General features: G+C 39.3%; 3 protein-coding genes across 3 annotated transcripts in view; 2 read left to right on the top strand and 1 right to left on the bottom strand.

Annotated features, from left to right (window-relative positions):
• Positions 1-38,042: 38,042 nt before the first annotated feature.
• LOC140166097 (glutathione S-transferase P 1-like) lies at positions 38,043-65,532 on the top strand. The gene is made up of 8 exons (XM_072189482.1): positions 38,043-38,194; positions 38,365-38,403; positions 59,378-59,487; positions 63,061-63,148; positions 63,350-63,453; positions 64,118-64,177; positions 64,594-64,644; positions 65,228-65,532. Coding segments are annotated over exons 1-8 (642 nt in total). The 5' UTR covers positions 38,043-38,193; the 3' UTR covers positions 65,417-65,532.
• LOC140166095 (uncharacterized) lies at positions 41,541-46,500 on the top strand. The gene is made up of 2 exons (XM_072189480.1): positions 41,541-42,217; positions 45,913-46,500. Exons 1-2 carry the CDS (start codon positions 41,623-41,625, stop codon positions 46,497-46,499), a joined length of 1,182 nt encoding a protein of 393 aa, XP_072045581.1. The 5' UTR covers positions 41,541-41,622; the 3' UTR covers position 46,500.
• Positions 65,533-66,927: 1,395 nt separating the features above from the next.
• Positions 66,928-72,089, bottom strand: part of LOC140166096 (uncharacterized) — an 8,651-nt gene continuing 3,489 nt past the window's right edge. Inside the window, exons 2-5 of the mRNA XM_072189481.1 lie at positions 71,784-71,879; positions 70,479-70,699; positions 68,314-68,486; positions 66,928-67,555 (exon numbers count right to left, since the gene is read on the bottom strand). Coding sequence (XP_072045582.1) covers positions 67,414-67,555; positions 68,314-68,486; positions 70,479-70,699; positions 71,784-71,879 — 632 coding nt within the window. The 3' untranslated portion in view covers positions 66,928-67,413. The remainder of the gene's footprint in view (positions 67,556-68,313; positions 68,487-70,478; positions 70,700-71,783; positions 71,880-72,089) is intronic.

Raw genomic sequence — 72,089 nt, 5'->3', positions numbered from 1 at the left:
AGCTGTATACTTGATGACACCCTAGCAAATTCATACACATACTACGCCTTTTATGACATTTGAACCTACATTAATCAAACAAGGCAAGGAATCCGTTGTTGGGCCCAGATATGCCTGGTCATTGGGTTTGCCACATTGCCCTTTCTCTGCCTCGCCCAGATCCTTTGTTGACAATTTGTCTGGGTCAGTCATACTCTCCAGGTATCTGGACAGATGAGGGTCATAGGTTCAGGTTATAACCTCATCAAAGGGATCTGATGTTGCAGTGTGTCCCACGTGGCATCACACAATATACATACAAATTTGCTTCCAGACCCAGCAAGACACTAATTATACCAAATCTCTTTCTCATCAAACATGCAACCGGTAAACTTAAAAGGAAAAATTTGATGACCAAAAGAAACCTGTAGTTTTATCTTTGATGCTACAATGTCTGATATATCTGCCAAAATGGGTAGAAGGAGGGGCCCTGGAGGATGGAAGCTGCCCTCATCACCTCTGGCAATGAGAAGTGGATGGCAATTTAAGGAGGAACCACTCCCAGCATCTTCCCACATCACAACATCTTTCCCTTCAACCTTTGTAGAGATTGCATAGACATCAAAAGAACAACAAATAACCTTGGGCCTCATTCTGGAAGAGTTGTGCTGATGCAGGTGCAAAAGAAGTTTGGGTTGGTTTGAAGAGGTGGAAGGGTGGATGGATGGAAGATGTGCAATTAGATTCCATCACTGCTCAGGTTCAGCTTGGCGACGTTGCTTTGGAGCTCGGAGCAGTTGGTAGTCCTTCATGGTGTGGTAGCATTCAAAACACTGCTCCAAACAGAGAGATGGTTGATCGGGGCAGCGATATGAGCACATCACTCTCCGTGTTGCCATATCTCGTGTGCAAGCAACGCATATACGCTTTGGCCTTTCTCAATAAAATGTGCACCTTCAAGCCTTCCAAGATCGGGCTAATGAGCCTGGCGCCTTGGTCGCTGACCTGCCTCTGCTCCTATGGACTTCAATATTATTTGCTTGAAGGTATATGGCGCTAGTAACTGATCAATAAATCACTCTCGAAAGCGAAATGCAGCAATCTTAGTTCTAGTATGCTTCTCCACGAGAACCCTGGAATTGAATTGATCGGCGTTATATCCAATATGTAATTGAATACCTTGATATACCACTTGTGCGACATATGCGGGTACACATTGTACAACGTAAGCTGGTCAAGACCATCGACCATTGTTGTACGCACATGTCAATGATGGTATGCCCCTGCGAATCATAATGTCAGCACCAGCCATGTTTCTATTGCGCTTGTTGGCCGATGCACATGTTGTGCGTTCTTGTGTAGCTGTACTGTGCACTGTACTAAGCATGCGCACATCATTGCGATCCTTGAAAGACAACAAGAATTTGATCCGAGAACACAAATTTGGGTGCTTCAGGCATGCCTCTGCGATTCTTTTACTTGGTACCGATAATCCTTATCTTCAACTGCATCAATTTTGTGGCCAAAGTGGGACTAAAAAACTGTCGATAAATAGTCCCCTCTGGCATGCCGTCAACCGCTTTTAGTACGACACTAGATCTCTAATATAGTCGAGAAGCGACCAGTGTATATGTCGTATTTGATGCAGTAACTTGTAGAGGCATTGCAGAGTGCAAACCCTTTCACACCATACCGATGATGCTTAGATTTGATGTACTGCTGAAATTTCACTCTGCCGCAAAAGGGTATCATGCTTTCATTGAGTGAGCAATCCTTGGCCGGTTCGACAGCTGTCTACCAATTTTTTACCACATTATCGATTAGTGGCTGAATCTTGAAGAAGAGTGGGTTGTATGCTGGATCGTCAATGCCCACTATTTACTAAATGAAGACGCATTGTCACCACCTCAAAGCGACATTTCGACATTACGCGCACATAATTTGGAGTGTTGGTAAGCCAAAAAGAGGTTCGTGAAGAGAAATAATCATCGACCTGGTTTCTTGGGGACAGGCCCATTGCAATATGCAATGCAATGAAAGCTCTCATCTCATTGGCATTTGTTGACACCCACATGTTTTATGCTTGCATACGGAGGCAAATTTGGCAAAGCTTGCCACTGCGCTGCATATAGATTGGTCTGTAACAATATCTATCATACGATCAGTGAAAAATTCACTGAAAATATCTAATTCCGTGAGCGCCGCGTATTGCACCGTTGGCCGCAATATTTCGCCTGTAGCGTGCTGTGGTATATCACGCCCACGTCTTATTACATGTCTGCAGCACAATCAAACTAAGGGGTGCTTTCGGCTTCCGCATAATCAACCGAGTCAAATTTCTAAATCTACGTACCTTTGAACATGTGATTAAATAATTCACACTGAAGGTCTTGGAGTGGTTGTTGCCTTTTCCGCCTTTGGTGTTGACAGTCTGTGACCACTTGAGTTGATGAGCTTGTGGTGACATGGATGCGACAAATTTCTAAATCTACGTACCTTTGAAATAATTCACACTGAAGGTCTTGGAGTGGTTGTTACCTTTTCCCACTTATTGGTGTTGACAGTCTGTGACCACTTGAGTTGATGAGCTGCTCGTGGTGACAGGGAGGCAACAAATTTCTAAATCTACATACCTGAACTCGCGCTCAAAAAAATCACACTGAAGGTCTTGGGAGTGGTTGTTGCCTTTTCCCCTTTGGTGTTGACAGTATGTGACCACTCAAGTTGATGAGCTGCTCGTGGTGACACCGCTCCGTTCACCCCCATAAGTAACTCCACTGTCAACCTAGCATAGATAGGGTGACTTATTGGCAAATTTTAACATGTCAAATCGCCAATGTCTTAAGATTCTTTCTCCGTAGTTCTCGCGAACTGCATCATGTCTAATAATGTCACTCAAGCCCTCCCATATCACTGTCTTCTCATATTCCCTAACTCCATCCATAAAACAATCTGCAATCTCTTCGCCCTCCACCGTGTTCTTGCTTGCTGCGGCTGCTGCATCCTCTTTGCAGAACAACACCACTACCAGTCTGTATCCTCAGCTTCTTCTTCAAGGCCAATGCAGGGGGGTTGGAACCAAATACCCCTGGTACATCCTGAATTAGCACGCATTATACTGGTACATGTAGCCCCCTCAGATGCCTTCTTACACAGGCAGTTTTGCTGTGTTCTTCACCAAGATTTGTTTTGAGATCTCTCTTTTTCACAATACTCTCTGCCTGTGATGGCATGTATACTATATCAACTGAAAACAAAATGCACATTTCAAGCATTGTTTGTTAATACCAAAATGTCATTTTATGTCAACTCGGCTGCAACCCAGAGGTTAATGTGTTAAATATATTAGTTGGCCGAAAGCTGGTATGTGGTTTTGTTTTTTCATTTTCGTCATTTTCGAGGTAATTGCCTAGTTTAGCAGAACAACTTACCCTGTTACTTGTGGAGTGAAGCTGCACAAGGAACAGAAAATACAGGAAAGAAAGCAGAATGAAAGAGATATGTTGTAATATTTATTGTGGTTGGTTATCAGTTGCCGCACAAAATGACAAAACAATTTACAACCATTATATAACATGTACCCAGTAATTAAGTGTGTTTTATTAGGAAGTTGAATGCATTATGAGAAGGATGAGTGGAATTTCGTCACAATTCTAGAATATATAGGTCTAGACAATCATCTGCATTAATAGTGGCCATTTTGCTTCCTATGTTATTCAAGTGTCGTAGTACAAAAGTACATTTTGTGAACAGGTATACAATTTTTAATCATAAGTTGGGCATACAGTATATTCCTGTAGTAACTTTAATGCACATGCACACAAATGTATTGTGTTTAAATGCACTATAATTATGAGCTTGATCTGTTAAAAAATAACAAAATTTAAGACGATGAGATCAGATGCTGAAAGATAATCAGGGAGTCTTATAGTGCTTACATTTATATTGTAACCACTTGACCCAACATTGCCCCTATGAACTCCCACCCTCCTGGTTACATAACATTCTTGGATTTGACAATAATTGTTGTTGCTCTAAATTATGAATTCACTTACGATCTGGTCAGTGAGTAAGATGTTGTTGGGTCTGTAAAAGGAAAAGAAAGGGTTTTTTTTGGTGATTTTGTACTCCTTCTACTTGATCGGTTCACACGATGTCGGATATATCAAATATACCTGTAATCGGTATAATCATGTAAGCCTGGACAAATGTGTGACATTGCATGATGTTTGTTTGTGACTTGATGGTGACCCGGTGCCAGTGGCTATGGATTTCTTTTTACCATTGATGATTTCTTTATAGATTTTGTCTGAAGACTTAAATAAAAACTAAAAACAGGACAATAATATTCACCTTTCCTACAAACCTATGTGCATAACAGGCAAATACTCTTTGGAATTAGAAGGAAAGTTGTACCATACTTGATTTTCTGATATATACATCATAAAGACTTTATTTGTTAACTTAATCATATACAATACAATATTATATTTGTCAAAATTAATCAAATACATTACAATAAATGAAATTAAATTAACTTAACAGTAAGTTAAGTCTTGCTTAAAAATCCTGATGTTCTTGAAATTAAACTCATACTCGCCTTCAATTCGGAGAAGATATATTCCCATAATAAGGATCTCTTCTATGGCATGTGGATGTTGGTACACATGTTTGTTGATTTATTTATCATGCCCCAGGTGATCCATACAAATCTCTTGTTTCCCTGGCATATGCCCCGAAAGCCTTGAAACTAATACTTGCATGGTGCCAGAATAATGTTGCTGTCAGGAGCTCTGGGGAGGAAAGCTCCTCCCTGATTTCTTCAACCGCCAAGACAAATTCAATGCTTCCTTGTAGGTTGAGCTGGGGAGCTCATTCAATAGCATTGAACATTCAGCAAAGTCTACATTGAAATAATAAAACCTGGCAAAAAAAATGAACCAAGAGTAGTTATAGAATTTATGTTTATATGATAGAGATATACCAGACAAAGCAGGTCTCAACAGAAATGATCACTTCAAAGCTGTTAAAATGATTGAAGAAAATAATTAAATAAGCAATATATGATAATTTGTTAGTTGATTAATCTGACTGTTGTAAATAAAGATTTGGTGGGTTTGACAAAGGCTGGTATGGTTGTGACATTTATGATTTTACAACTGACTGTGAACCAGTCTTTTGTGTCTGTCCCTAATTAAAATTAAACTCATACTCGCCTTCAATTTGGGGAAGATATATCCCATAATAAGGATCTCTTCTATGGCACGCGGATGTTGGTACACATGTTTATTAATCTCTGGCATCTGTCCCGAGAGCCTTGAAATTAATACTGGCACGGTACCGGAAGAGAGTCGCTGACAGGAGCTCTGGGGAGGCAAGCTTCAATAATTTCATAATAAGTTTCAGTGTCATTTTTAGCTTAGATCTTGCTTTCCCAAGCCTACATCTCTTGCAGTAGGTGGTGATAATCACTCTGGAATAGCCGTCAGGCATGGATGAGTTTTTGGTAGATTGATCTGCCCTTCTTTGTAGGTTTCTCATCTTTTTTTTTTTAATTATTAGAGCAAAGTGAGGAGCACAAGCCTCCTCACGACAATGGCTGATTGATGGGGAACCATTTTTCTGTGCACATATTCCGTTTTACCAGGGAACCTGTAAATGGTGGAGTGATGGAGCCATCTTCGTTGCTAAGCACTACCAGGGAACCTGAAGTCAAGACAAACTCAGAGGCCATAATGATAGACTATGTTTTCGCACTTGATCTGAAATAAAATTGTAAAGAAAATAGGAATTTCAGTGCAACTATAAAAGGGTAAGAATAACAACATAGGCATTTGATAAAAATATTACTTAAACACGTACAAAAAAATTTAAAATAATTTAATAATGAAATGTGAAAGAAATTATAAAGAAAGGTCAGAGAATTTACATTATCAAAATGTTTGATTATTTTTAACAATAGGCCTGAAATTAAGAAAGACAGTTATTTTTAAAGAGCAAATGATTAAAAAATGGTTAAGAATGATGACCCCACAAAAAAGGATTTTGAACAAATGAAAATGCCCCCGCTACCGGGCAAGTGATTTTAAAAAATGGTTAAAAATGTTGACCCTCCCCCCCAAAAAAAACTGAAGTATTTTGAACAAATAAATATAGGTATGTGAAACAAGTGGTTAAAAAATAAAAAATAAAAATTCATAAAATGAATGGTTGAAAATGTTGACCCCCCCCCCAAAAAAAGTATTTTGAATAAATGGGAAAAAACCCAAAGTATTTTGAACAAATTCAAATTTAGGGAAGGGTACATTGTACCAAGTAGAAAGCATAATAAATTACACTTACATTTGCTTTTGCTTCGCCAAAGCCTCCCTATACATCTCATCAGTGTTGGTGAGATTGTATTTTTTTTTTTTAGATGTGTACCAATGTTTGCTAGTGATGTCATCTTGTCACACATGTGGCAAATATCCTGTATTTTTTTTTTTTTTTGTGTGAAAAATGGGTTTAAAGTAAAAAATATATAGATGACAGTGCTAAAATTAGCTGTGTATCTCTCTTAAATTGCATATTTTGAATTAAATGATCGTGAATCACTTTTGCACACATTTTCATACAATCATGGATACTTTTTAATGCTGTTCAATGTGTTCAATGATTTAACAGAGTAAATAAAACAAGCTTCTATCACATAAATGTTACCTCATAAAATTGTAAAGTAAAAATAATGTAGGATTGTTAATAAAATGTAGATGTGGTTTTGGAAAATAGACATGGGTCTATTGTTCCTTAGATACAAATGTGTGGTAATTTGTATCATCATCATCTAGGGCAGGCTGACAATGTTGAGCCAACGTAGAGCCAATGTGTGACCATTTCTGGTTGATTTCATATTACCACCTCATAAGAGTTTCTGTTTGCCATCAGCTAGCCACTAATAGAAGTCCATGTATGAGTCCTTATGGGAACTGTTCCAGCTGACATCACAGGGTTGCATCTTGGGAGTTGCAACCTGTGGAATAACCGGCCATATAGCTATTGTATGTGGTATATACACCAGGCACAAAAAGAAACTCGTCAGTTATATTCATTCTTGCTGTTTAATAACTTGATAATTTTGGATTATTCTGAAATATACATTTTGTTAATTGGACTTTGCTTTCCCATTTGACATCTTGTTCGTGAAAAACGAACAAGAATTGACCAAGATATGCGCCTCCAAAGCCTCAAACCCCAAAATCAAAAGTTGCATTTTCAACGATATTCAATGGGAACGCATCGTTGTATTGCACACAAGCACCACGGGCCAATCAATAAAGCACACAGTGTAACAGGCACAATTGAATCGTTAAAATTGCAACTTTTCATTTTGGGGTTTGAGAGTTTGGAGGCGCATATCTTGGTCAATTCTTGCTCAATGTTCACGAACAGGGTGTCAAATTAGAAAGAAAATTCCAATTAACAAAATGTATATTTCAGAATAATCCAAAATTATCAAGTTATTGAACAGCAAGGATGAATATAACTGACAAGTTTCTTTTTGTGCCTGGTGTACATGTACAGCAGATTTATTAGCCTCATTGGTCAAGTGTCTTGTGAAGGCATCCCAAACAAGACCTTTGCAAGAGTGCTACATGTTCCTCAACCAATGCTTTGTCTCCACCTCATTAGGTTGTGGATTCTTGGACATTGAGGAATATCGTCAGGCTTTAGTTGATGGACTCTGTTGATGTGCAACAAGAAAGAGTTGACATATGTCCAGTTTACCGAGCTGTAGCAATCCAGAGATCAGAATCTGGCAGATCTTGCTAAAATGGCTGATCAAAGTTAAGTATGCCCAATGAGAATGTGATTGCCAACTTTCATTAATATTCCAGTAGTGTCAAGTTGGTAATTATGAGTAAAAGCATTTCAGCCTTGGGTGCTAACCGATTCCATTTTACTTCATTTTATTGGTATGCTGCCGACAGGTATCTTGCTAGCTATCTTCCTCTTCGTTTTTCTGTCTCTTCTTTCTCTTCTCGTGCATGTTCTCTACAGAATCCGCTGGCATATCTATAGAATCCTCTTGTGTATCTGCATAGTATTTGAATATAAACCAGGGATGGTGAACAATGGGATAGGCGAGTGAAATATCGCGATCTTGATGACATAATAATCGCGTTTTGCTGCCGACAGGTATCTTGCTAGTTATCTCCGTCTTCGCTTTTTCTGTCTCTTTTCCTCTTCTTCTCGTGCATGTTCTCTACAGAATCCGCTGGCATATCAATAGAATCCTCTTGTGTATCTGCATAGTATTTGAAAATAAACCAGGGATGGTGAACAAGGGGATAGGCGAAGTGAAATATCGCGATCTTGATGACATAATAATCGAGTTTTGCTGCCGACAGGTATCTTGCTAGTTATCTCCGTCTTCGCTTTTTCTGTCTCTTTTCCTCTTCTTCTCGTTCATGTTCTCTACAGAATCCGCTGGCATATCTATAGAATCCTCTTGTGTATCTGCATAGTATTTGAAAATAAACCAGGGATGGTGAACAATGAGATAGGCGAGTGAAATATCGCGATCATGATGACATAATAATCGAGTTTTGCTGCCGACAGGTATCTTGCTAGTTATCTCTGTCTTCGTTTTTCTGTCTCTTTTTCCTCTTCTTCTCGTGCATGTTCTCTACAGAATCCGCTGGCATATCTATAGAATCCTCTTGTAAGTATCTGCATAGTATTTGAAAATAAACCAGGGATGGTGAACAATGGGATTGGCGAGTGAAATATCGCGATCTTGATGACATAATAATCGAGTTTTGCTGCCGACAGGTATCTTTGCTAGTTATCTCCGTCTTCGCTTTTTCTGTCTCTTTTCCTCTTCTTCTTGTGCATGTTCTCTACAGAATCCGCTGGCATATCTATAGCATCCTCTTGTGTATCTGCATATTATTTGAAAATAAACCAGGGATGGTGAACAATGAGATAGGCGAGTGAAATATTGCGATCTTGATGACATAATAATCGAGGTTTGCTGCCGACAGGTATCTTGCTAGTTATCTCCGTCTTCGTTTTTCTGGCTCTTTTTTCCTCTTCTTCTCGTGCATGTTCTCTACAGAATCCGCTGGCATATCTATAGAATCCTCTTGTGTATCTGCATAGTATTTGAAAATAAACCAGGGATGGTGAACAATGGGATAGGCGAGTGAAATATCGCGATCTTGATGACATAATAATCGAGTTTTGCTGCCGACAGGTATCTTGCTAGTTATCTCCGTCTTCGCTTTTTCTGTCTCTTTTTCCTCTCTTCTTCGTGCATGTTCTCTACAGAATCCGCTGGCATATCTATAGAATCCTCTTGTGTATCTGCATAGTATTTGAAAATAAACCAGGGATGGTGAACAATGGGATAGGTGAGTGAAATATCGCGATCTTGATGACATAATAATCGAGTTTTGCTGCCGACAGGTATCTTGCTAGTTATCTCCGTCTTCGCTTTTTCTGTCTCTTTTCCTCTTCTTCTCGTGCATGTTCTCTACAGAATCCGCTGGCATATCTATAGAATCCTCTTGTGTATCTGCATATTATTTGAAAATAAACCAGGGATGGTGAACAATGAGATAGGCGAGTGAAATATCGCGATCTTGATGACATAATAATCGAGTTTTGCTGCCGACAGGTATCTTGCTAGTTATCTCCGTCTTCGTTTTTCTGGCTCTTTTTTCCTCTTCTTCTCGTGCATGTTCTCTACAGAATCCGCTGGCATATCTATAGAATCCTCTTGTGTATCTGCATAGTATTTGAAAATAAACCAGGGATGGTGAACAATGGGATAGGCGAGTGAAATATCGCGATCTTGATGACATAATAATCGAGTTTTGCTGCCGACAGGTATCTTGCTAGTTATCTCTGTCTTCGTTTTTCTGTCTCTTTTTCCTCTTCTTCTCGTGCATGTTCTCTACAGAATCCGCTGGCATATCTATAGAATCCTCTTGTGTATCTGCATATTATTTGAAAATAAACCAGGGATGGTGAACAATGAGATAGGCGAGTGAAATATCGCTATCTTGATGACATAATAATTGAGTTTTGCTGCCGACAGGTATCTTGCTAGTTATCTCCCTCTTCATTTTTCTGTCTCTTTTTCCTCTTCTTCTTGTGCATGTTCTCTACAGAATCCGCTGGCATATCTATAGAATCCTCTTGTGTATCTGCATAGTATTTGAAAATAAACCAGGGATGGTGAACAATGAGATAGGCGAGTGAAATATCGCGATCTTGATGACATAATAATCGAGTTTTGCTGCCGACAGGTATCTTGCTAGTTATCTCCGTCTTCGCTTTTTCTGTCTCTTTTCCTCTTCTTCTCGTGCATGTTCTCTACAGAATCCGCTGGCATATCTATAGAATCCTCTTGTGTATCTGCATAGTATTTGAAAATAAACCAGGGATGGTGAACAATGAGATAGGCGAGTGAAATATCGCGATCTTGATGACATAATAATCGAGTTTTGCTGCCGACAGGTATCTTGCTAGTTATCTCCCTCTTCGTTTTTCTGTCTCTTCTTCTCGTGCATGTTCTCTACAGAATCCGCTGGCATATCTATAGAATCCTCTTGTGTATCTGCATAGTATTTGAAAATAAACCAGGGATGGTGAACAATGAGATAGGCGAAAGTGAAATATCGCGATCTTGATGACATAATACTCGAGTTTTGCTGCCGACAGGTATCTTGCTAGTTATCTCCGTCTTCGTTTTTCTGTCTCCTTTTCCTCTTCTTCTCGTGCATGTTCTCTACAGAATCCGCTGGCATATCTATAGAATCCTCTTGTGTATCTGCATAGTATTTGAAAATAAAACAGGGATGGTGAACAATGGGATAGGGGAGTGAAATATCGCGATCTTGATGACATAATAATCGAGTTTTGCTGCCGACAGGTATCTTGCTAGTTATCTCCGTCTTCGTTTTTCTGTCTCCTTTTCCTCTTCTTCTCGTGCATGTTCTCTACAGAATCCGCTGGCATATCTATAGAATCCTCTTGTGTATCTGCATAGTATTTGAAAATAAAACAGGGATGGTGAACAATGGGATAGGGAGTGAAATATCGCGATCTTGATGACATAATAATCGAAGTTTTGCTGCCGACAGGTATCTTGCTAGTTATCTCCGTCTTCGCTTTTCTGTCTCCTTTTCCTCTTCTTCTCGTGCATGTTCTCTACAGAATCCGCTGGCATATCTATAGAATCCTCTTGTGTATCTGCATAGTATTTGAAAATAAACCAGGGATGGTGAACAATGGGATAGGGGAATGAAATATCGCGATCTTGATGACATAATAATCGAGTTTTGCTGCCGACAGGTATCTTGCTAGTTATCTCCGTCTTCGTTTTTCTGTCTCTTTTTCCTCTTCTTCTCGTGCATGTTCTCTACAGAATCCGCTGGCATATCTATAGAATCCTCTTGTGTATCTGCATAGTATTTGAAAATAAACCAGGGATGGTGAACAATGAGATAGGCGAGTGAAATATCGCGATCTTGATGACATAATAATCGAGTTTTGCTGCCGACAGGTATCTTGCTAGTTATCTCCCTCTTCGTTCTTCTGTCTCTTTTTCCTCTTCTTCTCGTGCATGTTCTCTACAGAATCCGCTGGCATATCTATAGAATCCTCTTGTGTGTCTGCATAGTATTTGAAAATAAACCAGGGATGGTGAACAATGAGATAGGCGAGTGAAATATCGCGATCTTGACATAATAATCGAGTTTTGCAACCAGGTACTGCTGGAAGGGAAGAAACTAGATCAGTGGTCCCTACTTAATATGAGAAAGCTTAAATGGGTCGTTGTTGCATTTTAACAATCACTCCAAATTATATGTTTGTATCTCTTGGTGGATATGGCTGCCAATATAAAGTTGTTCATGTGAGAAGACTGGTTGAGGAAGGTATGCCAACCATGTCAAATGTTTGGCCTTGTTGATGATCATTGAATACTGATGCCAATCTAATTGGGACTTAATTGAATCTTTTCTAACATGAATGGTAGGTTTGGGTCTGATGGGGCCAGTTTCAGTCTTTGGATGAGAGCATGATGTTCCTTGATTTGTACCAGTTAGGAATTCTGCATCAAGTACAAGATTGTTTAGACATCAGTTTAAGTCTGGTTCCATTACACATACCTTTATTTATGTCAAGATTGCGAAGGAGCTTAGTTATTACTCCAACTTTCAGATTGAGCTTGTGTGGAATCATGCCAGATGGTATAATAATAATGAGAATCTATGTTGCACAAAATTGGACTTCCTTTTGGTCATCACATGTGACTGCATTAGCAGTAGAGTCTGTTGTTGTTATCACTTGGTAGTTTACATTTAATGTGTAAATTGAGTTGAAATTGCACGTGATTGCGTGGGTGATGAGGTCACCTGATACATGAGGGTAGATGGCATTTACAATATCGTCAGTGATACTTGTGGAATGGTGGCAGTGTCTGGATCTGGTAAAGGAAGCTGACAATTCCCCAACTGTAGTAACCATTTACTGAATTCCTATTGATCTGCAGCAGCACAAATGTTTTTGGTTATTAAAGTTGAATGTGTGGAATTCTTTGCAGAAAGGTCACATTTTGATCCAGTTCTCCACAACACCTGTCTTCACCAAGAACAAATATTTGTCCTCAAAAAGTGATATGTCAAAGTTTTGTCAAAGTTCTGTATTGTTGTCATCAACCCTGACCCCTTCCCAGCTTTAAATTATTGAATACTAGCAATGCTAACATCTTACAAGTCTTTGATCAAGACTTTTCCCCGATATTGATCAAAGTGTATCTTACGATAGAAGAGAGAAGACATTTTCTGAAATTTCTCCCCTATTTAATATTCCAATCAAAGTCAGATCACTTCCCAAAATAGGTACTCCACAATTGAAATAACATTTCGTTTAGCAAGGAAATCTCTGGAGGTATCATCAGCTTCTTGAGAACTTACGGTTGAAGTCATTGGGATACATAACCCATTCATCAACAGAAGATGTAGTCCCCTATGTCAGCTTCCTTCATTGCTTTGTCATATATTGCATCTATGCAATAATTTGTTTCTTATCAGAAAGAAATAGTGTCCTACGGACTAGAAGGAGATATGAGACCCCTTTGATGCAAAGAAGTAAGGGTTCTTTTCCAGAATACCACACTCCATCCTCTTCTCCATCAAAAGCTCCATGATTTTCATCCAATCTTCTTTCACAAGGAGTGGAACCCGCCGATTGTGTTTTCCTGGAAGGTGTATAACTTGAAACCTGGAATTAAAGTCTTATAGACAAAGTGGTATCTTTCACTTGAAGTCATTGGTTCGGATATATGAACTAATTTGTCAAAGAAGATGTAGTGCGCTATGTCAGCTCCCTCATTGCTTTGTCAAGCATTGCATGAAGCATTGCACAGTGCATCTATGCAATAATTTGTTTCAGGCCAAATAGTAAGAAATATATAGTGTCCTACAGAGAGTGGAGGCCATGGACAAAATTATATCTTTTGCTGATAAAAACCTGTCTTCAGTCATTATCTGCATGATTCCTCCTCGTCAAAATTCCAATACTTTTGTTCTTTCAACCAATTTCTGTAGTTGGTGTAAAGTCCCACAGTTCCAAAGAAAGTTCTGGAAAACTTCCTCTGAAATGGAATGGATATAGAACACAATATGAATACCACAATTTCATTCATTTAGGCTTGCATTATATACTGCGCCAATAAAATATCCTTACACTTGGAAAAATAATCACAATTCCCAAACTGAACAATATTGGGTTAAATTTGTTTTTTTTAATAGATGCACTAGCTAATCCTGCACATTATGACACCACATTGAATCCAATGCGACTTCAAGAAGCAAAGTTACAAGCATTTGATTAGACGAAGGTCCAGTTTTGAAAGTGACAAACTGGCCTATTCAAAACTTCACAGACAAGACATCTCTTTTGATAGTGGTGAATGGCTAATTTATGCGTTTGGCTTTAATTTAAAACAAAAGGAACAAAAGAAAACTGAAACAAAAGAACTGACAAATAAAATGAAAGTTATGAAAAGTACAGAGAAGTAAAACTGAAATAAAACTGCTTTAAATAACGCTTCATTGAAGAAACTGTGTTGTCTCTTTGTTTCGCTTTGTTGGAATCTTTTTTGCCTTTGTATAGGCCAGTTTGTCACTTTTAAAACTGGACCTTCGTCTATTCAATTGCTTGTAACTTTACTTCTTGAGGTCACATTGGATTCAATGTGGTGTCAGAATTTGCAGGAGTAGATAGTGCATCTATTAAAAAAACAAATGTAACCCAATATTGTCCAGTTTTGAAATTGTGATTATTTTTCCAAGTGTAAGGATACTTTATTGGTGCAGTATATAACAACACTCCCAAATCCCAATAGAAAATATGGAAGTACTAAAAATTTTGTGCTGAGTAGCCCCCCCATGTGGGACATCTTGTCAGCCTTCATTTATTCATCATCTGAGTCTGGCACCATCTGTTGATTAGGCCAAAAAAAATGTTGTGTTGCCCTCACAAGCCAAAAAACGGGAGGGTCGGACGGTTGGGATTTTTTTTTTCCGTCGATTTCTACCGTGTGCCACGGCCCATTTGGCCCGGCCGCTACCCGCACACGTTTCAGTTCAAAATTCGCTAAACCATCTACACTACCTGCTTCCACCCTTTCTCCATATATTTCTTGCAAGGTTTTCGTCAAAGATACAGCTTTGACAAAGCTAAGACTCAGTACACCGGTCGATCTTACCGCTTCCGATGTTGATTAAGATACTTCTTGCATCGATCCCGAGATGCGGAAAAACCAATAGTCATTTTGTCCCACATAAATGAATAAATAACAAAACCCCGATCCCCGGTGGACTCACCCAAAGGTGACGCCACACCATATGATCGCCCTTATCCTCCTTGGTCTCCGACTGACACAGACGTGCCTTATCGATTGTTCATAGCACTGTGTATCAATTTCTCGACCAAAGCGAGATATACGGTTGTAGTTTCACACCTTAGGTAAAACCAAACCGGTATTGTTCGGGCTGAGGATAGTTTTGACGGCATTTTCTGGCGAAAAAGTGACAAAAACGATCCAAAACTTAGCTACATATCGTGCCTCCGCTTGTATACGGGACACACGAGCAATTCAAAATGGCCGCCGTTGACGCCATTCATTTTGTTTCCACGTAAAACAACCATTGCAGCCTGTAAGTTACAATAGATGTTTGTACATACACATTGTATTTCATGTACGGTAGGTTATTGTTGCTATGTTAGGGTGATTACTCTATCGTTATGTCTTCATTACCGCCCAATAAAGACGAAGTTAATCAGATATTCATACGGTGGGGATTGGTAGGGACCCGTCTGACATTTTAGTAATAAAGTTAGCCAGTCCTTACTTTACCACTAACGTTAGCGACCAGCCTCCGTGCTCAGGTTTGCTTACTGGGCTTGAGTCGCGTGTTGGGGGGGTAGTGCCCCCTCCCTTTTCTCTCGCTTCGCCTCGGCCCTGTCGGGCTTGCCCTTCCCTGGTGACGGAGCGGGACCCACACCCGCTCTGTTTCACCCTCAGGGAGTGCTCACGATCTTCTAGATGTCTTTCTTTTGCTTAGGACTCTCCGAGTTCCAGCTTGACGATTTGGATAGGCTCCGTCATCGCCATAAGACGAAGAAGAAATCTACCAAGGGCACTGGTAAGGTCGACACGGTGGATTCTGCTGTGACAGCCCCTATGGGTCATGGCAGGTCTGCTTAAGGGGCTCCGGTCCCCGGACAAGCAGGCGGTTCCTTCGGGACTGCTAAGCGGTCCAAAGGCTCAGCAGCCAGCGTAAAGCACTGACTATACGCCGGAGCAAAGTAGCAGGCAGCAGAGCGGTAACCACCAGCTTAAAACCCCAGCGGGTTTTGCAGCAGGAGGATACCAGTCGACACGGTAGATTCTGCTGTGACAGCCCCTATGGGTCATGGCAGGTCTGCTTAAGGGGCTCCGGTCCCCGGACAAGCAGGCGGTTCTTCGGGACTGCTAAGCGCGTCCAAAGGCTCAGCAGCCAGCGAAAGCACTGACTATACGCCGGAGCAAAGTAGCAGGCAGCAGAGCCGTAACCACCAGCGAAAACCCTAGCGGGTGTTGTAGCAGGCGGATACCAGTCCTCTAGCGAAAATCCTCACGGGTTTTTAGCAGGAGGACACCCGGCTGTGGCAGGCATATGTACAGGCTCAGACAGCCACAGTAGTAGCCAGCGACGGGCAGCATGCAAGGGTACCCGGGCTTGCCTGGGTTGAACCCTAGCATGCATGGGTTCAGCAGAGACGATACGCTGCTAACGCTGTGGGTGTAGTCTTAGCAGAACCAACTGGGGTTGTCACACGGCAGCGTTCCATGGCGGGACCGCCGAGTGATACCCTGGGCCCTAGAATAGCTGCTGGCTGTCCACAGGGACTGGCTGGCGATTATTCAGGGGTTGGGCTCGCAGTCTCTCACGGGACAGCGACCTAAGTGCATTCGGTGGCAGCTACAAAGACGAGCTACGGCTTGACTTCAGGGGTAGCCGCTATGCACCCGCCCATAGCTGCCGTGAGTGGTCCGCCACACACAGCGACCTTGGGCGAAGCTCTAGAGGGTACAGTAAGTAGCTTGAACAGCCTAGCTGATCAACAACCCACTTATGTCCTCGAGAGCCAGCGGAGCGTGGGTGATCCATTACCGTCAATGGGTCAATTACCCTCTCTTGATCGATCACTGTCAAATCAACAGGGCGTAGCTCCATTGATTGACGCTGCCTATTCAGGTGGCGAGGTGATTGATCGGGGGTATACACGCTCAGCTACCCGTGGTACTAGGCAAGCTCCTTCTAGCCAAGGGACAGCCGTATAGCGGGGTAGCCATACACACGGCTTGATCCTTGCGGGGAACGCAGTGAGGCATGGGTACAGTGGTACACAGCCGGAGCCCTCACGGGCACCTACGCTTAGTACCAGCGCGGTACCACGCCAGCACACAGCTTGATCCCCAAAACAGGGAACGCAGTGTGGCGAGGGTACAGCGGTCCACAGTTGGGAACCCTCACGGGTACCCACGCTGATACCGCCCGGTGCCGCAGCACCGCTTTAGTCGCCACAGTCTCTGTGGCAACAAGGGGAGGCGGTGCTGGTACTGCAGTACCATGGGGTTACCCTGGTGGCGGATCCTTTCAGGGTCAGCTGCCGGCGGGGTATGCCCCGTGGTACCCGCCGCAGGGTGTTTCTTCCACGGCCCAGCACCGTGGCAAGTGTCGCCAGCGATGGCCACGCAGTACCAACATCAGCTGTTGACCAGGCCAGCCGGCATGGGGCTAACCCAGATCTTGATCAGGGTAGGCCCCGTGCTGCTAGCGCTAGGACGACGGCTGCGAGAGCAGGCGGACCCAGTGGTGCCATGGCGGATACCTCAGGGTCTTGCGGGAGTACTCCCTCTTCTGCTGGCAGGTAGTCGGCGAGCCACACAGTGGTTATGCCTTCTTACCCGCTTTCAGATGCCCGTCCTCAGTTACCGTCATCATCGGAGCATGATACGGATACTGTGGGCGAGGGAAAGGAGTCGGAAGCTGAGTCCGTAGTGACATCACTACAGTCTCCTTCCCCGCTGCCCCGCGAGGGGAGCAACAGCACTGATCTTCCTCCGGACACCCCCTAAGGGGGAGTCCATGGAGGAGGACCAGGGATCCTTTCAGTAGGATGCTCAGCTGCTGCTTCCTCACAGGGACGCCTACACTCTCATTCCCGGCAAACCTCACGGGTAGATATCGAGGGCTGTCGAGCTCAGTAGAGCTATGACGCCGCGTGCTTGCACGCTTCCTCTGCGTGTAACGCGGGAGGACCACGGGACCTACCTGAGGGGATCCGAGAGGGACCCAGATGTCGTCAAGCGTATCACGCCAGACAACATCTGAGCTCTTCGCGAGGTGAGCCTATTAGCGGTGCTAACAGCTAGCCTCAACGAGAGCTCCATGGGCCTAGCCCATAGGGTGTCCACTCAGCGCCGGGGAGGGGCCTGCCACTCCAATCGCTCAACGCGATGGAAAGGCAGGGTCCTTTTCTCTTTGGATGCTTCTGCGCCACGGTGGAGGACCGTGCAAAGAAGCTACCAACGGGAGCACTCTGAAGAGGTCGGAAACTACCCTTACCATGGGTAGGAGCTCCGACTTCAGCAGGCCGTGCACCACCAACAGTACCCGAGCCCACTACCTCTGCAGCACCCATTTCTGGGAGGCGCAAGGGTAGCACAGGAACAGCTGGCAAGCCCCGAAGAAGAGCAAGCGCTCTTCCAAGGGAAGCTAGGCAGAGCATTCCTGGGGGCTCAGCGGTTTTTCCACAGGGGATCTCCCAGTGGGCGACCGCTTATGGCTTTCACCCAGAGGTGGGAAACCATCTCTTTGAGCGCCTGGGTATGGGCAGTGGTGAGTGGGGGTTACAGACTGGCAACCCAGTCTCCCCACATTCATCTGCACATTTCAGAGGTCCACAGTAGTGCCGCCAGACGGCCCCCAGCGCCGGGCACTACTGACAGGGGATCACACAGCTTCTCACGGCGGGCGATTGTCCCGGTCTACCCCCGTTCTACTGGTGATCTTGGAGCCATTGGCTCCAAGGAAGACCGGCGACGGGAGCCCCATCCGAACCGCAGACTGTTGAACACGTTCTTCAGGCCCAAGAGGTTCAGAATGGGGACTCTCGCCGGTGCTAGCCTGCTCCATCAGGGGCATGGGAACAGCATCGCTAGATCTCTCGGACGCCTATCTGCATATGCCAATCGCCTCTCAAGATCGGAGGCATCTGCGCTTCTAGGTACAGGATCAAAATTACCAGTTTTGATACCGCCATCCGCCTGTCCATCTCTCCCAGGGTGTTTAACACTCTTGGTCAGAGCGGTGGCAGCGCATTCTGAAGCACAGGGGTGTCAACATCAGTTGCTACCTGGACGCTTGGCTCATATATACGGACGCACTCCACTGAAGACTACGGGTCTCATGGGGTTGATAGTCCGTAGGGTGCGGGACCCTGGATTTTTGATCAGCTCAAAAAGTCCAGCGTGGTCCCGACGCAGTCACCACTATTTGTAGGGGCCCAGATCACCCTCACGGAGGGGTTCGCGGTGCTCTCACCCGAGCGGGCGACGAACATGGTGCGGTGTGCCTGACTCTTGGCCGAGTCTCGGGCAAAACCCGCTGTGGCATGGATGAAGGTGGTAGGCCTAATGGCCAGTATGGTAGACCTCGTACTGTACTGCGGTTTCTACGTTAGGCTTACCCAACTACACCTTCTAGCCTGCTTGCAGGCCCAGTCGTCAGCCAATCTCCCTCGCGGTTCCGTTGTCGGAGATCGCGCGAGAGGAACTCTGGTGGTGGACCCATCAGCCCAATTTGACCCAGGGTGTCAGGTTTCCTGCACCCCGGTATGTCACGTAGTGACGACCATAGCGCCAAAACGGGGCTGGGGGTCCACATCCACGGAGACTCCGCCTCGGGCCTATGGGGGCCATAGAGACAGAGTTTCACATCAACCTCCCTCGCCACGAGGAGGTGATCGTGGAATCACATACCGTTGTCCTGACGGATAACACAACCGTGGTAGCCTACCCCAACAGACAAGGGGACTCCGGGCCACCACGATTGAGCCTGCATGCACGACACCTGATAGGGTGGTGCAAGTTCAGGCAGATTACGATGAGAGCGATACACATCGCTGGCGTCACCAGCATCCTCGCGCACAATCTGTCACGAGGAAGGGTGTCGGGACCAGCAGAATGGTCCCTTGCTCAAGAGGTCGCTCAGACGATCTTCAAGGGATGTACCACCCCTCGAAAGATCTGGTCGCATCTCATCGCAATCATCTACTGCCGGTGTACTGCTCAAGGGTCACGGGCCCCCAAGCATTCACCGTGGACGCTCTGTCCATAGACTGGGGAGGATGACAGCTTATGCAGTCCCTCCGATCTCACTACTCATGAGGGTGGTGGCCAAGATCGGGTGGGAAGACTGCATTGTCATTCTGCTAGCGGCAAGGCCGCTGGTACTCCCCGAGGTACCAGATCTACTCCGGATGCCCGGAGCGGAGGTACCCAGTCTATCACTAGAGCACCTGCAGTTAGCTGCATGGCCCTTACCAGGGAACACGCAGCGGAGGGATACTTTTCATCAGAAGCTGTTTTTTTCTCATCGCCGGGGCTAGACGGAAGTCTACCCTCCGTACGTATAGCCAGAGTCTGGCTCCATACTACGCTTGGTGCAATGAGACAAATAGCCCTCCCGCTAGAGCCTCTGTGCTGCTAGTTCCGGAGTTTCTGACAGAAAAGTTCCAAGCAAGACTTCAGCGGGCCACTGGGGCCAGCTATAAGTCAGCTGTCCTCTCCATTCACCGAGGTTTCGAGACGGGTCGACTATCATAGCCGATGGTTACCTTATTAGTCTACGCCGACGGTATGTTCAACAGTGTCTACCAAAAAGGAAAGTGATCCTCCTAAGGGATCCCAACACAGTCTTAGATTACTTTAAGGGTCACCCTTTTGACCTTCCGTCAAAAGCGACGCTTAAATACGTAACTCTCAAGATGGCTTTCCGGTTTGGCGTTGGCTTCGGACGGCGGTGCTGAGTTGCACACGGTCTCGAGGTTAGCTTCCGTGTTCACAAACACTGGAGCGACACTGGTTCGGCGCTCTGTTCTCGTGACTACGAACGGGCGCGGTGCATACCGACATTCGCCCCTCTCCAATCCCCAGGGTTGGGCAAGGTTCGGCTGAAGCCAAAGATAGGCTGGGGTGTCCGATAAGCGCTGCAGCACTATTTCTTCCGAACACAAGCCTTGCGAGGGACTCACGACCGCATTCATCACCCTTACAGAGTTTTCGGTCCAGCCGCTGTCGCAATGGCTGGTCCAGGTGTTGGTGGGGTCCGGGGATCGCGAAGGTTTCAAGGCCCCACGACCCACTTTCGACGAGCTATCTCATCATCTTGGGTATACCGTTCGGTTGTCCCTCGAGGAGATCTAGCAGGCGGTGTCCCGGAAGCCACCTTCGCCCTTCTCTACGATACTTCCGCTTACGTTAGTAATCAGAGACGGGCGGAGGTTTACCGGGACATTGTTCGGCGATCATAATACGGTGGTGTACGGGTACCAGGTTTTCAGACTATACAGAATACTCAGCATGGTAAGAACCAGTGTCGCTATTCTTAACCACCAAACTTATTAAGTAAGGAGGTTTATGTCTGTGATCGCGTGGTCTTTTTGTTTCCCGACCGCTGGGGAAAATATTTTCTGACCTCGCGAAAACCATCGTTACCGCTCCCGATCCCTGATCTGATGCTGACCAATCTTGTACCTCCATCCGCCGGTTACTTGCTAGATCGATCTTTCAGATGTTGATGCAAGAAGTATCTTAATCAACATCGGAACGGTAAGATCGACCGGTGTACTGAGTCTAGTCCCAAACAAAAATGTTTGGTAGACTCATAACCGGTGCGATCTTACCTTTCCGATGTTGATTATCCCGACCCCGCCACCCCCTACAAGTTTGGTCCGAGTAGGGGATCCCAAGCCGGATAAGGGTCGATCATATGGTGTGACGTCACCTTTTGGGTGAGTCCACCGGGGATCGGGGTTTTGTTATTTATTCATTTATGTGGGACAAAATGACTATTGGTTTTTCCGCATCTCGGGATCGATGCAAGAAGTATCTTAATCAACATCGGAAAGGTAAGATCGCACCGGTTATGAGTCTACCAAACATTTTTGTTTGGGACTAATATTGTTTTAGAACCAGCTGTTGCAGTCATACATTCCCGCGAAATCCATGGTAACTGTACATGTACCATAAACAAGGTTACCTGACTTATCTATCCAATCGCGAGGAGGGCAGTATGCATGCCTGTTCGGATGTATCTTGAACTCAACCTTCCTCAACCAATTGTGCATGACAATTGCTGCGTTTAGAAACATTTCGACATTGTCAGGAAACCCAATTATGGGTGACCTGAACAGGCACCATTTATGACACAAAACTATTCTCAATAACGCGCCACGTTCTCTTGATGGCCGGTGGTTGTAGATGCGCTGTTGTTCCGTCAATAGCCTACCCAAGTATAGTCTCATTATGTTTTCCTTTTGTGGAAAAGCTTCATCAGCTGCGAATACAGAGGGATGAGGTACTCCACCCACTTCTAGCAGTTCCGGATTTGGTATTCCTAGACTATTGTCATTTATCTTCCAGGTTACATTTCATATATGTGCCTCCATGCAGTCCTGGATAGCATCAATACAGTGTTAAAATACCGCAAATTTCATTAATTATTATTTAATTATAGACTTGCATTGTAACAAAACTCACAATAGAAAATATGGAAGCACTACAATTGATTTAGTATTTTTTAAATAACAAAACCAATGAAAACAAAGATAAGCATTTCATAATTAGGCTAAATCCATTATGGACCCTAAAATATCGGGGAACACCATGGGAACCATCTAAAAAACTTGATTTTTATATAAAAAATAATAGAAATCTGTAAAATTACAAAAAAATGTTATATGTCCCCCTGCCAGAGTGGCAATTTGAGGTAGGGTGCTGCTTTGCCTCCTCTCGCCACAAGCCATCTTTAAGGTTACCTGACTATCTATCCTATCGCGAGGAGGGCAGTATGCATGCCTGTTCGGATGTATCTTGAACTCAACCTTCCTCAACCAATTGTGCATGACAATTGCTGCTTTCAGAAACATTTCGACATTGTCAGGAAACCCAATTATGGGTGACCTGAACAGGCACCATTTATGACACAAAATGCCAAAAACTATTCTTAATAATGGCATGTTGTTGATTACTTATTTTATTACTATTAAGAATAAAGTGATTGTTAAAGATAAATGATATTAAAAATAATATTTGGATAACATTAATAAAATAGGTAAAAATTAACAGGATTCAATGGCATTAATATGTTTCTTGGCTGCAGCTGCCTCTCAGCCTGAAAAATCAATACAAAAAAATAACATGAGAAATACAAATGGTTTAATTTTATTATTAAAAACATGATAAAAATCTGAAACTCTGAAAATTGGAACAAAATAAATGTATTTCACCTTTTTGATCTTTTTGCATCATCCAGGTAACGTAATCCTTCAATACTCCCTACCCCAGCTTGGAATGGTTAGCCAGTTGTACGAGTTTCGCTGGCAGTGATTTCAATCTTCACGGGAATCAGCGATAGAAACATGTTGTGTGTCAACTTGTCAAGTTTACTTTCTCAAAAGATGGGAAAAAATGTTCGAAGTGACATGTTATTCAGGTGTTTTATCCTCATTCATTACCTGAACATTCGATACAGCCACTTGAATTATTGATACTGGTATGTATTGATCTAGCTCAACTGCCGACACCTTTAAATTTCCATCTTCAATGGTGATTTCAATATTCACAGGAACCAGTAACAGAAACATGTTGTGCGTCAAGTTTACTTTAACTACACCTGGAAAGCTATTGCATTACGATCTACAGGATTTGTAGGTTCTGGCTCCACACGAATCTGTACAGGCCTCTTATAATTTAGCATGTGAGATCTACACAATCTTACTGAATGTTGACAGTCTTGTCTCATATTATATCCTTTCTGGTGAAATTCTTCTTTAAAAAGCTTGGGCTGGACATTAAGATTACATAATTGCCTGACTAGATCATGATGTTGATCAGTGTTCCTGTCAGCACTTCTTTGTGGTGATGGGCGCTTTGGTGATAAACCATCATTACTAGCACTGTCAGCACTTTGTAGTGATGATGGTGGCATTGATGAAGTTGCTGCTGCTGGAATCTTACTAGCACTGTCAGCACTTAGTTGTGATAATTGTGGCATTGATGAAGATGCTGCTGGAATCTATAGAAATATTTGAATGTGTGTATTGTTAGCAGGGACTATCTTTTAAAATGAGGTTGAGTTGCAGAATATTCTTGTTTCCTCATTTAGACAAGTTTTCAGTGTAAGGAGAACAATTCACCAAGAGGAGCTGCAAAATCATTTTCAGGTTGACATTCAATTCAGAATAATTCAATCCTGTTGTCGACCTAAATTTGGGATGTTAGTAGGGTCAGAGATGTTATTGTGTTTACATTAATCACAAAATGAAAGAAGTGGAGTTATTTGGTTGAATATCCAGAGTAAAATGAAATTATGAGCAATGGCATAACTACGATCCATGATTAGTGTGTTTATTGATGAAGTCAAACTTGAAGATTCTTAGCATATTAGATTTCTTTTTCATCATTATGTTGTGGGATGCCACTAAACTTGACAATTCTTATTATGTCTTCATCAACATACATGGTTAGGTTTCAATCAAATGTTAAAATATAACATTTACCATCATGTTCACTTTGGCTACCATTCAAGATTTCATAATGTCTGCAAAATGTGAACAGTTACTTTGATTTAAGGACCTTTTTCTTCATGGTTATTTTAAAAAAACATGGGATAATGGCATAATGCAACCCAACCCTTATTCCGGTGATTTATCCTCATTCATTGCCTGAACATTCGATACAGCCACTTGAATTGTTGGTACTGGTATGTCTTCTAGCTCCACTGCCGACATCTTTCCATCTTGAATACTGATTTCAATCTTCACAGGAATCAGCGACAGAAACATGTCGTGTGTCAAGTTAACTTTCTCCAAAGTGTTGATGGGAATTGTAAAGGTGTTATCAACATAATTTGTCATACATTCCACTGTATCCCTGATATAAAGTAGAAGGAAATGATGTTGGAAGTGTCATGTTATTTAGGTGTTTTAGCCTCATTCATTGCCTGAACATTCGATACAGCCACTTGAATTGTTGGTACTGTTATGTCTTGATCTAGCTCAACTGCCGACCCCTTTAAATGTTCATCTTCAATGGTGATTTCAATATTCACAGGAATCAGTAATAGAAACATGTTGTGCATCAAGTTTACTTTAACTGCACACTATTGCAGTACGATCTACAGGATTTGTAGGTTCTGGCTCCACACAAATCTGTACATGCCTCTTATTTAGCATGTGAGATCTACACAATCTTACTGAATGTTGACAGTCTTGTCTTATATTGCATTCTGTCAGGCGAAATTCTTCTTTAAAAAGCTTTGGCTGTACATTAAGGTTACATAATTGCCTGACTAGATCATGATGTTGATCAGTGTTCCTGTCAGCACTTGTTTGTGGTGATAGGCGCTGTGGTGATAAACCATCATTACTAGCACTGTCAGCACTTTGTGGTGATGATGGCGGCATTGATGAAGTTGTGTTCTATGTTGATTCTCTCACTAACATGATCTTTAATACCTTCTTTAATATCTTCATAATCTGCTAGGCTTTCCGTTGAGGTTTTTACCAAACCACTCTGCTGGTTTATATTCTTCACTGAGTTGGATGGAGGTTTCAAGATTAGGTTTTATAAAAGCCGCATTTGTTGCAATGTTTACTGGGGTTGTACCGCTTTCCCTTACTCTTGTGGCCTTTCCAACCCTTTGCACATTGTCTGCAAACATGTCTTTACCAGTTTCAAAACAAGTAAGAGGTGTCTGTAGTGACAACAGACCCTGATGCTGTGGTTGCACCATCAATAGCATGTGCTGTTTTCGATCCTTGCATGGATCATTTGAGCACACCCTGGCCAAAAGAGCTGTTGTTTGCTACATCTGTATAGTATGTTGGAAAGCTAAGCATGTGTTCCATTTCTTGACAAGTTTTCACTAATTAGCCACACCTTTCTCATTTAATTTTTGCATAGTAATCAGTATCACAAACTTTTTTCATTTGTCTCTGTAGGCTTGATGACCAAGGTATAGATTGTTCATACAAGAGCCTTTGTGCACCAAATGCACCAATACTGCATGGTGTTGTAAAGTCCAAGGATCTTGACGTCTTCAAGCCGAACTTGATATTCTTCATCATGTCTTTGGATTTCTTGTAAAGCACATATAGTGGGTTTTCAATCTAAATATAAACAGAATATGAGTAAATAAAGTAAATAAAGTAAAGGTTTATTAGGTGTTATCAACATAATTTGTCATACATTCCACTGTATGCTGTATCCCTGATATAAAGTGGAAGGAAAAAATGTTATTCAGGTGTTTTATCCTCATTCATTGCCTGAACATTCAATACAGCCACTTGTTGGTAGTGGTATGTATTGATCTAGCTCATCTGCCGACACCTTTCCGTCTTGAATGGCAATTTTAATCTTAACAGGAATCAGCAACAGAAATATGTCAGGCGTCAAGTTTACTTTCTCCAAAGTCATGATAGGAATCGTAAGAGATTTATCTAGGTATGTGACAAAAAATTAAAGTCCATGGATTTAAGGGAAACTTACACTGCTGGAAAGCTCTTGAAAACACCTTTACAATGGCACCAAGATCACCTTTCTATGACCACCAATTAGGATATAGTAATTTTTGTGCCGTCCAATGGGCCTAATTTATGGCAACTGGACTTCCATTTAAATCACCCTCACCACCAAGATCCCTCCTAAGAAATCGTTTGTGTATTCCAGAATTGTCAAAGGATTGATAGCTGCCTGCTTCAGAACACCTATGACATCCCCAACTTTGTTAATGGCATCAATGTGACTATGTGAGTGACTCCATTCTCTGTTGCCGTATAAAAAATATGCATCCATGGCCCTGTCAAAAATTTACAAATCGGGCCTAAGACATGCATTTCGACAACTGCAGTATCTTTTCTAATAGCTGACACAAGGCCACCACATGTGACAGTGCCTGTGAAGAAGTCCCAAGAGCAGGGCATAGTACTGAAAAATAGTTCCAAAAATGTGAAATAGGATGTATAAACTGTTCCCTCTATATCGAGGAATCAAACTGTTTGGAAGTTTATTATCTGCCAGCCAGGTTTTAAGTCCCTTTGGATCTCCTTTGCCATCAATTTGTTTACTTGTAGGACTATGTTTCCAATTACACAATCTCTGCCAAAAATGTCACCTTTTGAAAGCTCTACGGATTTCAGTGATGATTTACAAGTAGTAGCGATACTATAGAGAAGATGTAGGTTGCAATTAAGTTGGTTGAGACTTTTGTTCTATGTTTCATCTACTTTCCTTATAGGTTCTTATCCTTATGATTTCCTTATGGTTCACAGTTGAACAATCACTCATTGTATTACATTTTGTTTGCTTCTATCCAGTGCTTTTACAGCTTTTGATAGAAGCTTCAAAAACATTTCATAAAATGAGGCATACCTCAACAAGCTTGTGATCGCAGGTGAGAATGCTACCCGCTGTAATAGTTCATCATTGATATCTTGATGGAGAGATCTTCAAAGTCACTTGTGAGTTATCCTGACAGATCTTCATGCTAACCTCCATCAAGCCGATAGCTCTCGCAGCGTTCAGTAAAGGGGAAAAAATGTTTTTTGAGTTTCTGGTAGATGAGATAGATCTTCAATTAGTGTGATTTATCCTGACAGATCTTCATGCTAGCCAGCTGTTAACTCACAGCTGAAAGAATGTACAAACAAGACGTACTCCGAATAGCGATATGCATACAGTTTATACGTATGTTACTGTTTCAATGATACAAAAACATGGATGTGTTTATTCAGTACTCGATCAGTGAGCTCAGAATAAAACCGGGTATACACGGTTTTACTATAAATGTTAAATTTTACTGTAATTAAAGCACTTCTGGCTTAGTCTTTCATAGGGCATTCATGTACACCAATGGTTTGTGATATATTAATATCTGGACAGATAGATCTTCTTAATCATCTCCACCATCCGTATCATTTCGGTGGAAACATACTTGAGCATTTTCAAGATGACATGTATTGCAAGCCATAAAGGCCATAACGTATTGCGCAAACAAGGTTTGTGACATATTAATATCTGGACAGATAGATCTTCTTAATCATCTCCACCATCCGTATCATTTCGGTGGAAACATACTTGAGCATTTTCAAGATGACATGTATTGCAAGCCATAAAGGCCATAAAGTATTGCGCAAACAAGATTTGTGATATATTAATATCTGGACAGATAGATCTTCTTAATCATCTCCACCATCCGTATCATTTCGTGGAAACATACTTGAGCATTTTCAAGATGACATGTATTGCAAGCCATAAAGGCCATAAAGTATTGCGCAAACAAGATTTGTGATATATTAATATCTGGACAGATAGATCTTCTTAATCATCTCCACCATCCGTATCATTTCGGTGGAAACATACTTGATAAGTATTTTCAATAAGGAGCAGTTATCTGTGTTGGGCTTGTGATAGATTGATATAGTTATCCGGACAGATTGTTAAACATAATAACTGAGGGGGGCAGGCATCGTTCATGCTGTTTGGCTTTGTAAGCATGTCAACACCCTCGTCGCACTGGGCGACACTGGGGTGGGGGTGTCTGCAGAGTCTTGGGATCTGCATCTGCTTGGAATGTGTACAAGTACATTTTGGTTAACTTCAAAGTTGAGAAACTACGTTCACATGCTGCAGTGGCAGCAATTTTGCAGAGAAGAAATAGTGCACTGAATACTTTTTGGTATGGATCTAAAAAGGAATTAAACTGCAAGGGTTTTTGGTGATTCTTCTCTGGAGTTCATGAATTTGCGCTCTATGAGACGTTTTGCCTGAGGAACCTTGTGACTCAAATCCTTTATGTTTGCTTCAAATATCTTTCAAAAGTTCTCCATGGATGCTAAGTCAAGAAATGTATCACTTTCCGGACACAGTGACTGGATTCCTGACATAGCAGAGCAGGGGGCAAGGGTTCAAATCGAAACTCTCATAGCGTTCATTTCCCATTAGAAAGAAAAATATTTATTTGTGTTGAGTTTGTGGTAGATTGTTATCTGATCTTCAAATCACATGTGACTTATTTTGACGAATCTCCCGAATAATCCCCATCATAACGGTAGCTCTCGTAGCGTTTATTTTACAAAAGAGGAAATTAAATTCTTTGCTGGAACTTGTATTTTCTTCATGGAAAAATAGTCTATATTGTTTGAAATAGATCCTCAAAGTCATCTGCAATTTATCCTGACAGGATCATCTTCATGCTAATCCCCATCAAACCGATAACTCTCATAGCGTTCATTTTCAATTAAAAGGAAAAATATTCATTTGTGTTGATGAGTTTGTGGTAGATTGCTATCTGATCTTATAGATCACTTGTGATTTATGATTTATTCTGACAAATCTTCTGAATAATCCCCGTCGTAACGGTAGCTCTCGTAGCGTTTATTTTACAAAAGAGGAAAATAAATTCTTTGCTGGGACTTGTATTTTCTTCAGGGTAAAATAGTGTATGCTGAGTTTGAGATAGATCCTCTAAATCATGTGCAATTTATCCTGACAGATCTTCATGCTAATCCCCATCAAACCGATAACACTCATATCTAATCTTATAAATCACTTGTGATTTATTCTGACAAATCTTCTGAATAATTCCCGTCGTAACGGTAGCTCTCGTAGCGTTTTTCCAAAAGAGGAAAATAAATTCTTTGCTGGAACTTGTATTTTCTTCAGGGTAAAATAGTGTATGCTGAGTTTGAGATAGATCCTCAAAATCACCTACAATTTATCCTGACAGATCTAGACATATTTTCCAAAAAGGTTTTACTTGTCTTGATAGATCTTCTGAAATCATTTCCATCATATCGATAGCTTTCATATTGTTGAAAGGTAAAGATACATATGTCGTGTATAATGAAGGAGAAAAAAATGACTGGAGAAAAGAAGCTGTTAATAAACAGATGTTTACTGTGGCATCTTTGCGATGTCTCATTTCTCACAATCTGCATGTTACTCTCCTACCTGATGCTGTACTCTGTAGATGTCCAATGGTCTAATATGGCATGTAAGGATACAAGCCTTAATATTCTGAAGCTCAGAACAGTTTGGAATATCATATTGTCTTGACTCTTGTTGGCTACTTTTGGAATTTGCCTTCCAAGGCAGTTGCAGTAGACAGAGATTGGCTTTTTAGCATTCATAATGCTTTTGACCTGTTAGCTTATCAACTCCAATGTTGGGTTTGTTAAAAGTTAAAAGTTGTTCTATGGACACAGTACTTATAATTATGATGATGATAGTCACTAGTGACAGTGTATCATGATGATGGTAGAAATATGATGATTATTTTAGTACACTTTTACAAATACTAAAAAAGTTGCAAAGGTACAGTTGTAAATTGTATACAGAGTCAAATTGCAAGTCTTGATGGCCTGTAATATGAATATCTAGTGGTGCATTCACTGTTCATTTTATAACATGATGCAATACAATTAACATGCATTTACAAGATACTAAATTAGGTGCAATATTTCTTTAATGAGGTTCTGCTCAGCAATGTTTATTGGAAGGCTCATTAGGAAAAGTGCAAGCTGCTTTTATGAATAAGCTGCTCATCTGCCGTGATGCTGTGCTATGTTGTTGGTCACGTGGTCTAACCATAGCCTGTAATTGCAGTAATTATACATTATAAGTAAGATGAGTATTAGCTTTATTGTAAAATCAATTTTCAGCTGTGACCTAATGTACAAATGTAGAGTGTTTGAAATTGTTTTATATTCTATCGTTTTTACCATTGTACATTTTAGGTGGATTTTCAGCATTGCCTGTAATTAATTATGAATAAGGTTATGAAAAACTGAAAATGGATTTTTTTTTTTAGACAATGATTTGTTTGTCTTGTGTTGGGACTTTTCAGCATATTATTACCTGTAATGAGCAAGGATGTTTAAAATGAAAAACTGAAAATTGGTTTTGCAAATTTGCATGACATATATGATTATAGTTTTGCTTGACTTTATCACATAAAATTCAAGTCTAGATGCATTCCTTTTCTTATTTCATAATTTTATTTTTTATGAATTGCAAACAAAATTGAATTGCATATTATGGAATGATTAAACTTTTGATCTCAATACAAAAATATTTACCCCAAAATGTAAATTTCTATTTCATTCATTTAATTTATTATTTGGATGGATTGGAAACTGACCAATTCTTCTTCTCATGTGTGTCCAGCATAGCATAGCAATGCTCAGAACAGAGACTTCCATCCCCTTTGCCATGCAATGCATGGCAGTTGATGATGTACAGTTCAGCTTCAAAAGAGTCTGTTGAATCTCCCCCTCTGTCTTCTTCCCATGCCTATAATGTATAACAAATAAATGACAGTACAATTAAGTCACACACAAACAAAATCTTGTTTAGTCTGTTCATTTAAAAGGCGCTTGTTCTAACTTTTTAAAACATATTCTTATTCAATGTTGCAGGAGTTTAATTTCTTCTTTGAGATGAGACACTCATTTTCATTCTCGAATTTACTGTATTTTGCATTCAGGTTTCATACATGTACTTTTTTTTTGTGGTGTTACCAGCATCAACTTGTGTCCTTTTTTTCTTCTAACACTTTCTAGAATTTCTGACACTACTTTCTTTCATGTTTTGTGAAACACTTACAAAAACTGCTACATCCCCCGGGTGCTACATGTGGTAAACTTGTATTGCCAGTGACTGCTCCTTCAAATGCTGCTGAATCATGATAGTCTACACTGTCCAACTATGTTGGGAGATGGTGATTCTTCCACTTATGTTGTGTGCTGTACACCGTATTTAGCATCGGAGCGCTCCCATATGAGTTTTGCACCTTCAGGCTCCATTTTTCTGGAGCTGCCCTGGTGATTGATATCACATTTGTGCGAGTCCTTCTTGCTTGGTACTCAGGAATTCTTCTTGCCCTCCCACCTGATGGGGTAAATGACATCCTGGAAAAGTCATGATCAGCATCTTCCTCGGGAAACTGATGCCATCGGAAAGTCAGGGTCCCCGATAGGGACCTTAGCCTTATCATCCATATTCAAAAAGACACAGTGTTCTCTATATTAATATAGGACAGCAAATTCCTTCTGATATTTGTACAAACAAGCCACATAGTGTGCATTTGGATATGATTTTCACAATTGCCGCTGCTGCACCATGGCCGTGAGTAAGCATGGATGACTTTTGATTGCCTTAATTTACAAACTATTTACAAATTTATACTCATATGACTTTACAACTTCCTCTTAGCCTCACTGTGCCACACTGTTGTGGCCTTTTGGAAGTCAAAATCTCCCACAGGTATTTTGGAAGTGGATATCAACATCAGGGACTGCAAGTTCTCCTGTGTAAGTCTGCTTCTGAACTTGGACTTGATACGATTCTGGCAAGAGAACACCCTCTCACATGATGCGCTTGTGCATCCTGGAAGAGGTGATTTGTCAAGTTCTTTTTTAAAATAGCTCTTGGCAAATCTTACTGATGGTGGGACGGTATCCCATACTTTGCAGCAGGGACATTGCAGGATCTGCAGCCTCACTGGTTTTTAGCAACTCTTTCCTGCAGAAAACCCTCTGATGTAGACCGAAGATTCCTACTAGCAGGCCTACATGTCTACAAATTCAGAGAGATAAAATGGAGCACAATTGTTGATAGGTAAATAAACAAATTTATATTTTTAAAAGTCAAATCAGAATCTGTTTCATGGCATTATAGTCTATGTATGTGTCCAGTTCTTCACAGCGATATGTGACCCCTCAGCACAACTGAGCCCGGAAGTCGCCAATCATCATTTTTGAGATATATATCATGTCTATAGTACTTGACATTTAAGTAGTGAAAAATCAATAAAACAGTTAATAAATCCTTTGTTTCCTATTGTTTATTGTTAAGTTCAATGGAGCATATCTCAATAGTGGCACTGGCGACATCCGGGCTCAGTTGTGCTGAGGGGTCACATATGTTGCTCCAGTCGCATCCTTTCAGCTCACTGTCGGTGATTCTGCACTGTAAATTGAAGAAAAATAAAATAAAATAAATAAATTTGTCTTGTTACACAATGAAGTTAACAATAGTATTGTTTACTGGTTTTATTGTCTGTTGTGGATGATCTTCTCATAATTTGAATTTCTGTGCCAGAATATCAGATTTCCAGATTTGAAAATTGATGCAAGGCATACAGAATATGAATAATTTTAATCTTTGCTTGTATGTAGCCACTGTCAATGTTCAATTTTAGTGACTTGTGACTGTGAATTCTTGTGACTGCAACTGTGGACATGTTGTCCCATCCTTTTCCTGATGTGTTTAATTTATCTACCTTATAAATTCACTCCCGCAGATACTTGATTTTGTTCTTCAAGGAATTAGCTGTGCTATGGTGGCTTCTGACTGAAGAAAACACTGCCAAGATGGCCTCTGTCAGTTCCTGGTATGCCACCGCGTTGCATTTTATTTTGCCTTAGAAATATATCTTCCCATGTCTCTGCTTCGGGTTTAGGACAATAGCCCTGTCCAAGCGCCTTGCAAGGATTATACAGAATAACCTATTGACGGAGCCGGTTGTCAGCGGTCTCTAGTTGCCAATCTTGCTTTAGATCTCCCTTCTTTGGTATGAGAGTCGTGCGGACATGGTTAAATTCTGCAGGAGCCTCTGCAATCCTCAGCCAACAATTGAATAGTACCGACCGTACAGAGAGTGATATAGGGTCTTTCTTGAGCGCTTCCAGTGATATCCCATCTGGCCCGGGAGCTTTGCCTTTGCCGGCGTGAACCATAGCCTCCTTAATTTCCTCAGTGGAGATTAGCACCGGCATGCCAGAGTTTTCTGCCACTGTCATTAGGGGTGGCGGAAGTCCCGGGTCGTTCCTGGAATTCTACTTCAACTTCATCAGGTGGGATTATCACTATTGGTCACTCTGGTCAGTGAGGATCTTCTTAGCAAATTTAGACCTGACTCCTGGCTTCTTACTTTTCCAGTGCTTAGAGGCATGGAATTTCCCTGCACGTCGTTGCTGTGCCAGCCGGTCCCCCGATTTTTCTTTGTTTTGTATCCTGCCCGTCGTCATGTTTTAGAGTCGATGGTCTTAATCTTAATTTGTAGATTTCAAATGGGGTTACCTCACCCCTAACAAAAGAACTTTATCCAACCTTTGGTTTGTTCCCTCAGAAAGAATTGTTTTTCTGTTTTGTAAAATATTCATGTGAATATTGCTTCAGCAGTTGTCACACTATTCTTCCCACGTTGGGTTTTCAGGGACTGTGTTTTGAAATTTGCAGAAGAGCAATAAATAGCTCTTCTGGAGCCTTCAAGGAGAGCAATTTAGAGCATTTACTATAGAACATAAGGAGAGAATGGTCAACTAAGGAGAGCTAAACATCACTCTCCTATATCAGATTTAAGGAGAGCAGTAGAGGACAATTGCTCTCACTCTCCTCAAAAGGCAGTCCCTGGGTTTTATTGAATGGTATGTAATATTCAGAGGATGCTACTTGGCAAGACTCAAAATACATGTGGGCTAAGGACAATTATTGCCCCCTAATTCAACAAAATAGCCCTGGTAAAAATATTTGGCAAGGGCAAAAAGTACACACAGGGGCTATTTTTCATAAAATCTACTCATAATAGCCCGTCTAATTTTGTCAAATGAGATGCGATCAAGCAAAATCAGTCAGAAGTCGGATATATTAATTTTCAGATAACCGAACATAGACAATAATTTCTTTTGTTGCATTTTGTTCATGTCTTTGGAACTAAATGTTCAATTTGGAGTTTCTGCAAAATATAGCTTTGAAAATACTTTATACAATCATGTAAAAAAACTGAATTGAATATGCCCAACTTCAGACTGCTTTTGCTTGATCACACCACAAATCTGTTCATTATACAGGGTGTCCTGATAAAAGTAGGCTTCACTACATGAGTTGTTGATTTCTTAAGAACCACTTTACCTTGTGCGGTGTATCTTATAGCCATGTGCATGCCGCATTTTGACTACTGATTCTGAAAACTGCAACTTAATTGGTCTGACACTTAAGATACATGCTCTAATTTAAAGGCCTCCTTTGTATATGCCGCTTCTTGATTTGTTGGGCCCCCTGTTTTTGAGACACCCTATAGATTTTGTAATAAAAAACAGTATTTTTAGCTCTGTTACTTGGTATGTAAAATATTAAGAAATAAGAATATGTGACACAATTTGGTCCATGGGGACCAAAGGCGGCATATTTGAAATAGAGATAAAGGCAAATATATGGAGGTAAAAAGCAATAAAATACATTTAGAACCAAGTACTAGACCTTTGGTGTTTACAATGTATGATAGCCTAATGATTTAATATATATATAGTAACTAAATTGTCAAAATGCCTCCTTTGGCCCCAATGGACCAGATTGTGTCAACTTATGATCTAAAAATGTTCTGAAAAATCTTAATGACATGTGTCAATTTTTGTACAATGTATTTTGTAACTGGTACATGTAGATCCTATTGAATCTGTAATTAGAGTGCAATCTCCTACAATATATGAGCATGGTGCATTACATTATATGATTTTTAAGATGTTTGTCAAGCTTTGTGAATATCTAGTATGACCAATCATAAATGTATATGTAATGGTTATTGAAATGTGAAAGTATAATAAAAGCTTTTATGAAGACAAATGAACATAAGAAAATAAACATCAGTATTTGTGTTCTATTTTTGTGTGAAGACATTTGAACATCAATCATTATCACTGAGACCAATAAAATCATTATACTGAAGGGATTGGAACCTCTGCTATGCGTACGGTAAGTGTTCTGTCTGTTTAGGCAATCATATAATTATGTTATCCAAATTGCACTAGAAATATCAAATGACATCTCTACTTATAAATTTACATTTTGTCAGTTGTTATCATTTGCCAATCATTTAGTCTACTTCATAGCCCCCTTTTTGAAATTCATACTTCAATATCAACTCATCTCACAATGATTACAAGTTCAGAATGAGAACCGCTCTCATCCGAAAACTGTGATACCTGCCTCTTTCTCTGGACAGAGTGGTCACTTGGAAGGTAGGGTCAGGGTTTTATGGAAGGGCATAACTTACTCAATTAAGATTCTTGATGGGTGATACCAGCTAACAAAATGAATTAGTGCCAACATTAAATGAGGGATGGCAAATTTCCAACAAGGTGTTTTGATATTCAAATAACATTAATTAAAAAACTATGTTACTTCAATTGGGTAGGAGTAGTATGGAGCATTTCCCCAGTTTCTCGCTGTAAATTTCCCCATCCAACCTGTGTCCCAAAAAGGGAGGATGTACTGTAAAATTGTAGTCTAGACACTTCAGTGGTTTAAAACACAGTGGTTTAAAACAAAACAAAAAAGGTTCAGGTCATCACATCATATGTTGAAATGTTGGTCATTTGGGTCCGTATGCACAAAAGGGATAGACCTGGTCTAAAGTTAGACCAGGTCTAATTAGTTGAATTTAGTTTCACCAAGAAATATAGATTCCTGTGTTCCAAGATGAATTATTTTGTTTTTTTGTTGAACTTTACACTTGAATCTTTCAAATTTGCTTGTCATTTTATGAAGAAAATGTGATTAAATACCCATTTCTGACAGAAGTAAATTCCACTTAGACCAGGTCTAACTTTAGCCTCAGTCTAACTCTGTTGTGCATACAAACCTTGGGGATTCAACAATAAAACGTCTTTTCCCTGTGAGAGTTCTATGAGAAAATCGTGTTTGAAATTACCCATTTTCCCACTAAAAATGCGAATTAAGTGGCATTGACCCCAAAACTTAAGTGCAAAATCTAATGACATAGCTTTTTTCATATCTCTGAATTATCAATTTCAGTCAGCAATGCGTTATAATAATAAAGATAAGATACAGTGGAACTGATTTGGTGCTCAATTTACTCATTTCAGTTTGATTTTAATCTTATAATAAATATGCTAACTTATCAAGGTCGATCTTGTAAATTAAGTAACATTATTGCTACATCATTTATTTTGAGATTCTATTTACTATGGTGAAACAGCATATCGCCAGCCTGCTAGGCTATTTGCCTAAGCCATTTTTTGGTAAATTTGAGAACAAATGTGGTTCAAGCATGCATCAGTTACGTAATCACCCTAATTATTTCGGATTATTCCCTTTCATTTGTATCATTATCATTTGTTCTTGTACAAAGGTGAATAAATATGTTTAAATGCATGCTTGAACCATATTTTGTACTTTGTTCTCAAAATTACAAAAACTGACTTAGGCAATTAACGTAGCAAGCTGACAATATACCGTAAGAAAATAAAGGTACACTTTTTAAGATGTAACAAAATAAAGTAAATATTTAAGAAATTTAAGCCCGTCGAAATTGATGAAGGTCCATAGATTTTCACACCTAAGGGTTCGAATGGCCTTTCATGTCCGGTAAGCTAGGGTACGTAACGGTCATATTTCTAGTGCTCACATACAACATCTCATGCTATGAATGCACCACAGATATAGTGCTATCTACTGAAGATAGCAACATTACAGAAATTAGTTGGGTGCAGACAGGGCCGTGCTAGACCATTTTGTCGGGGGGGTCGAGAAATAAGTATATGCCCCTCCCTAATTTCCCCCCTAAAAATCTTAATAGAAGAAAAAATAAAGCAAGTGTCCCGTGCATCTTCTTTTTAGCACGTCGAAAAGATCCGTGTTCAGGGCCCAAATAGGGCAAATTTGCAAAATTTTGTGCTTCGCGCGAACTGGCTCATCAAATAGCAAAACATTTCATTTGGGACTAAAATAGTCTAAAATTGAAGTCCCAGTAAAACCAGAACAAATTGTACTCGTCCCGACCCCCATAAAATTCTGTCCTTTGATGAGAATGGTACGGGAGGGGTCAAAAATAGTTTTGTACCTAATATGGGGGGGTCAAAAATGGTTTTGGGTCATTAAGGGGGAGTCAAAAAGTTTTGGGTTCACGAAGAGGGGGAGGGGGTAACGATTTTACACGCAAATTTTTTTCCAGCCCCCCCCCACCAAAGTATTTCTGAACACTCCCTTACCAGCTATTTTGTTGTGTGCAGTGCAGAGCATTTTGCAAGTCACGATGACTAATGTACTAGTATACTACAAACATGACAAAATTTGAATGTATAGCCTACATTGTAGGTATATATAAACCACTAGCAGGCTTTAATATCATGATTGTTATCAAGTTGCTGAATAAATGGTGCAAAGGTTATTTTTCTAGCTCAAACTGCTGATATTACAATATAATAATTTCTTTATCTCGTTGGATGTCGGATACGACACATGAAACGTTAACGTAGGGAAATTGGATATTGTCTCGCAATAATTTTGGAGATTTCAATATAAAGAGTAAGTATTATATGCTCGTATAACAAATTCTAGACAGATGGTTAAGGAATCGGATATTAATGTAGCCTATATAGTTAAGAGGAAAAGACAAACAAAACACCAACTATCATGACCTTCACGCTTATGTTTATAACTTATAGATTGACTATTTCTGTATTTTATTTATGCAGTGGCAGAGACGTACAAATTCATTTACTTCGATTTAAGAGGTATGTAATTTCACGGTTTGCTTTGATCAGAAATGGCGCAAATAATATGCTTTAAAAACAAGGGATCATTCATATAACCTGCTCTGTCCCAGCAAACGCCACGTGTTTTTGAAAACATTCGCAAAAGGTTAGAAACGGTAAATGACGAGTTATATAAACATGATAAAGGGTTGAATGGTTTTAATAACGTTCAAAAGCATGCTGCAAAATATTAGAGGCCTAGTTAAATAGCGCAACATTTTGACAACAGTTTTAAAAGATTAATGTTGCTTCGATCTTTATAATAACCCGACATTCGACTAAAACTAATAAAACGATTTATTTTGTAAATAGCTAGAATGTTCACATGCGGTTTTTGAAGTTCGCTAAAAAAGGTTTTTAAAAATGGTCAGTTATCTGGTCACACTCGTCGAGTGATTTGACCCTTATTTCTTTTGCATTTGCTTCCGGAATGTTTCGGTAGTTTAAACGACCACTACATTAAGGGCTCTGATAGCGACGTTTTCACATGTTTTTTTGTGGGATCTGAGAGCACGTCAGACACACCAAATAATGTCCTTCTGATATCAAATAATTTATTTAAATTCGCGATATAATAAAAATTTTATGGCAAATTATGGGTCATTATCTTTGGAAGCAGTGATGTCTGTTTATTGCAAGTAATTCAGGAAAAAAATTCATTTGAAACCATTTTTAGCCAACTTTAAACCCGGCTGATTGCATGCCAAAACAAAGATATCGGAGTCAAATCGCGGGGGTTGTGTGAGGGTGCCTATCTACATAGCAAAACCAACCAAATACCGTCTTTTTAATAGTTGTGACTGCAACTCTGGCGGAAATTCGTTGCCACACCAGCACGTTCTGGTGTTAAAAGCACGCAATCGAAGCTAAATATGTGATAGTTCCGTATTATTTTTTGTATAATAGTTGCAAATGCACATTCAGATTACACTTGCCCTTCCCCACCCCCATTTTCCAATGTTGGGAGAATGTAGAAATGATGACGATTTTGTCCAAATCAACATTGCAATAGGGGAGCGGGGAAGGATGTTGGTCAATTAACGCTCAGGTGTGGCAACCTTTTTCGCCAAGGTTGTGGCAATTTCATTACAATCCATTACACTGAAAGGATAACACGGGTAGCAATATTTTGTTGACAGGCAATTTTATTTTCCAATGATGCAGATAACGCGTTAAATTAAGCTGTTGCTCTAGATCTGAATTAGATTCGAAGAAAGATTACTATGTCAATCGTCATGAACCCTTTCCACCCGCCGCAAGCAAGCGCTGAGAGGTGAGCGCTATAATATATTGCGTATTTTCATTAATAAATCTTGGTCATGTCGGTTGATAACATCCTTCTTCATATTTCCATTCACCTGTCATTGTCCTGTTTTTGAACAGAAATAGTACTGATACTTCCTGATCATAATATTCGAATCTAGAACATCCTCGATTTCCGCTACACGTTTGGTTTAAAAAAATGGGGGTGTATAGTTTATGTAACCAACTATTAAAGGTCAGTATACTAGCCTCTTTTTTACACGCTAAACTACGAGACACACAAAACCCCGAGAACTGTTAAACCTCAGTCAGAGGATGATTTAAGCACTTCCCAGCAAGTCTTGCGGTTAGCACAGCTGTGTGAGTGAACATGACACCACTGCCCGCCCACTGCATACACACGTGCATGGTTTAATTTGAATTTGGACAGATATATTTACAATAAAAACACCTTCAAAAAGTTGGTCGATTTCACATTTTATGTTATCTACAGAAGGTGTGAATTATCCTTCATGCATACATCACTTTAGATCTGAAATCGACCAAGTAATAATGACACACGGGCAATTCTAAAACAACATCTTTTGCACAGAGCTCAATGGGATTTGAAAAGTAAAGTGGCAGTTGAAACTCTAGTGATAACACTTTTACAGTGCATGATGGGGCTTCCTTAAATCATCCTCTGAACCTCAGTGACCCCGATCACTCCGAGAAAAGAACTTTTTTCTCGAGGTGAGCGATCACTGGGACTGCGTTACCGAGCGGTAAATTAACAATATTTCAAATCTCATGTTCACAACGATTGATTTTTGTCTTTTGAAGAATAAGCTCGAACCGTCTTGGAAAGGAACTATACTGACGACTGATTTGTTTTCGTATTCTAAGAATATATGACACTTCAGAAATTGCCATTGTGTGTAGGGGTGGGTGTGTTGGGGTGGGTGTGTAGGGGTTTGTGGGGTAAGCGTGTGGGTGTGTCAGGGAAGGATCTCAGGAGACAAGAAAGAACACTTTCAATTAAATTTCAATTAAAGCCACACATTGAAAGATGTTTGGTGCATGTTCGATTTGCCATAAAGAGTACATTTTTGTAAGGATTTCCGGACAAAGGAAAGAGCACTTTGCTATCAAATTTGCTTTAAGCTTGTATACACACGTCAATTAATGCAGCACCGCTTAAGATGTTTGGTGCAGGGGTGAGTGTGTGGGGTGGGTGGGGTGTAGGGGATATGGAGTGTGGGGATGGTGGATCTGTCTGTGACACGTGTGTGTGTAAGTTAAACTGTACCACGGAGCCAGTATTGTATACGTGTCTCTCTTGTGGGAATCAAACCAATTCCGTTTTTAAAAGTGCAAATCTTTTAAAAACTAGATTGTCTTAGCATCAGGGGATCTTAGGCAGTCATGTGCATCTGAGTGCAAAGGCTTGATTATCCTCTCAATTTCCACTTGAGTCCACTCAAGCCCACTTCAGAGTTTCTGGCCTACCTTCAGGTTTTCATGCTAATTATTAATTCAGGTCATAGTTTATAGGGTTGTTATTGTTGTCTAGCAACAAGCTCAATTTCTTGGCCACTCACCAGTCACTTTAGTGGTGGACAGCCAATCAGGTCTTCCGTTCTTTTTTCCATTCCTTTGTTGTGGCCATAGTTTTCTTGTGATGCACTTGCATTTCCTCTTTCGATCAGACAGGACCAAAAAATTGCTGTCTGCTGATAGTGATCTAATGATCAGATTTGGATACATGAATTGCTTATGTGATAGTACTGTGATATTATGATACATCTAGTCGATTACTCATCAGTTTTTTGATACATTGATTGTTACTGTATTATTACTGTGTTACTGTGATACGGTGAGTCGACTGTGATACTGAAGTTAATTACTTAACAAAATTGTGATACATACATCAGTTACTGTGTTATTACTGTGATAATGAGGGGGAAAAAAGCCACTAATCGGAATGCTGGTAATACAGCTAGCGCTTCCTCATTAAGACAAACAAGAGGAACTTCAGCTCCGAGACAGACGAGATCACAGGCAAATGCAATAAATCGTCTTTTGGCCTCTACTTCAAATCCGCCATCGTCTCAACCTTCGGGTAGCAATGATAATCAGCTGCTGCCGCAACAACAACTACACGACAGTGTGAACAGTTTTGCTAGGGTTAGCCAAGTTGTTAATCAGCCTACTCAACAACAACAACAACAGACTGGTAATAGCTTCCAAACTGCAATGCAACAACAGCAATGGCCGCAGCAACAAGGTGGTGGTAACAATTCTGTTAGTTCTGAGTTTGGAGAATGTAGCTTGGCAGTTAACCAAATGAGTAACCAGGCATCATCGCAACAACACCAACCACTACAGCAACTATTACAGCCACCACAACAGCAACTGCTACAGCAACCACAACAGCAACCACAACAGCAACCACAACAGCAACCACAACAGCAAGCACAACAGCAACCACAGCAGCAAGCACAACAGCAGCAACATTTGGATGCTTTTCAGCTTTTGCAAGATCAAGCCGGTGAGCAAAGTTCTAATATTTGTATCAGTACAAACAGTTTTGATTCTGAAACTTCAGGTACCCAAGTTAGAATTCAAAATGTATTGACATCTAATGTCCCTGTTGCATTGAATTCAATTTGTAGCCCCTTGGGTGAGCACCTGCCAAAAAACGTAAGAGAAAAAATCGTAAAGAGTGAATTTGTGGATTTTGGGGTTTTGTTAGAAAACGAGAATGTGCAAAACCAGTCACAAAAGATGGCCTTGACCATTGATTCTACAGGTCAAGTAGTTATTAAGGAGTCTAAACCCCCCCGCAAAATTACATCCATTAATGCGTGGACTAGTGCGTTTTTTATGTTCTCTGCAGTATATTTGAGAGTCCACCCACATCGCACTCAAGAATTATTGAAATATGGGCACACAGTACGTACAGCCGCATTCAGATTTGGGGGCTGGGGGTGGCGTGAATATGATGTACAGTTCAGAATGAGACAACAGGCACATCCTGAAAAATCTTGGGCCACAATTGATGGAGAATTATGGGCACTGTTTGTGACTATGCCGACACCATATTTCACTCCTGCCCGATTCAATTCATATGAGGGACCCTTTCAGAGAGATCAAGCAAAAGGGTTTAACCCTTATTATCGCCAGGGTAGATTTCAGTCATCAGCATCAAGCGCCCAGGGTGGGGTTCAGGGATTTCAGAAATCCAATTTTCGACCCTTTCGTTCCTTTCAACCATCGTTGCCCTTCGGTTACAACAGAGAAGGGGGCACAGGGGGACAAGGATTTCAGAAGTCTAACTTCAGACCCTTTCACCCATCAGTGTGCTTCGACTTCAACAGAGAGGGATGTTCTAGATCCAATTGTCGATACAAACACATGTGTGCAAAGTGTAGAGACCCCTCCCATGGCGCCAAGTCTTGCAAAAAAGGGGGTAGCAATTGAACCAGAAACTCATAATGCCTTGGATCAATCAATACAATTATCATGTCAGAATGGTCAATGTGTATGTTGCAAGTATGTGTCACCGGTGAACATAACCGCAATCCAGCCCTGGTTGGAAAAGTACCCAGATAAATTATCAGCATCAATTTTGAGAGATGGCTTTTCTCAAGGCTTTAAACTTGGTTATAAAGGGAATCGCTGCGCTAGAGATTCAAAAATCTAAAATCCACAGATGAAAATCAAGAAGTAGTGATGTCCAAATTGAATAAGGAGATTAAATTGGGTAGGATTGTGGGGCCTTTTCAGGCTAAGCCGATACACAACTTGATTGTGTCTCCAGTGGGTGTGGTGCCAAAAAGTGAACCAGGTAAATTTCGCCTTATTCAGCATTTATCCTACCCAGAGGGTTCATCTATTAATGATGGTATAGATAGGGATTATTGCGAAGTTCACTATACTAGTTTTGATGTAGCTGTAAACTTGGTAATGAGAATGGGGAAGGGCGCCCTCATGGCGAAAGCTGATATCGAATCAGCCTTTAGGCTACTTCCAATACATCCTGAGGATTTTTGCCTTCTTGGAATTAAGTTTAACAACAAATACTATGTAGACAAAGCTTTACCGATGGGAGCATCATGCTCACCTGCCCTATTCGAAAAGTTTTCCACTTTTCTCGAATGGGTTGTTAAACAGGAGGCAAATACAGATAGACTATGCCATTATGCTGATGATTTCTTTTTTACAGGCTCAGCAGATGAGTCAAGTAGTCTCTCTTGTAAGAGTTTAGTAGATTGCTTTGAAAAGGTGTGCAAAAGGTTAGGAGTCCCACTGGCAGTAGAAAAATCAGTGGGCCCCTCCTCCAAGTTGGTGTATTTAGGCCTAGAAATTGATTCAGAGCGTCAAGTTATTTCAGTACCACATGACAAACTAGAAAAATTCAGAAAAACATCAAAGCAGCGCTAGATAAATCCAAGCTTACATTAAAAGCCATGCAATCCCTTGTAGGTTTACTTACTTTTGTGTGTAAGGCTGTAGGCCCAGGTAGACCATTTTTGCGCCGCCTTATTGACTTAACATGTGGTGTCAAGCAGTCATGGCACAAAATTAGGTTATCTGCAGGCGCAAAAAGTGACTTGAACATATGGTTACTTTTCTTGCAACAGTTCAATGGGTCTACAATAATTCCTGAGCAATTTTGGCTTAATGACTCAGATATGCAATTATACACAGACGCGAGTAAAGGAATTGGGTTTGGCGGGTTCTTTAAAGGTAGTTGGTTCCAGTCCAAATGGCCTATTGATTTTCATGTCCAAGAACGTAGCATTGCTTGGTTAGAATTCTTCCCTATTGTGGTAGCAGTTGTTCTGTGGGGTCAGAATTTAAAGGGCAAGCGTATCATCATTAGGTCAGACAATGAGTCGGTAGTTGCAATCTTAAACAAGCAAACATCAAAATGCCCAAAAATCATGTCTTTGGTGCGCTTTTTTGTACTGCAATGTCTCAAATTTAACCTAGCATTTTGCGCTCGCCATATACCAGGTAAAGATAACAACTTAGCAGATGCTTTGTCACGTTTTCAGATGGGCCGATTCTGGAAAGAAGCTCCGAATGCAGCGAAAGCAGGAACCCCAATTCCGCAATTTCTCTGGAATCTTTAGAAGCAGAGGCGCAAATGTTACTAAAAGCATCACTGGCTGCAAGCTCAAAAATGTCATATATTCGAGCAATAGAACAGTTTAGCAGTTTCAGGGCAAAATACGAATTTGGGCATGTGTGGCCTGCTTCAGTTTGTCAGATTGCTGCATATATTGCCCATATGTCTTCTGAGGGGAAATCGCCTTCAACAATTAATTTATATGTCTCAGCACTCTCTTATGTACATAAAATTAATATGTGGCTGGATCCAACTGACAATTTTATTGTACACAAGTTAAAATTAGGAACAAAGAGGATTAGTGAGAAAGTAGATAGCAGATGCCCTATAACTATCCCAATTTTGACCCGTTTACTTCAATATATAGATGGGTGTTGTAGTTCAGGTTATGAAGTTTCCCTGTTTAAAGCAGTCTTCTTATCAGCGTTTTTTGGCTTTTTGAGAGCAGGTGAATATACGGCAAAGTCAAAATTAGGGGAATGCTCTCATATTTTGGCATTAGGGGATGTAAAATTTGATAAAAATCAGTCTTTTATGGTTCTTCAAATTAGATTTTCTAAAACTGACCAAATTGGGTCAATATCCAACATTCAAATTCATAGAGGGTCTAAACCATCGCTATGTCCAGTCGTGGCTATGAAAGAATATCTATCAAAGAGACCTTTAGGGGATGGCCCTTTGTTTATTCATTTTGCAGGGGATCCTTTAACTTATTTCCAAGTTTCATCAATGCTAAAGAAGGGAATCAGAGCATTGGGCTTGTCAGAAGCAAGTTTTAGCCCACATAGCTTCCGCATTGGCGCTGCAACATGTGCAGCAATGCACGGTGTACCAATAGAGTCAATCATGTGTATGGGTCGTTGGCAATCATCAGCAGTAAATTCATATATTAGACCCGAACGTGTGGTACATCCTGAAATGTTAGATATTTAAAACATTAAGTATTATTGCATCACAAATTGTGTGTCAATTAAGGTTAAATAAAATATCGTATGTGGTTTGCAGATATTTATTCATAGAATATGCACTTTATGTATCATGTATTTTGTAGATGTAGAATATTTTGTTTTGGCCGTATACTGTTTTCTTTCTTTGTGTTTATATTGTAGATAACAGAAGAGTATTAATTATGGGGGACAGCATTATATATTGGGCGGGCTATGACAAGATACAGTTACCAGGGGCAGGCTATGTTGATTGGAAAGGAGTAAGAGGTTCACGAATGGCAGGTGTGGCGGATCGATTAAGACGCTATTTGAAGTTTAATCCAGCTCCGGCTATCATCATCGTTCACCTCGGCACAAATGATCTACTCCTTAGTAGTTGTAAAGAACTTCGGCAAAGAATTACAGAAAATCTTACAGGAATTAGAGAAATTCTACCGGAAGCCACTCTTATATATTCGGATATTTTATCCAGACTATTCTATTATGGACAAAAGAAGTCGGGTGCCGGTAGAAAATGCCGCAGAAATGCAAACCAACACGCGCACAAAATCTGTAAAAGCTTGTCCAATGCCAAAGTCATTGTCCACGGGAATTACTGGTTAACATCAAGAGATGATGGAGTGGCACCATTTAGATTTGATGGCCTTCATTTGTCAGAGCAGGGATTGGATTGGTTCAGGGCACATTTGCAGCATGCCTTGCAGTTTTTTAGGGAGCATCCTGAGGCTTTTCGGTTTCCACCTTTGTAAAGTGCTTTTTGGGGGGGAGGGGGGGGGGGGGGTGGTTATGCAAGTTTCTCCATTGAGAAACTTGTATGGCATTAATTCTTCTTTTGGAGATGCCTTATTATTTAATTAATTAAATTTATTGCATTTAAAATGTGGTTTTCCAATCCAATCCTCTTGGGTTTATCCAAATATCTGTATTTGGCTTAACATAAATTATTTTGGTTAAATGTGATACAGAAGTCAACTTTTGTGTGTCCAGCCTATATGGTTGGTTGACTTGTACACATTTTTCCAATAATTCTTGTATTTCAATAATTTTGTTGAAAGATAAATAATTTGGAAATTGCTTGCTGTCATTAAATATCTCAATATATGTTGATGTCTTAATTTATATGAAATTGTATCATTATTTATCTTAATCATATTTATGTCTATAAAAATGTTGAATGGATAATAAGCTATTATTAAATGGTCCTCATGATCGTGGGGGTAATGCTGTGTCTAAATCATTGTTTTGTGTGTTTTCCTGATGTCTCGAGACAATTCCGTTTTTAAAAGTGCAAATCTTTTAAAAACTAGATTGTCGTAGCATCAGGGGATCTTAGGCAGTCATGTGCATCTGAGTGCAAAGGCTTGATTATCCTCTCAATTTCCACTTGAGTCCACTCAAGCCCACTTCAGAGTTTCTGGCCTACCTTCAGGTTTTCATGCTAATTATTAATTCAGGTCATAGTTTATAGGGTTGTTATTGTTGTCTAGCAACAAGCTCAATTTCTTGGCCACTCACCAGTCACTTTAGTGGTGGACAGCCAATCAGGTCTTCCGTTCTTTTTTCCATTCCTTTGTTGTGGCCATAGTTTTCTTGTGATGCACTTGCATTTCCTCTTTCGATCAGACAGGACCAAAAAATCCCACCCTCCCTCCCATTATTGGGAAGGGTATTTCAGTTAAGTTAAAAATGTCACAGATACTTCAATAAAATTGTGTCAAATTACTCCTGCTCTAAGCTTTAGGTATGTTAGATAAATGTGTTGCATAGTTTCTCTGTATGAGGGTTAATGATGAATATGTACGATATGTTGGAGATTCTTCAAATCCTGAAGAATCTCGTCTGTAGATTGTCTCCACTTTCTACTACGCTTTGTATGGAGTCTCGTCAATACCTGATGAAACTTGTCGGTAGATTGTCTCCACTTTCTACTACGCTTTGTATGGAGTCTCGTCAATACCTGATGAAACTTGTCTGTAGATTGTCTCCACTTTCTACTACGCTTTGTATGGAGTCTCGTCAATACCTGATGAAACTTGTCTGTAGATTGTCTCCACTTTCTACTACGCTTTTAAAGGGAAATGTATGCTTTTTATGGATTTTCTTCAAATCCTGAAGAATTTTGTCGGTAGATTGTCTCCACTTTCTACTACGCTTTGTATGGAGTCTCGTCAATACCTGATGAAACTTGTCTGTAGATTGTCTCCACTTTCTACTACGCTTTGTATGGAGTCTCGTCAATACCTGATGAAACTTGTCTGTAGATTGTCTCCACTTTCTACTACGCTTTTAAAAGGAAATGTATGCTTTTTATGGATTTTCTTCAAATCCTGAAGAATCTCGTCGGTAGATTGTCTCCACTTTCTACTACGCTTTGTATGGAGTCTCGTCAATACCTGATGAAACTTGTCTGTAGATTGTCTCCACTTTCTACTACGCTTTGTATGGAGTCTCGTCAATACCTGATGAAACTTGTCTGTAGATTGTCTCCACTTTCTACTACGCTTTGTATGGAGTGTATGGAGTCTCGTCAATACCTGATGAAACTTGTCTGTAGATTGTCTCCACTTTCTACTACGCTTTTAAAGGAAATGTATGCTTTTTATGGATTTTCTTCAAATCCTGAAGAATTTCGTCGGTAGATTGTCTCCACTTTCTACTACGCTTTGTATGGAGTCTCGTCAATACCTGATGAAACTTGTCGGTAGATTGTCTCCACTTTCTACTACGCTTTTTAAGGGAAATGAATGCTTTGTATGGAGTTTCTTCAAATCCTGAAGAACCTCGTCAGTAGATTGTCTCCACTTTCTACTACGCTTTAAATGGGGTAATTAATGTTTCAGAGTTTGGAGTATCTAGCGTGATTTGATGTATTTGACAACAGATTATTTTGCCTTGTTGATAACTTAATTACTAAATGTTCATTAAATGAGCTGGCATTAATTCTTCTTTTGGAGATGCCTTATTATTTAATTAATTAAATTTATTGCATTTAAAATGTGGTTTTCCAATCCAATCCTCTCGGGTTGATCCAAATATCTGTATTTGGCTTAACATAAATTATTTTGGTTAAATGTGATACAGAAGTCAACTTTTATGTGTCCAGCCTATATGGTTGGTTGACTTGTACACATTTTTCCAATAATTCTTGTATTTCAATAATTTTGTTGAAAGATAAATAATTTGGAAATTGCTTGCTGTCATTAAATATCTCAATATATGTTGATGTCTTAATTTATATGAAATTGTATCATTATTTATCTTAATCATATTTATGTCTATAAAAATGTTGAATGGATAATAAGCTATTATTAAATGGTCCTCATGATCGTGGGGGTAATGCTGTGTCTAAATCATTGTTTTGTGTGTTTTCCTGATGTCTCGAGACAATCGATTATACGCACTGTGTAACCGAATAAGATCAGACGTTATTTAACAATGACGCTTCAAATCTTCATCAGAATTGGTTTTTGCCTATTTCTTTTGATGAATAAGCTGGAACTACTAATGACTGTGATTTGTTTTCGTTTTAATCCGTCAATTCAGAGTTTTAAAGGTAGTTTCTTCACAAAAAGAAGAGTAAGGTATGGATGGATTGGTTTTTGAATGTTTACGTGTTTATTTATCAAATGTATATTTTTGTAAGGATAACCGGAGACAGGAAAGAGCACTTTGTTATCAAATTTGTTTTATACACACGTCAATTAAAGGAGTACCTTAACATATGTTTGGTGTATTGGGGGTGTGGGGGTGTGAGGGTATGGAGTGTGGGGATAGGGTGGATTGGTTTTTGAATGTTTACGTGTTTATTTATCAAATGTGTATTTGTAAGGATAACCGGAGACAGGAAAGAGCACTTTGCTATCAAATTTGTTTTATACACACGTCAATTAAAGGAGTACCTTAACATATGTTTGGTGCATTGGGGGTTGGCGTGTGTGTGGGTATGGAGTGTGGGGATAGGGTGGATTGGTTTTTGAATGTTTACGTGTTTATTTATCAAATGTATATTTTTGTAAGGATAACTGGAGACAGGAAAAAGCACTTTGCTATCAAATTTGCTTTATACACACGTCAATTAAAATAGTACCTGAAAAGATGTTTGGTGCATTGGGGGGTAAAGGTGGGGTATGGGAGTAATGGGGTTTTTGTGGTGGCGCTTCGGAAAGTATATTTTTTCTTTTGATAACATGATCAGTCAAAACAATAATCTACGGTTGAGTAAACAATATTTTGTGATATCTTAAATTTAAATTTTAAATTTATTAAAACATCAGAAAGAGTCAAAAGACAAATTCACACATAATATTTTGATAAAGACGTATTTTATTTCACACATTTTAAGTTACAAACATCACTGTCATTGGCCCTACAATATGCCTACAGCTCATGATATAATAGGTTTCACAGTTGATGCGATATCATTGATGAAAAACAACATATTACTTCCTTTCATTATTAATCATGTTGGATGTTGGAAATAAAATAATACAATGAACTCCGCCTTATACATGCTGTATCAAAATGATTGGTACCCATGTAAGGCTATAGTTGTTGAGAATGTATTCAAACGAGTTATTGCAATATTTCTCAAATAAATAGATCCTGTATTGGTCTTAACATCAACATGCTAAAATGACGCAGCGCTATTTGAAGTTTGTATTCAGTAACAAAAGTTCATATTGTCCTGGCAGGATTATACAACACTAGTGGAAAATTTGAGCATCGAAATCTTGTTGTTCAGACCCCAATGTAACATGTTAAATTCTGGGCAATGAAAAAGTAGACCATCTGTCACGAACTTCCACAGCTTTGAACGAATTCTCAACTATTCTCAACTCAACAAATGCGGTGGTATAGATCTGGATCTTTTCACACCGTGTACATGTTCATGCAGGTAATCGGCATTAAATATTGCATGCAAGGATCAATATTAAATTATTTATATCGTAAATGAAGAAAGCAAAACAAAAAAATACATATTTTTATGGAAATCACAACCATTTTAACGTTTCATGCGTGACATAAAACCATGTTACCACGCACTCATGATTGATTAACACTGACAAAATATGGGACAAGATATCGTGCCATCTTCATGATTACTATAATGGATTAAACACTACACCCAAAGGACATTAAGGGCCTGTTTCTTGAAGCATGGCTAGTGGTCAGGTTTCCTAAGCCATCAGGCTTAAGCCCAATTAGTCCTATATGTCAGTGCTTACAATTTCACATTATACATCACCTAGAAAGATAAATCAATAAAATGGATCCACAGTGGTAGGGCTAGCCTGCTTGGTTAGGAAGCCTGACCATTAGCCTAGCTTCGAGAAATCGGACCTTAGTATGTCAATTAGTGAGTAACAAAATTATTATGTTTCACTGTTAGTGATTAGCTTTTGAAATTGCTTTGATTGTAATCGGCATAATTCACTACGGTATTTATTTACATCAAAAGCAGCCCAATAACAATGAATAACCTGGTAATATCATCACATGACATACTGGCTATTCCGTCCTCTGGAGTATTGCATTAACAATGTTGCCTAATCCATGCAGAAAATGAAGGTATATTCATATATGCTGAACACGGATATACTCCCATATTCATTTATGTTTTGGTGAAATACAGTTGTTAAAGAAACTCTGAAACTGGATATTAAATTTAAAATATGATATTAAAGTCAACGTTGGTGAGTTTTCAATTTTGCGATCCATCATCCGTATACCGTTGCAGTCGTTCCTTAGTGTCTTATAGTGCTTATAGAATTGTATTACATGACAAACCAATCATGCTTGAAAAATTAAACCAAATCTCCATGTTGGTAAGAGATTATCACTGAAATTATTGATATTGAAAACCTGATACTTTTGCATTTGATGTTTGTTAGCTGAATGTATGTATTTTTATAGAAAAGTTGTATAAATCAGCAAGGACACGCCAATAATTTAGATACGCATGACGTCGGATCAGAATGTTTAAATAAAAATTCCTTCTAAAAGGGAAGGCCAGCCTCAATGCAGAAGAGGTCTTGTAAATAGTTTGGGTCACCGTGAAAGGCATTTTTAGGATCACGCTTACATCCATGTTACATGACAGTTCACCAAACCATCAATGGTGAGAACATGCACACTGAAACAGCAAAACCATTAACTCCTATAACTCCTGTCAACTCTTTAATTCATTACTCCAAATTGTTCTGTATTTTTATCTTTACTGCTTTTTACCCATGCTTATTATTAAAATCAAAAATTCACTGCAGTTGTTAGTTAATTCGCTATGTAAACTCAACTTACATGCACATTTTATTTTAAAATGATTTTATATTATTTCGCAATGTATAGTTTACTATAAAGTAGATAGTGGCAAGCACATGATAAAGGACTGATCATTCACTACAATCTTCACTTTTAAACTGTATTTTTTGAATGTGTTGAAACTCCTGCAAAGCTATGGACATGGCATCTTACCTATACTGCGCCAAGAAAGTATCCTTACACTTGGAAAAATAATCACAATTTCAAAACTGAACCATATTGGAATAAATTTGTTTTTTTATTAGATGCGCTGTCTAATCCGGCACATTATGACACCCCATTGAATCTAATGTTACTTCAAGAAGCAAAGTTACAAGCATTTGATTAGACGAAAGTCCAGTTTTAAAAGTGACAAACAGGCCTATTCAAAACTCCACGGACAAGGCATCTGGTTTGAGAGTGGTGAATGGCTAATTTATGCGTGCCTTTAATTTAAAACAAAAGGAACAAATGAAAACTGAAACAAAAGAACTGACAAATAAAATGAAAGTTATGAAAAGTACAGAGAAGTAAAAACTGAAGAAAAAAATGCTTTAAATAAAGCTTCATTGAAGAAACTGTGTTGTCTCTTTGTTGTGCTTGTTGGAAACTTTTTGCGCCTTGTATAGGCCAGTTTGTCACTTTTAAAACTGGACATTCGTCTATTCAATTGCTTGTAACTTTGCTTCTTGAGGTCACATTGGATTCAATGTGGTGTCATAATGTGCAAGATTAGGTCGTGCATCTATTACAAAAACAAATTTATTCCAATATGGTTCAGTTTTGAAATTGTGATTATTTTTCCAAGTGTAAGGATATTTTCTTGGCGCAGTATATATTCTGTAATAGTCTGCACTATGTGTTTTCTCAGTCTTCAATCATTTTGTTGAATGTAATTTTATGAATCAAATAAAAAAAAGATAGAAAGTGGCCTCACTTTAGTTATGTGACAATTTACAGTATTTATAATTTATAAAGTAAGACATGTCAAAATATGGGATATATTGTTCAATATTATAGCTAGCCCCTAAAAACTTTATTTTCCATCGGATTTTTCCCGTTGAAAAGACAAAACTGATGTTAAAGATAGCAATAATATCATCAATAACATTTTGAGTCAATTTTATCCATAAAACGATACAGGATAGGATAGATAATTACTTTGACTTCAATGTGGTCCATATAATGAAGATTTTGATTCTACAACATTATTAGATCTGTTATCAACATATCAATTATGCACTCACAGGCAACCAAACATTATGCTATGCTCAGTAGTCCACTGATATGACCTTGTTCCAGTGATCATTCCCCACTAATTACTAATTGTTGACCATGTCATTTTTTTGATATGCTGATTGCTGAACAAGTTTATGTTTATATGTGTAGGCCTAACCTATGATAACTTTTTAAGTCATAATTAATTCAAACATAACTTTGGCATTACTCAATCGTTTTCTTTCGTTGAAACGGCAAAACATACTTTCTTTTCCTTGCAAATCGAATTAGCAGACATCAAAAACATTTCCACCACAAGAAGTAAAAAAATAATTCATACCAATAGAAGAAGGCTATAATCTTAGCTAATCTTTAGTGTACACAAATCCCATCTCAGAATTAGATACCAGCCCTATGGGCTGGCGAAAAAGACTACACATTCAAATCACATTTGAAGAAATTTAATATACAGACAGCATCCATCCGAACTCAGAGGGTATTTCTTTACTAATCACATTTATAATGTTGTTGTAACCGCAGTTTGAAGTTCATGCAAACCATTACGAGATGCGTCTCGTTTTGACGATAACTGGTCACTTACGATGCTTATAGGAACAGGCGAACCAGTGCCAAATTTAAAAGCTGCATGAAAGGCCGCCCTGTATCGAGGATTTGTTGCGTTGTAAATAAGTGGGTTTACAGCGGAATTTATGAGACTAAATACAACGGCAATTGGTTTAAGTAAGTTAAAAGTAACGGCCGATACCGGCAATGTAGCAAATGTATCAAAAAGGAAAAATATATCATGTATTTGCATTGGCAACATGCAGACAAAAAACACACATGCGTTGATAATTAACATTTTTGCAACGCGGCTTCTTTTTTCCTCATTTTTCTTAAAAATTCCTTTTCTGCCACTTAACTTGCGCATAATTGCAATGTACATCACACAATTTCCACAAAAGGCAAAGCAAAACTGCAAAAATCCAACTGTAAGAACAATAGCCGTTGTTTTTGCTTTCCAAGAACATTTCCAAAATTTCATTTGGGACGATGAGATAATATTCGAGGTGAAACATTGTACATGAAATGAGCCGATGAAAGATAGAACAAATACCAAAGGGACAATCCATGCCAGTGCTGTAAGAATTGCAGTTCCTTTTCTACCTTTCCTACGTCTATGTTTTAATGGTCGGCAAATAGAAAAGTGTCTTTCAAAAGCAACTAACAGAATAAAATCCACAGTGACAAGCTGTAAACAGTTGAGGAGTAAATACGGTATTCCACACACGAAACGGTTAGCAAATGATGTTACGGCGTAATCTAGCTTTACATACGGTGAATGTATGTACATTCCTGGATAACGAATAATTCGTATGAGTAGTAATAGTCCATCTGCAACTGCGAGGTTTCCAAGATAGAAATTTGTCGTTGTCCTCATATCTGGTATGCGGAATAAGACGAACAAGAAGACAGAGTTTATAAGCATCCCAAGGATTGATGTTACAGGGACGAAACCAAGGATGAAAATTTGTTCAGTAGCGGTATAGCCTTCCTGTTCGACATCAGACATACTTAGGTTAACACAGACTAGTGTATTTTCTGAACTCGATGCCATTTGATAACCGAAAGAAAGTGATCCGACGCGTGGATTCCACACTTCAAAATACGGTTTATGATAATTTATTTCGCTCCTATAATAGCGATTTATGTTCCTTAAAACCCAAGCAGCAGGAGGGCATCGTTGAATTGTCAAGTAAAGTAATGTAATGTTACCAAAAACGTTGAAAATCGAGTTAGTTTTATGGAGTGAATCCTGTCTTCGTACATAGCCAAATCAACGTCTTGGATGTGGCGGCACTTTCATTACATTACACTGAAAGGTTCATCAACTTAACACGGGTAGCGATATTTTGTTGACAGGTAATTAGAGTTTCCAATGATACAAAAAAACGGGTTAAATAATTAAGCTGTTGCTCACGATCTGAATTAGATTCGAAGAAAGATTACTACGTCAATCGTCATCAACCATTCAGTTCCACCCAACAATGTGAGCGCTATTATTTTATATAGCGTTTTTTCATTCAGTAAATTGGTCATGTCGGTTGATAACATCATTCATCATGTTTCCATTCATCTCTGTTGGTCCTGTTTGAACAGAAATATTAGTACTATACTGCTGTCCGGATCTAAAACATCTTCGATTTCTGTGACACAGGTTTGGTTAAGTCAAACTAAACCACGGAGCTAGTATTGTTTACGTGTCTCTTGTGGGAATCAAACCAATCAATTATACGCACTATAGCACGGTGTAACCGAATAAGATCAGACGTTAACACTTCAAATCTTCACCAGAATTGGTTTTTTGCCTATTTCTTTTGAAGAATAAGCTCAACCCGTCTTGCAAGGAACTGTGACTGATTTGTTTTCGTTTTAATATGTCAATTCAGAGTTTTAAAGGCAGTTTCTTTACAAAAAAAGAGCAAGACAATTCTGAAATTGCAAGTCGGGATGGTGAAGTGGGGGGAGGGGGAGCTCGCAAGTGTGGGGTCTTTTTTCGTGTTTATTTTTTTATAAAAAGTACATTTTGTACATAGGGTGGATTGGTTTTTGAATGTTTACGTGTTTATTTATCACAAAAAGTATATTTTTGTAAGGATAACCGGAGACAGGAAAGAGCACTTTGCTATCAAATTTGCTTTCGTCAATTAAAAGAGCACCGTAAAAGATGTTTGGTGCATTTGTGTGGGGTGCATTTATGTGTGGTGGTGGGGTGGGGGTGTGTGGGGAGGTATGGAACGTGGGGATAGGGTGGATTGGTTTTTGAATGTTTACGTGTTTATTTGTCACAAAAAAGTATATTTTTGTAAGGATAACCGGAGACAGGAAAGAGCACTTTGCTATCAAATTTGCTTTCGTCGATTAAAAGAGCACCGTAAAAGATGTTTGGTGCATTTGTGTGGGGTGCATTTATGTGTGGCGGTGGGGTGTGTGTGTGGGGGGGGTATGGAACGTGGGGATAGGGTGGATTGGTTTTTGAATGTTAACGTGTTTATTTATCACAAAAACTATATTTTTGTAAGGATAACCGGAGACAGGAAAGAGCACTTTGCTATCAAATTTGCTTTCGTCAATTTCAGGAGCACCGTAAAAGATGTTTGGTGCATTTGTTTGGGGTGCATTTATGTGTGTGTGTATGGGGGGGGGGTGGGTGGGGGGGGTATGGAATGTAGGGATAGGGTATAGATTAATTTTTGAATGTTTACGTGTTTATTTGTCACAAAAGGGATATTTTTGAAAGGATATCCGGAGACAGGAAAGAGCACTTTGCTATCAAATTTGCTTTATACACACGTCAATTAAAGGAGTACCTTAACATTATGTTTGGGGCATTGGGATGGGTGGAGGTGGGTATGGAGTGTGGGGATAGGTTGGAATGGTTTTTGAATGTTTAAGTGTTTATTTGTCACAAAAAGTATATTTTTGTAAGGATATCCGGAGATAAGACAGGAAAGAGCACTTTGCTATCAAATTTGTTTCATAAACACGTCAATTAAAGGAGTACCGTAAAAGATGTTTGGTGCATTGGGGTGTGTAAGGGTGTGTATCTGTATGTGTGGGATGCATATATGCTAATAACTGATTGCATAGATATATTGTATGTATGTAATTTAATTTGGGTATGTTTGTATGTGCATCACCAGATCACAAGTGTACATACTTCTCTCTTGTAATAAAATAATTGAATATTGATACTTCAGAAAGTGGTAAACTACAATAATATATGATTTTTTGTGAATCAAATTTCAAAATAGAAAGGAAAGAAAGAATGAACAAAGTATAAAATAAATAAGAAATTCCGTTAATGAATATTAAATGTGACTAATAAATATTTAATGTTGCTTTCACTTCGAAAGACTGTTACATGTCAATTATATATGAGAATCTTATATATAGGTCAAGAATGAAGACATATGACACTGAAATAACGACCACCTGGTAGTGCCATTAGCGTGATTCTAAGGTTTCTTAATTAATTTCTTGTTTCTGAAGATACCGCGTTTGTATAATGTTGTATTCAACTTCATTAAGAGTTTCAAGGTCATTAATTTGTCAATTCAGATTAATGCGATGAACAAAATACATTAATGGAAAACAATCCATTACTTCCTTTAGGCCTAATTATCAATCATTATGTTGAATACTGATGTTTAATAGGAAATGAAATGGATAATGACTTATACAGTCTGTATCAAAATGATTGATACTCATCCACTTCTAGTAATTTTTGATCAGCCTGCTTATTAAATTATGACATAAGATCATAACAGTCATCAAACACTAAAATTCTACACTTTGTTGCATTTGGAAGAAGCATGCTTAAAGAGGAAGCCCCACCAGAGCAGTGCTTCTGGGGTGAATCAAACCTGCCTGGTTATCAAATTAATCAGTGAAAAGTTATCTCTGAATTTTACAGGTGCTAATTGATGCAATAACATTCACATCAATTAGCACCTGTCAAATTCAGACTCAGACTAACCTTGTCACTGATTAATTTGTAAGCCTAAAAAATTGTTTGACTGACGTATCCCGAACGACCCCAAAAGCAGGCCTAACCGTAGACATTTGTTTTGGAAAACAAAACAAAGAACAAAATAGGCCTATATTGAAAAAAGGTACTGTCACCAATTTTGTACTATACGTTGTAATACCTGTTGGGTAAAACGTTTTACCCAACATTTGGTAAATTTTGCCCAACATTTGGGTTATTTTCAGTAAACTTTACCCAATGAAAATAACCAAATGTTGGGTAAAATCCGGGGGTACAATTTACAAAATATTGAGTTAAATGTTTTACCCAACGGGTGTTTTACCCAGTGTTCTAACAGTGTACCTTTGCATGCTTAAAGGCAGCAAAATGTGGTATCGAACTGTAGCTTGTACTGCAAATTCATACCTATTAAAATCTGTTTTAGTGTTTTCCCACCCTGTATAAGGTAATCGGCCTTAATTGCATTCAAGCATCTATCTTAATATTGCAAATGAGGAAAACAAAATTCAAGTCACGACTCATCAAAAAAAAAAAAAAAAAAAAGTGATATTTTTCTGGAAATCACAACCATTTTTATGTTTCATGCGTGACATAACCATGTACCACGCACTCATGATTGATTAACACTGACAAAATATGGGACATGATATCGTGCCATCTTCATGATTATTATAATGGATTAAACACTACACCCAAAGGACATTTAGTGTGTCAATTATGGAGTAACAAAGTTATTATGTTTCACTCTACTTATGCTCTAAGTGATTAGCTTTTGAAATTGCTTTGATCAAATTACCTATATGGCCTATAATGACATTCTTCGAAGGCAAAATATATTTTATAAGCTTTGATGGTTCAATTACCGAAGACGATAAGAGCTTAATTTCCCGGGTTTAATTTTTATGTTTTTAGTCGTTATTCAGGTAATAATTGCCCACATTTAATTTTCAACGAACCGTAAGGCGAGGTTTTCATGGCAAGACATCATTTAGATGTGGCTACTCTTAAAAAGAGATTTTTGTCAGGGAGAGGCTGGGCAAGCCCATTTCGATTGATGCCAAAATTAGTCCTCAACACAGATCAGCGAAAAAAACAAACAACAACAAACAAACAAAAACAAAACAAAAAAACAACAACACATTTTATAATAGGCCTACAGAAGTTAAAAAGAAATAGCTTTACAATTGGATGAAGCTATAATTTTCGCCAGGGCTACACCACTGGAGAAAGGCGAATTCAAAAATGAGCAATTCTGAAAATATTTAAAAAAAGTCTCTTTTGGGAAAAAATGTATATCTTCAATACAAAAGGTCAACATTTATTTTCAAATGATGGACGGCTTTTCCTCCCAGCTGCATACACGTGAAGTATACATATCATTAGATTTTACTTCGAGGAAATATCAAAAATATCAAAAATATCAACTTTGAATAATTTGCTATCAAATTTGTATAATTTATATAGTTTATATGATGAATTTAAAAAAAAATCACAAATAATTTGATCCCAGAAGAACATTCCTCGTATTCAGAAAGTAAATGCCTATACCTTTACCTTTAGGTCGTGGTCAAGCCATCAGATTATTGTTTGAAGATCAAGGGCTTTCTTACCAGGAAGAATCTGTACCAGTAGGCGCTCCAAGATGGACAGATGAACTAAAGCCAACTTTGGTAAGTTCTATATATATACAGTATATGTAACATGATGTAACATAACGCAGTATTAAAATATGCACTTTCAAGATCATTTTCAAGGTTATTAGTCAACTGTTGATGCAATACTTTTCCAGAATTATCTTGATGTACATGTATAGTTGTTGTTGTGAGTTTAGTATTCCACCAGAACATTATATATTGTCGGTTCCACCAATTCAGTTTCTTAGAAAATTGAATAGGCTTATATAAAAGGGCATTTCGTGATCCACAGCATCATCATCATCATCATCAGTCGGCTGCGGATCCAACTAATGCGATCTTGGGCAAGCGAAACAATTTTGTTTGGCTGCAGCATCCCTTCAGTATCTCCCAGGAGGTGCTGGACATACTGTAAGTACAGTGTGCGCGGTCGTCCCGGTTTCCTCTTCCCATGTGGTGGAATATAAAGCGCATATTCTTTCACAGGCTCGCCATCTTCAAGACGCAGTATATGGCCGAGAAATTTGAGTTGATGAATCTTGACTCTGGCAACCAGTGGAGTGGTGTTGGTCAGGTTGTAGATGGTTTCGTTTGGAATCCGATCCACACGCTTGATGTTTAACATGACTCTGTAGCAAGATGTTGCAAATGCATTGATCTTGTTTTCCATGTCCTTGGTAATTACCCATGACTCGCACCCGTACAGAAAGACAGTAACACACGTTGTCTGAAACAGCTTGATTTTTGTTTCGATTGGCAGGGATGGGCTTCTCCAAAGGCGTTCCAGTTTCCAGAAAGCTGCCCAGGCTAGTGCTTTTCTTCTTTTTAGGTCTCCAACACTAGAGCCCATCTTGGAACCCAAATACCTGAAGTCTGTGACATGGTTGATGGTACTACCATAGACTTCAAGTGCTGGTTGGGCGTTACAGTTTGCAGTCATATATTCTGTCTTAGGTGCGCTGATTACAAGGCCTAGATCTGCTTCTGCAGTTGCAGTCCTAGTAAGCTGTGACTGGGCCCGGTCTATGGAAGATTCCAGCAGGGCAATATCATCAGCAAAATCCAGGTCATTCAGCATCTTGGCAGGATACCTGCTTGACCGACGTGGGTAGGTAACAATACGATAATAACAATGCTCACAATACGATGATCGGAGTCCACTTCTACTGAGTTGTATGCTCGACAGTTGCGGAGAGAATTTACCCACTTGCTGTTTATTAGTATGTGATCTAGCTGTGCATGGGTTGATCCAGCTGGATGGGTCCAAGTCCAGAGACGGTTCCTGGGTTGCGGGAATCTCATCTGGGCCGGTCTGAGATTGTACTCCTGGCAGGTGTTGACCAGACGCTCACCATTGTCATTTGTTGAATCATGGTAGCAATGTGGACCAATGACCCAAGGATGGGAAAGATGACTGTCTGTTCCTATTCTGGCATTAAAATCGCCGAGGATGAGATGGATGTTGTGTCTTTTCATACCATCCAGGTGGTCAGATAGAGATGAATAGAATTCCTCCTTGTCAGAAGATGTTGCGCACTCAGTGGGTGCATATACAACAGTGATGCTGAGCTGAGGGTTGCCATGGAATGTTACAAATAGTATCCTCTCGGAAACAGCTTCAACACTCTTAAGACATCTGTGAATGTGCTTGGACATGACCAGACCAACTCCTCCGTGCCTTTGCTTGGTAGCAGAACTGAATGATAAAACCCAGTTCCTATCATCTGATCAAAGTTCATCGGTTGGGCTTGGTGTAATGAGACGATGTTCTTGAATTCCGGCAATGTCAATACCTGCATCAGCACAGCCCATGAATAGCTGATGCATTTTCCCTTGTTGATTTACAGTACGGACATTATAAGTAGATATTACAAGAGGTTTGAAGGTAGACAGGCGACAATAATCAGGGCCAACAGTTCGTGATGGTGTGCCGAGTTCCTGCTGGTCCGTCATGAAGTCAACAGTAGACTGCCGCTCATCTACCCTCGGTATTTTCGAAGATTTGCTTGTAGTTTTCGTAATCATGAATTTTGCTGGGAATTATTTTGGTCCAGTCCCAGCAGCTTTACGGGTGATCAGCCCTGTTTCAGCTTATTTCTGGACACACAGCAGCCGAGATCTACCAATATGTAGTAGTTCGCCCTGATCTGAAACATGTTGGCCAGTGTTGGAAGGTTGACCAATGATGACATGTTCAACACCAGCATAATGACCGTTGAGAAGTAAATCTTCCTCTTCCGCTCTTTGGCCCATGATGAAGATTTAGAGCCATTGGGATAGGCTACTCCGATATGGGCAAATTTTATTTTTTTGGAGACTCTGAGCTGCCCAGTAATCAGAGTCCCCCTCTTGGCCTCGTTGATGTAGTCCAAAGGAGAGCGAAGCAATACGTTTGGCATCAACTTGGATGCAGGAGCTGCCGGAAGGTGTTGAAGTTCATTCACCAGACCGCCTTAGGGGCTCCACTCCGGATTTGTGTAAGGTTTACTCCCTAGCCTTTGCCTCTCCCGAGGCGCTCACAAGGCAGTGAGGTTCATCCACATTTCTACACAAAACTCTATGATTGGGACAGGAAGAAAGAAAAGATGAAGAGGAAGAGGTAAGAATAGACACAACACAAGCTGGCACCCACACTAGCTTTTACCCGACAAAAGGAAATGGACGATGATGTCCGTCTGTGGACAACCTTTTAGTCCACAGTCCGGATTTAATTGACGGCATCGCCCATTTCCTGATGCCCGTGTGGGGTTACGCTGTCACCTTCACACTGGGGATCTGTGTCATGTACCGCCAGTGTGAAATGATTTATGTACCCATCAGTACTGGAATTCAGCGCCTTTACCCTAGTATGTGGAATAAGAACTCCCATCCTCTACAAAACTTAGGACGGAAGCTCCAATCCAAAAACAACACCAGACAATAAAACAAGCTACCAAGCCAACTAATTTGGCTCACCTTTCCTAACCAGCTGTGTTGCGAAAGGAAGTTTCAAGGTAGAGAAGGTAGACAGATAGAAGGATGAAAAGTAGAAAAGGATGAAATATATGTAGTGTAGGTAGGAGCATCCAAAAGGGACAAAATATAGTACCCATTTGGAGAAAAACCAGCATAGATGGAAAGAATTGGCAAAAAGTGCCAAAATGCTGGTAAAAGGTAATTTTCAGCTCCTCGACACTGGGATAAGGTGTCTTCCACAGCATCATCCCCCACTTTTCAAAAGTTGAGATTTTTATACCACTGGAAAACCTCTGGCTACATAATGTTTATGTACAAAATATCTCTAGCAGATTGATTCGTTTAGCAAAGATATCGTGAAATTTGAATTTCGTTCTGGTATACAACACATTGTCTATGGAGCAGTGGAATACACGTTATCATGCATAACTCGCAAACGCAAAATCGGAATCAACTGACATTTTGGGAATAAGCTTTTTCGTGTATATCTATACTGAAAAATGTTATAAAAAGAGGATCACGAAATACTCCTTTAAGTTTTTTTTTTCATTTAACCTCAACCTCTGTATAATGTGACATGAAATAGTCGATAAAACTCGTCATCCCAGACAGATTCGGCTCATTTAGTAACACAGCAACAATTTGTTATATCAGCCTTTTCATCAGATGCCGGTGTTTTACGACGGAGACTTCATGCTAGTGCAGTCCAATACAATCCTGAGATACCTTGGACGGAAACACGGTAATATTCATCATTATTTCATATTCGAACAAAACTTTGTTGACACAGATACATATTTACATACACATCTATTAAGATACGCACACACCCATTACACTTATTTCAAAATGCAAAGTGGACAGTAAAGTAGTCTTTCCATTCTTCGGAATACCCATGATAACACATATATTATTATGCATTACTTATAATATTGCCATGCAGGTTTATACGGTAGCACCCCACAGGAAGCTGGCTATATTGATATGGTTAATGATGGAGTTGAAGATTTATATGTAGCGGTGTGTAACCTTGTCTACAACAAATGGGTAAGTACACCCCTATTCACACATTGCGTTCACTTCATTTCAAACTTAGACATGCAGTAGGCCTAGGCCTATAGGTAGGCCTAGTCTTACCATTCTTTGGAATACCAATGCACGAGAACCCATTGCTTATTACGTACACAGAATGGCCTCTACAGCTACGTTAACTATATTATAACACATGGGATCGTATTATGTTCATTAATATAACACAATCACTTCTCACGGCCAATCATATTCACACACTCTTTTTCACCCAACCCACCCACATCACACCCCACCCCAACCCACTGAAATGATTGACGGACAGATAGACGGACCACTTTCTGCGACATTCACCATTATGTGATATTCATCTCTTTAGTACAACATGATCCCCGGGGCAGAATAACACAAATCTCCCCCCGCTTACACACACACACACCCGCCATCCTCCTCTCACACACCCCTACACAAAATGCACACGTGGCTGTTTGTGGTGTTTGTGTGGCAACAACAAAAGGCCATTGGTAGCGCACTTTCATTTATTTGCCCAGAGAAGATGATCTTTGCTGCTTGGATGATGTCACGAGAGGTTAGCCTTTATTCCGTATTGAAAAGCGTGTAAAGACGGATATGCAGTTTACCGTTCTGTAAAAGAAACCTTTATTTTTATTTGACACAATAGGAAAATGGCAAAGAAGATTACTGCAATAAGACAATCCCATTGTGGATGGGATTTTATGAGGTAAGTACCATTGTTTATAGTCATTGTTATCATTGGGTTATAGTTCAATATCAAAAGATTTAAGTTGAATGTCGACACATTTTCGGGAATAGGCTGAAATTGACGCATCAAGTTTGCCAATGAATTGGTTTTGTTTTGTTGCCATGTGAAATATGTGCGAAAGCCAAAATCAGCCTTCATCTATGCTTTCATTTATTTATGATGTATATCCTCAATTTACAATTTAAAACATTATGCACATTATATTCAGATTATTTCGCAATTACCCGACCGACCCCTTTTTTAAACCTTGAATAGGCAAACAAACATAGACCTAATGCATTTTTTAATGATCAATCACACGAATTGAAAAGAAAACCCTTACAAAAATCAAATGTATATTAATGGTTTTGTTCAACTCTTTAATCACATCCTAGAATTGTTTGAAGAAAGTGAACGATGGAAAGTCTTTTATCGCGTCGGAAGCGGTAAGTTAAGAATATATACTTGTATCTATAAAACATTGAATTTGAATCTCGGTATGGGGTTGTCTTTAACCCTATGAGAACTATCTGTCGATTGGCCAAAATGATTATTGTGTCCAATTTTGAGCCAATCAAAGAGGGTATTAATAAGATCATCTGCAAATGCAAGTTTGACCATAAATAGTTTAAAGACTGTCATAATTGATATTGGCAATTAAATTAGCATTTCAAGTTATCGACCAATCAGAAATGCTGTTAGATGACAGTAGTGTCCAGGGGGTTAAGACATTTTATTCTGGCGCAAAACACTTTTCTTCTGATGCCACCGGACTTCATCAGGCATCTGGAGGAGTCCATGCATCTGATTGATGATGACGTGACGACATACGGCGGAGAAAGTGAGGGAGGAGTTCATGCTGGAGGGGGAGAGAGCCGTTGGCAGGGTGGACTTCGCTTTCGCTTCCCTTAGAGGGGATCTATGGACATGATGGACAATCAAACATTTTTTTCTTGAGGTCCAATGCAAGAATTCGCCCACTATACTCAATTATTGACATAATTTAAAGGCATTTACCCTTACTTTCAGATTTCTTTTGCGGACTACAACATGTTTCAAGTCGTCGATGCTCATTTGAAGCTGCTACCGACTGCCCTCGACAACTTCAAGGTATTGAGGGCGTGGTATGACAGGATTGCCAACCGTCCAGGGGTAGCGGAATTCATAAAGAGTGCAGAGAATCAACGCCGCATGGTAACAGGAACGCCACACCTTTAGATGCTTTGACAATCTTCCACAAAATTAATCAGAAAGCCGTCTATAATAAACATTACTCCAAATGGTAAATGTGCTATTCCAGAAAATAAGTGCACACCCCTAGAGGTTGTTTTTTTTTCAATAAAAGAAATGTCTGGATTACCAAGTTTGCTTTCTGAAAATTCCAGTTGCCAATGGTACTTTAAAACGCTTATAAATGCAATTAAATGAATGAAAAATCACGGAAATGTCCAAAATGAGCTCTCAAATTGAGGATTTTTGATTTTGAACTATTTTCTGCTGGATTTATTCGCCTTTCGGGACACTGTAAACAGTGTAATCGTAACTGGACACAAAGGAAATCGGAACTCCTCTATAGGGGTGTGTATTTTCTGGAATAGCCCAATGGTTTCACCATGTATTTGTGCATTGAAATGTGCATTGATAGGATAATGGGGTTGATTCCAGAAAACAGAAATAAGAAAATTCCAGAATAAATTTTCAGTTTCTTTCCACAAAATACCTCCTGATATAGGCTACACTAAAAAAAACCCTGTTTTTAGTAATTGAACACAATCATGCTATAAACTTTGTAAACAGTACATCTAGAAGCTATAGGTGTCACAATTCTAAACACTAATGTTCAATAGCTAACTCCATCAATACTCTAAACGTGTTCAATATTATTTTGATTTTCAACGTTTTTACAGGTAAAAGTGACCTTATTCGGATTTACAGGGGGTGTCATACTCGCTCCCCTGGTTAAGGCTTTGGTCATTGCAATTTTTAGAAATTTTCCGTAGAAGTGATGATGTAACAGGACTAACTACCATAGCAATAGGTTAAAACAATTTTTCAATATATCACACTGCACTAGTAGTATGTTTACGCGGTACCTCTACATTGATGTCTTGCTGATCACTCGCACCTGTAAGATTAGTATCTTTGAAAAGAGCGGTATCGTATTCAATCTATGATTGCAGACATAAACAGGTAATGAGTGCAACCTGCTTGTAGTGCAGGGCGATATATTCAAAAACTTGTAACCTATTGCTATGGTAGTTAATTATGTTACACCATCACTTCTTAAGTGTTTTTTTCAACTATAGGGTAGACAGTACATCGGGATAAAATAAACAGACAATTATTGATTAAATAGTATCCTTTTCTTAAATACTATATTGCGCTTTGGTAAGTCATGGTATTTTACAGTCTTTGCAACACGTAAATCAAACAACGCAGCTTGTGCAAACAATTTTGTTTAAATTTTGTTTAAATTGCTTTCCAAGATTTTGTTTCAAATATTGTACAAATGTCGGAGAGTAAATTGATGCTATTTTACGTTGACTATAAATGCAAATTAAAGACAAGAAAATGGATCAATTTTGTTATTTTATGTATTTATTTTATACAATTATTCTTTCAGTGCTATGATCAGTTTACAACAAATACAGCACTGGATTATTGAGTAGGTTTTATGGCAAAGTAATCTACTATTTCAGATGTTTTGTCTCACTAAGTCTCACTATATCGTTCGTTCGTTTGTTCACTTCAACCGGAGAAACAGCTTAATAATTATGTAGAATTCTTTTAGAGCAATGTCCCTGTACATTGGCTGTCCTATAATAGCGTAGTACCATCAAGAGAAACCATCAAGATGTTTGAAAATTGAAATAACTCCAAAATGGTCCTTTCCGGCATAGAGATAACGACTAATCAAGCTAATTCTTCGCAGACATGGTGTAAACTTTTTCTTCATAGCTCTGATTTTGTCAAAATCAAATGGCGAACATTTTCACGGATGTTTGTACATGTGTAAAGTCATGGAAAAATAATCCGCATCCGATCTACGGTCCGGACGTCGCATATTCTTACCATACGGTTTTTGATGAGCGCAGTACAATTATTAACCCATCAAAAGCAGCACGGTGTACTTTATGGCACTTGTTGGTATCCTAGACCATTTCGACAGCACGATAATTTCGCTGATTTAAATTTCCCGCCATTTTTGAATGGTATCATCCGAGCAGTGCTGCTTGACTCACAGCACAATTACATGATGTATTTACGGCTATATAATCCCAGATATATCTCTGTTCCGCCTCTGACCATATTTGAGCGAGGGTCCAAGTGTACCGCTCACGGCATTCAGAAGTATATCTGAAAAAAGAGACAGATTCAAAATTATGCTTAAATAATCTAACATAACGTAACATAACGAAGCGGTATGTATTGAGGTCACGTAACATCACATTAACGTATTATCTTAACTAAGCAGAACATAACATAAAAATTGACATGACATGGAGTTACTTAACATCGTGGTAGTATTATAGCATATCTTATTGGCAGGCCAGTACAAGGTGCTCCTGGAGTAACACATAACATAACATAACATAAAATAACATAACATAACATAACATAACATAACATAACATAACATAACATAACATAACATAATATAACATATAACATATAACATATAACATAACATAACATAACATATAACATAACATTAACATAACATAACATAACATAACATCACATAACATAACATAACATAACATATAACATAACTTAACATAACATAACATAACATAACATAACAAAACAACATAACATAACATAACATAACATAACATAACATAACATAACATAACATATAACATAACTTAACATAACATAACATAACATTAACATAACATAACAAAACATACATAACATAACATAACATAACATAACATAACATAACATAACATAACATAACATATAACATAACTTAACATAACATAACATTAACATAACAAAACATACATAACATAACATAACATAACAAAACATACATAACATAACATAACATAACATAACATAACATAACATAACATAGCATTTGGCATCATCATAGCAGTATATCATACCTTATTGGCAGACCACTGCAGGGTGCTCCTGGCCTAACACAAGTCATTATATGAAATTGTTGTCCTTCAAACAACCGAACAATCCTATGGTCCATTGTTTCTCCTTCTGCTTTGAATTCCCATTCATATACACTACTGCAAATCTCCGCCATGCGTCCAACATTTCTTTTGCTCTGAAGATGACATGACAAAAATATAAACAAAATGAAAAAAGTGCATTCCTCCAATAACGTATAATACTAGTACTAGGCTATGTTAGCACATCTATGACACCAAGTAAGGTGCCAAAATCTGAATATTAATTGATAATTTTTACGATCCTCCAGATGAGCAAATCACTGAATGGGCCTTTAATAATATAAAACGCATCACATTTTAGGGCACATTTTGACAAAAAGGTCTGGAAACCTTAAGGGATGGGGTATGAACGTTTGGACAGTATTTATTGTGGGACATTAGAGCACATCAGACATATCGAATTGCATTCTGAATACGAAGAATGTCCTTCTGATATAAAATAATTTTGATTTTTTGAAATTCGCAATGTAATACATATTTTATGGCAAATGATTAAAAATTGATATTTTTGATATTTAACAGTACTCGAAGTAAACTTTATAAATCTGATGATTTATACTTAAAGTGTATGTATAGGATGAAAAGCCGACGATCAAATTTGACCTTTCATATTGAAGATATTTTTCCAAAACACCAAAACCAAATTAGGTCTTTTTTTTGTCAAAATTTTCAATTGATCGTCGGCTTTTCCTCCCAGCTACATACACTTTAAGAATATATCATTAGATTTATGAAATTTACTTCGAGGACTGTTATATATCAAAAATGTGACAAATATCAAATTTTAATAATTTGTCATAACATTTGTATAATACAATATAATTTAATATATAATATAATATAATATAATATAATATAATATAATATAATATAATATAATATAATATAATATAATATAATATAATCGTGAATTTCAAAAAATTATTTGATATCAGAAAGACATTCTTCGTATTCAGAGTGCAATTCGATATGTCTGATGTGCTCTCATGTCCCACAAAAAATACTGTCGAAACGCTCAAATGTTAAATGTCCATACGCAATACCGTAAAACCTCGTCTACAAGCATATAGAGTGCTTCTGATGAAAGCTAAATTATTCCAGGCGCCATTATGAAGTTTGAGCAAATAAATTACAGATCCAAGCATATACAAACAAGTACTATTGTAAGACCAATCTATTGTGGATCAATGCTGGTGTCCCACAAGGATCCATCCTTGGTCCTCTCCTGTTCATAATATTCATTGATGACATCTCTTAGAGGCTGACAAATACTTCCATCTTGTATGCTGACGATGTTACCCTGATGACCTTTATCGAGTCTAGAGAGGACAGACAAGCTGCTGCTGCATCTCTCAACAAAGACCTACTAGAGATCGAAACATGGGCCTCTACATGGAACGTACTTTTCGGAGCAGCTAAATGCCAATCCATCACAGTTTCCAACCGCAGAGATTCTGCTGGCAATCATCCTAGCCTCCAATTCTTTGGTATAAAGCTCCCAGAGGCAGATAGCGTTGAACTCCTTGGTCTCACCCTCAGCAGAGATTTATCTTGGAATCCTGTTATAACCAAGATGGCAAAGACAGCGGCCCAGCGCACTGGTCTCCTCCGTCGTGCTGCACCCTACTTGGTGCCAGCTCAGAGAGCCATAATTTATAAGAGTATGGTCAGATCTAAGATGGAGTATGCTAGCACAGCATGGCATGGAGCAACTCCTACATCACTGTCAAAACTAGATGCAGTCCAGAGGCGTTCGCCGCTCAGTTAGATCTCACGACCACCCCTTGCAGTTCAAATTCCAAGATCTAACCTTGTTAGTCATGAGCGGTCTTTCATTCCATCTACAGTCCGCACATGGAATGCACTCCCGCCTCACATTCCTGGAATTGTGAAACGGAACAGCTTCAAAAAGGAGGTTAATAGGTATCAAGCGCCAACCCGTCAGCTTTATCGTAACGATAACAGCTGTTAATGCCTTGATATGTCTTGACATTAAAAAAAAATTGTATTGGTATATTTACGCTTGTTTTGTATAAGCTTTCAGCAAAAGCACTATGTAGGACGAGGATTTATCATGCTGTACTTACCATTGCATGCTGTCTTTGTGTTGAATGTGTTTCATCTTCCATTGTTCCTACCGACTGTAATGGTGTTTTGGTGAAAGCAATATTACGATTTTTCAAAGATGGATTTGTGAGAATTTGATGGTAAAACCCCTGAATTCTGCTGTCTATAGTTCTCTCAATGTCAGGCGTTAAAATAAGAGTTGTTTCTGTTGATAATTCCAATATAAGATCTTCGGCTAAATCTGGGAAAGAAAACAGAATGACAGAAAAGCTCAGCGTCAAATATCACGTGATGGAAGGCGAGTTGTAATGACATAACTTAAAGGCTATCAGCGACCAGTGATCCCCGTATCAGTGGCGTACCGTGGCCGCCCCAACCCCGGGGGGCTGAAGAAAATTCAATTTTGCCGCCCCTTCCTCAACAGCCCGAAAAGGTCGACCCAATTTTTTTTTCTCGGTCGTTTGCCGCCCCTTCGTTTTTGCCGCCCCTGTTTTTGCCACCCCTTCTTCTTCCGCCGCCCCTTCATTTTGGCCGCCCCCTGCTTTTACCCCGGGGGCTGGCGCCCCCAATCCCCCCCCCCCCAAAAAAAATACGCACATGCGTATAGATAAAAATATCTAATGAATGGCTTAAAGGTGTAGAATTAATCATTAAATATTGTCATGTGATTTTGGAAATATTGACAAAAAGGAAGAAAACGACAGTGTTCACCAAAAATACGAAGCCCCGTTTAGTTGTTTACTTATGGGTTTTTGAACAGCGTGATGTGGTTTTTCATGCTGTAACTTGGTCTTGAGCTGGATTCCACATGAGAATTTTAACCTGATGGTGAGGTAAAGCTGATTATAGTTAGCTTAAAATTTTGTAACTGTGATGAATTGTTCACATCATGATATGTTCGCCTCAATGTGTGACTCTGTAAAGTATGTGTTGCTCTAGATCAGAGTCCATCAGCCACTGCGTGACTCTATGTCTAAAATGACTGTATAGAGTCATCAACGGTGACTCTTCAGTTCAGCGGAGTCAATAAATTATGACTCTTCAAGGGAGTCAGGTGATTCCCAATATAGAGTCATTTTAGACATAGAGTCGCAGAGTGGCTGGACACTGCTTTTAGAGTCACTCTGACTCTAGTTTGGCTTTCAGTGTAATTCGACAGTTTTTGATGATTTTTTCGGAAATATACCGATTTGGAATTTCAATATGAGAAAAATTTGAGTTTCTACCTGATACCAAAATCTCCATTTTCATGGGGTAAAGTGAGGGATAAGGATGTCAATCGGGTCACCCACCATTAAAAGAGGTACATTTTATAACCTTCTTACCTTTTAAAACTAGACGCAGCATACCGTTGTCATAAACTAGTGGCTTAAAGGTGGGTATCTCATTGCTTTCAATAATTCCATCTACACCTGTCAAATCTGAGGAGGTAAGAGAAATGTGGGTCATGATTGGGTATTTTTAGTGTAAAATATATGTCGTGATTTTTGTTACATCATAGAAATACACCGAAATTGCTTCTATGGAAAAACTAGATAATTCTATAATGTTATTGGTTATCACAAAGACCAGTTATTACTGTAAGTTTGTGTGGATAATTTCCATCGCGCACTTTAGTTTAAAAGTTATAA

The sequence above is a fragment of the Amphiura filiformis genome, chromosome 12, assembly GCF_039555335.1.
Source record: "Amphiura filiformis chromosome 12, Afil_fr2py, whole genome shotgun sequence".
In the NCBI taxonomy this organism is placed as follows: domain Eukaryota; kingdom Metazoa; phylum Echinodermata; class Ophiuroidea; order Amphilepidida; family Amphiuridae; genus Amphiura; species Amphiura filiformis.
The sequence above is the reverse complement of the archived record's forward strand: the minus strand, read 5'-3'. Positions and strand labels throughout refer to the sequence as shown.

What these genes read in the sequence shown, in the direction of transcription:
- LOC140166097 (XM_072189482.1), top strand. An exon ending in ATGAACTAAAGCCAACTTTG is followed by an intron (nt 59,488 to 63,060) that starts GTAAGTTCTATA and finishes TTGTTATATCAG; the next exon opens with CCTTTTCATCAGATGCCGGT. An exon ending in TGTGGATGGGATTTTATGAG is followed by an intron (nt 64,178 to 64,593) that starts GTAAGTACCATT and finishes ATCACATCCTAG; the next exon opens with AATTGTTTGAAGAAAGTGAA.
- LOC140166095 (XM_072189480.1), top strand. Translation starts at nt 41,623, where the DNA reads ATGAGGGGGAAAAAAGCCACTAATCGGAATGCTGGTAATACAGCTAGC. An exon ending in GCTTTTGCAAGATCAAGCCG is followed by an intron (nt 42,218 to 45,912) that starts GTGAGCAAAGTT and finishes TTTATATTGTAG; the next exon opens with ATAACAGAAGAGTATTAATT.